The sequence below is a fragment of the Scyliorhinus canicula genome, chromosome 14 (genome assembly GCF_902713615.1).
Source record: "Scyliorhinus canicula chromosome 14, sScyCan1.1, whole genome shotgun sequence".
Taxonomy (NCBI): Eukaryota; Metazoa; Chordata; class Chondrichthyes; order Carcharhiniformes; family Scyliorhinidae; genus Scyliorhinus; species Scyliorhinus canicula.
In genome coordinates, this window is record NC_052159.1 from 130,133,560 (window position 1) to 130,205,648 (window position 72,089).

Here is a 72,089-nt window from a genome sequence, read left to right on the forward strand (position 1 = left end):
ATTCTTCCAGCCATGCTCTGTTCTAAGAGAGAGAGAGGACGAGTACTCCTGCACTAATGTCGGCAGTAATTAACCAAATAGGTGAATACCCCTTTAAATAATGCTGATGTTGGGTCCTTCATGCTGTTTAACATTGTGTTGAGCTGCATAAGCCTAACTGTGGGAGACGGTGGTGCAGTGGTAATGTCACTGGACTCGTAATCCAGAAACCCAAGCTAACCCTCAGAGCCTTGGTTTCAAGCGGCACTATGGCAGTTGGTGAAATTTAAATTCAATTAATAAAATCTTGAAATCCAAGCTGATGCATGGTGACCATGAAACCTTCAAACAACCGCGCAACCTCAAAAGAAACCATTGTTTGCAGAAAACTACCCAGCCTTCAGAATAGCAACCATGACACCACACAACCCTATCATGGCAATCTCTGCAAGACGTGCCAGATCCTCGACATGGATACCACCATTACACGTGAGAACACCACTAATGTTCCCTTCCAGTTGGGGAACACTTCAGCAGTCAAGGGCATTCGCCTCTGATCTCCGGGTAAGCATTCTCCAAGGCGGCCTTCAGGTCGTGCGACAATGCAGAATCGCCGAGCAGAAACTTATAGCCAAGTTCTGCACACATGAGTACGGCCTCAACTGGGACCTGGGATTCATGTCGCATTACATTCATCCCCCACCATCTGGCCTGGGCTTGCAAAATCCTACCAACTGTCCTGGCTTCACACCTCTTTAACCTGGGGTTACCCCTATCTCTGGATCTGTAAAGACTTAATTACCTGCAAACGCTCGCCTTCTAAGCATTGTCTGGCATCTTTGAATTTGTCTATATATATATGATTCTGGAACATACCTCTTCATTCACCTGAGGAAGGTGCAGTGCTCCGGAAGCTAGTGTTTGTAGCAAACATGTTGGACTTTAACCTGGTGTTGTAAGACTTCTTACTGTGACCATGAAACCATCACTGATTGTTGTAAAAACCCATCTGGTTCACTAATGCTCTTTTGGGAAGGAAATCTGCCATGGTCTGCTCTGACCTTGTCTACATTTCACTCTAGACCCACAGCAATGTGGTTGACTCATAACTGCCATCTGAAATGACATAGCAAGCCATTCAGTTCAAGGAAAATTAGCGATGGGCAGCAAAAGCCGGCCAATAATGCCTAGGTCCCATTGTGGTAGTGTTGTCACTTTAAGAGGGCAGACCAAGTGGACCACGTAACCTGCACGGGGCCAATTGCACAGAAGCGCGCAAACCTCAGCCAATAGCGAGTTTGTTCGGGGCCCTGGGAGCAGGGGCCTGGGCAGTGTGGATCACAAAGCTGAAGAGACAAGACACATCCTATTGTATTCTGTGCTTGTATAATTACCAGCCGTTGCCTTTCATTAATAAATCCTTTTGCTACTACTGGAAGCATACAGAGTACTTCTACACTCTTCTTGTGTTGGTGAGTATTGTGATTGGCAAGTAAAATCTTTATTCATTTCACTTAATAATTATTTGATACTATATTTGTAATCAGTTAAGGTAAAGGGTAAAAATGGCAGGAGATCCCAGACCCGTGTTATGCTCCTCGTGCGCAATGTGGGAGTTCAGGGACGCGGCCGATGCCCCTGACTTCTTCATGTGCGGGAAGTGTGTCCAGCTGCAGCTTCTGTTAGACCGCATGACGGCTCTGGAGCTGCGGATGGACTCACTTTGGAGCATCTGCGATGCTGAGGAGGTCGTGGATAGCATGTTCAGTGAGTTGGTCACACCGAAGATTAGAATTGGTGACGGAGACAGGAAATGGGTGACCAAAAAGCAGAGAAAGAGCAGGAAGGCAGTGCAGGTGTCCCCTGCAGTCATCTCCCTCCAAAACAGGTATACCATTTTGGATACTGTTGGGGGAGATGACTCACCAGGGGAAGGCAGTAGTAGCCAGGCTCATGGCACCGTGGCTAGCTCTGCTGCACAGAAGGGCGGGGAAAAAGACTGGCAGGGCTATAGTCATAGGGGATTCAATTGTAAGGGGAGTAGACAGGCGTTTCTGTGGTCGAAAACGAGACTCCCGAATGGTATGTTGCCTCCCGGGTGCTCGGGTCAGGGATGTCTCCGATCGGCTGCAGGACATACTGAAGGAGGAGGGTGAACAGCCAGTTGTCATGGTGCATATAGGCACCAACGATATAGGTAAAAAAAAGGGATGAGGTCCTACAATCAGAATTTAGAGAGTTAGGAGATAAGTTAAAAAGTAGGACCTCAAAGGTAGTAATCTCAGGATTGCTACCAGTGCCACGGGATAGACAGAGTAGAAATTCAAGAATAGTCAGAATGAATACGTGGCTTTAGAGATGGTGCAGGAGGGAGGGGTTCAGATTTTTTGGACATTGGAACCGGTTCTGGGGGCGGTGGGACCATTACAAACTGGATGGTCTACACCTGGGCAGGACTGGAACCAATGTCCTCGGGGGTGCTTTTGATAACACTGTTGGGGAGGTTTTAAACTAATGCGGCAGGGGGATGGGAACCAGATTAGGAAGTTAGAGGTCAGTAAAGAAGCAGCAACTAAAACCAGTAAGGTACGAGACAATAAACTCAATGTGACTAAGGGGAAGAGTAGACAGGGAAGAGATGATGAACGCAAAGGTGGTCTGAGGTGCATTTGTTTTATTGCAAGAAGTGTAGCAGGTAAGGCAGATGAACTTAGGGCTTGGATCAGTACCTGGGAATATGATGTTATTGGTATTACTGAGACTTGGTTAAGGGAAGGGCAGGACTGGCAACTGAATATCCCAGGGTATAGATACTTCAGGAGGGATAGAGATGGAGGTAGAAGGGGTGGAGGAGTTGCATTACTCATCAGAGATGATATCACAGCTGTGATTAAGGAGGGCACGATGAAGGATTCGAGCACTGAGGCAATATGGGTGGAGCTGAGAAATAGGAAGGGTGCAGTAACATTGTTGGGACTTTACTACAGGCTCCCAAAAGCGAGCATGAAGTAGAGGTACAAATATGCAGACAGATTATATAAAAATGTAGGAGCAATAGGGTGGTTTTGATGGGAGATTTTAACTTCCCCAACATTGAATGGGATTCATGTAGTGTTGGAGGCGTAGATGGAGCAGAGTTTGTAAGGAGCATCCAGGAGAGTTTTTTAGAGTAGTATGTAAATAGTCCAACTCGGGAAGGGGCCATAGTGGACCTGGTATTGCGGAATGATCCCGGCCAGGTGGTTGATGTTTCAGTCGGTGATTACTTTGGGAATAGCGATCACAATTCCGTAAGTTTTAGAATACTCATGGACAAGGACAAGAGGGGTCCGAAAGGAAGAGTACTAAATTGGGGAAAGGCAGAGTATAACAAAATTCGGCAGGAGCTAGGGAATGTGGATTGGAAGCAGCTGTTTAAGGGTAAATCCACATTTGAAATGTGGAAGTCTTTTAAGGAAAGGTTGATTAGAGTGCAGGACAGAAATGTTCCTGTGAAAATGAAAGATAGAAATTACAAGATTAGGGAACCATGGATGACGGGTGAAATTGTGAGACTAGCTAAGATGAAAAAGGAAGCATACATAGGATCGAGGCAGCTCAAAACTGATGAAGCTTTGGAGGAATATCGGGAAAGTAGGACAAATCTCAAACACGCAATAAAGAGGGCCAAAAGTGGTCATGAAATATCTTTGGCTAACAGGGTTAAGGAAAATCCCAAAGCATTTTATTCGTATGTAAGGAGCAAGAGGGTAACTAGAGAAAGGATTGGCCCACTTAAAGACAAAAGAGGGAATTTATACGTGGACTCATAGGAAATTGGTGAGATTCTTAAAGAGTACTTTGCATCGGTATTCACAAAGGAGAGGGACAAGATGGATGTTGAGGCTAGGGATGGATGTTTAAATAGTCTCGGTCAAGTTGTCATACGGAAGGGGGAAGTTTTGGGTATTCTGAAAGACATTAAGGTGGACAAGTCCCCAGGGCTGGATGGGATCTATCCCAGGTTACTGAGGGAAGCGAGGGTCGAAATAGCTGGGGCCTTAACAGATATCTTTGCAGCATCCTTGAGCACGGGTGAGGTCCCAGAGGACTGGAGAATTGCTAATGTTGTCCCTTTGTTTAAGAAGGGTAGCAGGGATAATCCAGGGAATTATAGACCTGTGAGCTTGACGTCAGTGGTAGGCAAACTGTTGGAGAAGATACTGAGGGATAGGATCTATTCACATCTGGAAGAAAATAGACTTCTCAGTGATAGGCAGCATGGTTTTGTGCAGGGAAGGTCATGTCTTACAAACCTAATAGAATTCTTTCAGGAAGTGACAAAGTTAATTGATGAGGGAAGGGCTGTAGATGTTGTATACATGGACTTTGGTAAGGCATTTGATAAGGTTTCCCATGACAGGTTGATGGAAAAAGTGAAGTTGTATGGGGTTCAGGGTGTACTAGCTGGATGGATAAAGAACTGGCTGGGCAACAGGAGACAGAGAGTAGTAGTGGAAGGGAGTGTCTCAAAATGGAGAAAGGTGACTAGTGGTGTTCCACAGGGATCCGTGCTCAGACCACTGATGTTTGTGATCTACATAAATGACCTGGAGGAAGGTATAGGTGGTCTGATTAGCAAGTTTGCAGTTGATACTAAGATTGGTGGAGTTGCAGATAGCGAGGAGGACTGTCAGAGAATACAACAAAATATAGATAGATTGAAGAGTTGGGCAGAGAAATGGCAGATGGAGTTCAATCCAGGCAAATGCGAGGTGATGCATTTTGGAAGATCAAATTCAAGAGGGGACTATATGGTTAATGGAAGGGTCTTGGGGAAAATTGATGTGCAGAGAGATCTGGGAGTTCAGGTCCATTGTACCCTGAAGGTGGCAATGCAGGTTGATAGAGATGTCAAGAAGGCATACAGCATGCTTGCCTTCATTAGATGGGGTATTGAGTACAAGAGTTGGCAGGTCATGTTACAGTTGTATAGGACTTTGGTTCGGCCACATTTGGAATACTGCGTGCAGTTCTGGTCGCCACATTACCAGAAGGATGTGGTTGCCTTGGAGAGGGTGCAGAGGAGGTTCACCAGGATGTTGCCTGGTATGGAGGGTGCTAGCTATGAAGAAAGGTTTTTTTTTTTATAAATTTAGAGTACCCAATTATTTTTTCCAATTAAGGGGCAATTTAGCGTGGCCAATTCACCTAACCTGCACATCTTTGGGTTGTGGGGGCGAAACCCACGCAGACACGGGGAGAATGTGCAAACTCCACACGGACAGTGACCCAGGGCCGGGATTCGAACCCGGGTCCTCAGCGCCGTAGGCAGCAATGCTAACCACTGTGCCACCTGCTATGAAGAAAGGTTGAGTAGATTAGGATTGTTTTCGTTGGAAAGATGGAGGTTGAGGGGGGACCTGATTGAGGTCTACAAAATTATGAGAGGTATGGACAGGGTGGATAGCAACAAGCTTTTCCCAAGAGTGGGGGTGTCAGTTACAAGGGGTCACGATTTCAAGGTGAGAGGGGGAAAGTTTAAGGGAGATATGCGTGGAAAGTTTTTTACGCAGAGGGTGGTGGGTGCCTGGAACGCTTTACCAGCAGAGGTGGTAGAGGCGGGCACGATAGCATCATTTAAGAAGCATCTAGATAGGTATATGAATGGGCGAGAATAGAGGGAAGTAGACCTTGGAAAATAGGAGACAGGTTTAGATAAAGGATCTGGATCGGTGCAGGCTGGGAGGGCCGAAGGGCCTGTTCCTGTGCTGTAATTTTCTTTGTTCTTTGTTCTTTGTTCTCAAGCCACCAGATACACGAAAGAATAAATTGAAAAAATCTAGGTGTGTTTGTGCATCAGGACATCCAAAATGACAACACTGGTATAAAATCAACTGTGCACTCTGATTAATGTACTGCACTGCATACTTCTGGTGGATATTCAGTGTGCCCACTTTTCTAATATATCATCAAACATTCTTCGCATCAGAGATCTGTCCGCACATCTTGAATATTAGTTTGGAATATGAAGGGGCCCTCATGCCCAGAAAATAGGCATTAACAAGTCTAATTTAAAACACCAGAGATTAAATCAGGAAGAACAAGACAGGAATTGTAAATTATATTTAAATGATGCAAAGAAATTGTCATCTTCTGCAGCCTGGCCAGAGTGAATGATGAATTACAGAACATCTAGTTTACATAATTTATTATGGAACAACTGCATGATAAGATAAGTAGGAAAAATAAAATAATAAACTACTAACACGAATTAACTATTGTAGAACTACTGCAAAATATGTCTATCCTCCATCACGACTGACTCCCAACTCCCAGACTACGTTGTCACGTGGTGAGTGTACACTGTCACCTAGTGGTCGGAGGTCCTGCATAACTTTATGAACAAACTCGCTTTATGCATAACAGCACAGAAATCAAAAGAAAGATTGAGATTCACAGATGTGATTGAAAAAGAGAGCTAAAAGAGACAGAGAAAAAGATTTTAAAAAGAACACTAATTAACTTGTGAGAGATTGTGGCTCAAGGGATGGGATGTACTAACCAACCAACCACGTGTATTTTGGTGGCAGAGGTGGCCCGCCAGTGGGATTTACATTATCAATGGGACATCCCATTCACTGCACCCCTCGTCGCTGGGAAACCCGTGCGCCATCGTGGGATCGGAATATCCTCCCAGCGTGAACTGCCAGTAAATTATGCTCTTGGTATTTGCCAGTAACCATTTAAAATTCACTTAACCCTATTTTGCACCAGTTAAAATTCACTTAACCCTATTTTGCACCAGTGTTAATTTTCTCTGCTACCATTAGTGGAGCACATGGATAAGCGCTGAAGTTCAAGCCATCGCATACCTTTGAGTGCTGTGTCCAACGATGGAACACAGCTTATAAACGTGCAAAAATGTTACCCTTTATTTTGCATTGAGCTTTCCCCCTCATTTATTTATACTCCAATTTTGCTCAGGCTTCTTGATTCCAGACTTGGTCAAATGCTGTCTTGATTAAGTCACTCTCATCTCAACTTTCAGAATTCAACTCCGTTGTCCACATTTGGACCAAGGCTCTAATGAGACTTGGAGCCAAATGGCCCTGATGGAACCAAAACTGAGCCTCGGTTAACAGGTTCTTGCTGATGAAGTGCCACTTGGATATGTCAAGAAATGGCTGAAGCCACAGGATGCAGCAAAGGTTATCAGCCCTTGACAAGACCCCTGCTGTAGTATTGAAGACATGTGCTCCCAAACAAACTGCATCCTTAGTCAAGCTCTTCCAGTACAGTGATAGTACAGACATCTGCACAACAATGTGGAAATTTGCCCAGATATACCCTGCGTATAAAAAGCAGGACAAATCCAGTCTTGCAATTAACTGCCCCATCCATCTACTTTCAGCCACCAGTAAAGTTTTGGACAGTTCTGTTGACAGTTCTTTTATACTGCTAACGCCATGTAAAAGTGTTGGGTTCCCAAAACACTGACAACAAGAACTTGTAACCAACTTTATTCACAAACCTAGCAGGTACTTCATCTTGTACTCTGTCTGCATTCCCGGGGAGAATTCCGCACTCGATGGGCGGGATTCACCCCTACCCGGCGGGGTGGGGGATCCTGGCGGGACGGAATGGCGTGAACTACTCCGGCGTTGGGCCGCCCCAAAGGTACGGAATCCTCCGCACCTTCAGGGGCCAGGCCCTCCCCAGAGTGGTTGGCACCCCGCTGGCCGGCGGGAAAGGGGCTTGGGGCCACGGCAACCGGAGCCGAAGGGCCTCCAATGGCCGGCGCGAGTTGGCGCATGTGCGGGAGCACCAGTGCATGCGTAGAGGGATTCGCTTCCGCACCGGGGATGGCAGTGGACCACGGCCTCCGGTGCAGAAGGATAGAGTGCCCCCACGGCACATGCCACCTGCGGATCGGTGGGCCCTGATCGCGAGTCAGGCCACTGTGGGGGCACCTCCCGGGACCATATATATCCCCGCGCCCCCCCCCCCCCAAAGAACCGGAACCCACCTGCACCGCCAGGTCCCGCCGGTAAGGGACCTACTCCAATTTACGCCAGCGGGACCATCATCAGACGGGCGGGACTTCGGCCGTTCGCGGGCCAGGGATTTTGGGCAGCCCCGGCGCCCATTGAGTCGCGCCGGACCCCGCCATTCTCTGAGATGGGAGGTGCGACTCACGTTGGGCAGGTTTTGGGGGGCAGGAGATTTAAGGGGACAGCGGGGGCGGGATTCACGCCGACCCCCAGCGATTCCCCCACCAGACGGGGAGGGGTCAGAGAATCCCGCCCCTAATGTGCGGCCTCTTTTGTAATAATGTCATCATAGTATCACGTGACCACTCAGTCTACACTCCCCAGTATCTTGAATCACCCGAGCATTCAGGAAGATAGCTGTGGTTGTCGGACAACAATCATCTCAGTCCCAGGACATTGCTGCAGGAGCTGCCCAAGGTAATGTCCTCAGCCTAACCATCTTCCACTGTTTCCAACATAAGGTCGGAACTAGGGATGTTTTCTTTTTTTAATTCTTCCATATTTCGGGCATGATTAAGCAAGGCCAGCATTTTCTGTCTGTCCCATTTGTCCTTGAGGAGGTTACGGTAATCTTTCTTCCTGAACTGCTGCAGTCTGTCTGGTGAAAGTACACCCATGGTGCTGGTAGGAAGAGAGTTCCTTTGCTGTCTGCCCAGGGCCGGCTCAAGGCACCGGCAACTCGGGCAGTCGCCCGGGGCGCCATGTGCTAGGGGGCGCCAGAGACTCGGGTCCCGCGCATGCGCAGTTGGGCCGGTGCCAACCAGCGCATGCGCGGTGGCCGCCCTCCCCCAGGGCGCCCCCCCCCCGGCTCGGTCCGCCCCCCCCCGGTCCGCCCCCCCCCCGCTCGGTCCGCTCCCCCCGCCCCCCCCTCGGTCCGCCCCCCCCCCCCCCCCGCCCCGCCCCCCCCCCCCCCCCCCCCCCCAAGGGCGCCGAAGTTCAGCTTTCCCGGGGCGCCAGCAACCCTAGGGCCGGCGCTGTGTCTGCCTCATGGCACAAAATGGTATTCTCCATTGTTGATGCACAGCTGAGGAGGCATTTGTGTCTACATTAAACTTAAACATAACACCAGTGAAGTGCTCAACATAAAGTTCAAGAAAGTAGCCATCATGTGTAGGAATCACCGATATGATGACAATCATGTGTGACATGTTGTTGTGGGGAAACTGATGAGCATGTCACATTCTCCAAATATGACACAAAATACAGCCTTTGTCCTAGTGTCTTTGAATGAGTTTGGCATTTCAAATGTCCCGAGTACGTTCAGTGGTTTGTCACTGTTGTCAGAGAATCGTTTTGTATGCCCTGGTTTGCAGAGATTGGGGTAATCTTGAAGTTTTGTGAATATTCTGTCTCCCATGACATTGACAGATGCTCCTTTATCTATGATAGCATCTATGTCTGAGCAGCCAATGGTCACTGTCACATGTGGCTGGTTGCTGTATCTCAAACAGAGCACACGTGTGTGCTCAGAGTCACCTGCTTCTAACCTGTCGACATTTTCCCATCCTTTCTTGCTGTGGGACAATATAGGGCATCCTCTGTTGATATTGGCCTGCATAATTGACCTGATGATGAATGACAAACACAGTCAAAGCAGTTGGGTTTTCCTCAAGCTTTGCACTATTTGCCAGGAGCAGGACTCTCTGTTTGGTGTGTGAGAATTGTTTGGACACATCACAACAATCTTTATGAGACTGCTCTCGTCGCTTTGCAAATGGTTTTCTCGCTCTTTGGCGATGAACGGTGTTCACAACAGTTGAACAAGTGGAGTGAGCTTTTTGGCAGCTGTGGGACAGGCAGGTGTGCGGGGTGAATAACAACGCCAGACAGTGCTGTTTGCTCGCTGAACCGGATATTCATTTCAAACATCTCTGGAATTTTCTCTCGCTATGGAGAGCACGGCGGGAGATTCTCAGGATCTGTAGCATGTGAACAATGGAGCACTGCACCACATTAGACAGAAGCCTATTGCTGAACATTATGCAGAGAGTGGCACAGCAGATATTCAGCACAATTCCCTATCTGCCAGAAAACAAGTTAGGAAGCCTACTTACAATGCATCAGCTGACAAGGTACACATTTGCGATAAATTTATGGAAGCAGATGAGCATTTGAGGTGAGAGAAATGAGCATTCCAGACATGGATAACCCACCTGGACCACAGAGTGGATGCTGTAAGGTTGCATCCTTTTGAAGGCAAGGTTCAAATCATTAAAGATGCACCATCATCCTGTAATGTAACCAAGCTGAAATCATTCCTGGGGATGATAAACTTACAGCCATTTATTAACTAAACTGTCCACCGTGTTTACACCACGCCCCTGTTGCTGAGGAGGAATCACCGCTGAGGTTCACAGCAAAAAAAAACTTTTCAGCAGCGAAGGAACTGCTTCAGTCATTGAATTTGGTACATTATGACCCAGCTAAAGAGCTGGTGCTGACGTGTGATGCTGTTCCCGAGGGCATCGGAGCTGTACTGTCACATCGAATGGAGGACAGGGCAGAAAAGCCCATTGGCTACATTTCAAGAACACGGTCTAAGGCTGAAAAGTGCTACTGCCTGCTGGAGAAAGATGAGCTGGCAATTGTTTTGGCTGTCACCAATGCTTGCACAGGCAAAATTTTGCAATTGTGTCTGACAGGATTGTTCAACAAAGACAGAGGTATGCCACTTATGACTTTAATTCTGGCCTTGGGCAACTGACCATGTGGAGTTTGCACTTTCTCCTTGTGTCTGCGTGTGCTTCCTCCAGATGCTGCGGTTTCCTCCCACAGTCCAAAGAAGTGCAGGTTAGGTGGATTGGCCATGCTTAATTGCCCCTTAGTGTCCAAAGATGTACATATTAGGTTATGAGGTTACAGGGATAGCATAGGGTGGATGTGTGAGTGGACATGGGTAGAGTGCTCTTTTGAAAGGTCGATGCAGACTCGATGGGCCGAATGACCTCCTTCTGCACTGTAGGGATTCTATGAACTTCAGCGAGAATCAAGCATTGGGCCCGAATGCTATCATGTTATGAATACACATTCATGTACAACCATGGCTGGCATTTGACCAATGTAGATTCACTTAGTTGTCTTCCATTACTGGGCAGTCCTGCCAACGCACCCAGGAGAGTTAATGTTGTTGTTAAATTTCTTGGATTCATCACCATGGGCTGGTTTAGCTCACTTGGCTAAATCACTGGCTTTTAAAGCAGACCAAGCAGGCCAGCAGCACGGTTCGATTCCCGCACCTGCCGCGCCGGAATGTGGCGACTAGGGGCTTTTCACAGTAATTTCATTGAAGCCTACTTGTGACAATAAGTGATTTTCATTTTTCATTTCATTTCACTATGCGCTCCATAGACCAGGAACTGGGCGAGCAGAAGAAAAAGTGAAAGACTTTGTTTTACAAGGCTGGGCAGGTACCATGGTGTCTGATAACCTGTGCCCCATTTAATCCTGAAGCACTCAACCGAGTTCCTAGGATGACAGCTTGTTGTGGGGTTCCAGAGTTGTGGTCCCTTCACAGGGCAGTGAGTCACTTTTGGCAGAGCTGCATGGTGCATACTCAAGCACATCAAAGGTGAAGCTGTTAGCACATAGTTATGTCTTGTAGTCAGAGCCAGACAGCGAGACGGTGACATCAAGGGCATGGTTAAACACACCTTTGCGAGGCACCCTCTTCCTGTTACTCATTGACACACATTCAAGCTGTGTTTTTTTCGACAAGGTAAAGATGCTAACTTCAGCTGCAGTTATTGAGAAGCTGTGTAACTCTTTCCATATACATGGGATGCCTGAGATTATTGTCTCTGAATTTCTCAATAAAATTTGCCTTTATCTGTACCTAACTTGTTCCTCCCTCAAGTTATTACAATTATCATAGCTCGAAAGTGTGTGGTAGAGCTAAAACAGGCACCAACATTTGTAGTTGTGGCACTAGAAGTGAGTGGCCTTCGAAGTGGTACGGACAGCTGCTGAGATCCCTGCTCTGGCTGCTGAGGTACTGGAGGCTGACATTTTGGTGCTGATCTGTGTGCCCCCCACCTCCAAGGCTACTGTATCTATAATCCTATTTAAGATGACAGACATAGAATCATAGAGTTTACAGTGCAGAAGGAGGCCATTCGGCCCATCGAGTCTGCACCAGCCTTTGGAAAGAGCACCCCACCCAAGCCCACACCTCCATCCTATCCCCGTAACCTCGCCTAGTTTTTTTTGGACACTAAGGGCAATTTAGCATAGCCAATCCACCTAACCTGCACATCTTTGAACTGTGGGAGGAAACCGGAGCACCCTGAGGAAACCCACGCAGACACAGAGAGAACGTGCAGACTCCGCACAGACAGTGATCCAAGCTGGGAATTGAACCTGGGACCCTGGAGCTGTGAAGCAACTGTTCTAACCACTGTGCTACCGGGATGCCCTTTGACATGTTGGTAGCCAAGTTTCAAGGTGGTGTTCAAGGTGTGCAAGGTCTCATCTGTTTGCAGTGAATGATGGTCCAAACTAGTCTATTCATGAAAGAATAAATTATATGCATGGCCTGCGATAATACCTCCTTCATGCTTGAGGTGAACTCCCTCCAATCGTGGTGGGTCTATGCTCAAGGCTTGTTAGAACATTGTACATTGCTGCCGTTGAATGATTCTCTTCTCGCTAGTAAAATGAAAATGAGGTTAATGAAGTAAGAAAAACACTGACAGACTGAATTGCTGGGTCTCTCATTGCCAGTGAATCACCAGCCTAAAATTGGGGCCTTTGTGGGCCCGACCAAAGGCTTTTTCTGTGTGTTTGTTTTGTGTAAGCATAGAAAACATAAACTTTGTAGTTTCTGAAACATCTATGAGTACCATTATGCATGAGTTCACATGAGAGTCGTTGGTTGCCCACGTGTCTTTGTGAAGATTTAGTGCATTTATAAACTCTAATAATCAAGTCACATTAACTATGCTCAATTGGTCAGAAAATACAGTGATCTGAGAAGTGAAATAAATTTCTTGTCTCGCTTGAGGTAAGCATAACAAGGGGTACAAAATGTAATTCTTTGTTTTGAGCATGTCTTCTATAGGTAGATAGTTGCAACAGAAAAAATATATATTTCATGTCCAATTATCTAATCACAAAATCATATTGCTTATAATGATGAAATGGTGATTAAACAACACCTATTTAAAGTAGTTGCCATTACGGCACATGAGGAGGCCATTCAGCCCAATAAATCCAAATTGTAATCTGCTGCCCGCTATGCGATGCCATGTGCTGGATTCACTCATATGCTAGTTAAAGGGGAAACCGTGATGTTAAAGTGTTCAGCCAGAGGGGGGACGAATGAGTTCAGGCTGAGAGATACTGGACTTACAAAGGATAACGCATGGTTAGAGTTTAGAATCTGTACTTGGCAAACAATAAAAAATAAAAGAAACACACGATTCAATTATTTTAACATTGAATTGTACCTTGCTCCCTTGTTTTTCCTATTTATATGGATTTCAAGTAGCCTGCTGCGAAATTAACCACAATGTTTAGAAACACCTAGATTGTAGGTTGGTGATTCACTGGCAATGAGAGACCCAGCAATTCAGTCAGTCAGTGTTTTTTTTTACCTCATTCACCTCATTTTCATTTTGTCTGCAAAAACATAGAATTACATCTCTCATTATAAACATCTAGAAGTTAAATGCTTTCACTTCCTCTTTTTTTCAGCAGAAAGTACTGAACTGCTTTTGATGTGGTCACGAGCTGTCATCGTAGATGTTTACTTTCACAGTGGGCTACCTGAGATCCATTGAAGCATAAAAGGAATTGAAAATAATCACTCTGGACATCTGTCTGTCTGGAACGGTCAATTACAGGCTACTAAAAGCTATTTCTCTTTGAACTGAATAGAAGCTTTGCAAGTCACAGAATTACAGAATAATACAGCACAGAAGAGGCCCTGTGGCCCATCAAGTCTACATGAAAAACACTTGACCTACTTAATCCCATTTGCCAACACTTGGCCCATAGTCTTAAATGTTATGATGTGCTAAGTGCTCAACTAGGTACTTTTTAAAGGATGTGAGGCAAACTGCCTCTACCATGCTGCCAAGCAGTGAATTCCAGACTGTCATCATCCTCTGGGTAAAAAGATTTTTTCTCAAATCTCCCTTAACCTGTTGACCCTGACCTTGAGCTTGTGTCTCCGTGTAACTGACCCTTAAACTTTGGGAAACAGCAGCTCCCTATCCACCCTGTCCATGCCCTTCATAATCTTGTGCACCTCGATCAGGTTGCCCCTCAATTTTCTTGCTCTTGCAAAAACAACCCAAGCCTACCTAACCTCTCTTTATAACTTAAAAATTCTATCCCAGGCAACATTCTAGTGAATCTTCTCTGCACTCCCTCAAGTGCAATCACATCCTTCCTATAATATGGTGACTAGAATTGCACACAGTACTCCAGCTGTGGCCTCACCAAAGCTCTATACAACTCCAACATGACCTCCCTGCTATTGTAATCTATACCTCGTTTGATAAAGGCAAGTGCCCCATATGCCATTTTCACCATCCTATTAAGCTGCCCTTCTGCCTTTAGCGATCCATGGAAAAACAGGCCAAGGTTCCTTTGTTCCATGGAACTTCCCAGTGTCATGCCATGCCATTCATTCAAAGGATCTGAGGGGAAATCTGTCTGAGGCATGAAGTTAAAACTCACCACTATTCTTAGAATTCCCCCTATACAAAAAAAAAGGTTGATATTCTAAATGGTGAACAGGGATTCTCACTCCCTGACTCCAGTGCAGGCTTCTGTGGGTGCTATTCAGGTCAAACTATCTTTTCAAGTTATCCCCCGGTATAACCCATACCTCCACCGAAGAATTTTACCTACTTACCCCTTAATAGCATTGATGTCCTGGGTCCTGCGTTATTAAGGAAGTGAAGTAAGCTAATAACCACTTTTTCAGGTTAAGTTATTTTTATTATTATATTTTTTCTTTTAAAAGCTGCAAACACTTTCTTTACAGAAAGGAAAAAAGATCTTGCTTCTGGCTGCTGCTGGTTGCTTCAGGCCCACCTTGGCAATCGATCTTCTTAAAATCTGGTCTTCTTGAGTTGTATTCGCTGGTGAACTCGGTTGCTGTGTCCTGTTCTTCCCATGCACCGAGCTGTGAGAGCTGGCTCTGCTAGCTATCTCTAAGCTGACTCTGACTCCTGTTTAAATTCTAGTCTTCCTTAGATGTATAACTGTTTAAACTCGGCTGCTTGCCTTGTCTTTCCCATGACCGAGCTCTCTCTCTCTCTCTCTCTCTCTGAGTTCTCCTCCCCTTCTCTCCTGTTGCTGGTGCTGTTCTCTGTCCTCTGCTCCCTGGGTTTATATTCTCTTTCTGAGAGTTATTAAGTTTTAACGACTTTATTGTAAATGGGCTTGTTTCACTTTGATAGTTTAAAAGTATCTTTGATGTAAACATCTTACTACAACTAATTATTCATTTTGGGCATATCGTCTCCTCTCAGATCTGATTAAACAATGCTTTGGTTTCAATAGTTAACTTTTATTTCTGTAATTTCGAATCGTTTAATTTTCCAATTGTCCCCAGCTCATAACTTTGCCTTTGATTTTGACTTACATGATGTTTCTCGTAGACAGGTCGTCTCCAATTTTCTTTTAATTGTCCTGATGTTCATAGAATTTTACACTTTAAAATTGACACCAAATTTGACTGAGTATCTTCCATCCTTTCCAGCTGTTTACTAAGAGAGTTTATTTCAATTAAGGTGTGAAATTTTGCTTTTAGCTGTATGCTAAAATTTAACTTGGTTATGACTTGAAAGACTTGCCTGTTTTAAACATTCGTCACTTAATGCAATTGAAACTCTCATCCATGCTTTTTCAGATGCTTCCTGAGATAGTTACATTCCATGAAGGTGTGAGCCATTGTTTTAGCTTACCACGTGAGACCGGTGTGTTTGATTAGCCTGCTTGTGAGCAAGAATCTGCATTTTATAACCCTGCTCTTTGCAGCTGCTATGAAACTTTTGTGGGATCTTTCCCTGTACCCTCTCAAACCAGATATTGCCAGACTTCCATGTTTCAAATGACACATTTTCTGTATTTTCAAGAACAGGCAGCAGGTGTAAGGTACAAGTGGGTGCATAAGCAGTGTTTTTTTTTAATTTCTGCCTGGACTGCTCTTTAGCTTCTAAGCAGGAGTGATTGATGGGGAGGGTGGTGGTTCTCTGCTATGGGGAGGTTGTCTGCACTGGAGGGTGTCTTGTTTTGCAGGGTTCTCTGATATGGGTGGGGATCCCTGATTTTTGAGGGGTTCCCTAATATGGGGGGTTCTCTGCTATGGGGGGGTGTTCCCTGTTATGGGGGTCGCTGGTAGGGGGTCTCTTATGGAGGTCTTTGGTCAAGGTTTCTGTTGGTGGTCTCTGGGGGTGGGGTGATCTGATGGGAGTCTCTACTGGGGAGTCGGTGGGGGGTGGATTCAGTCACACTCATGTGTGTGTTCTATGGGGGGGGAGGGGTGACACAGCAATTTCCGTAGAGGAAGGGGACGGATGCCTCCACTTCCCAGGGGGAAGGATTTGCATTGTCAAGGGGCAGTGGGCCAGCTGCCCTACCTCGTTATCAGGCCGCCCACTCAAAATGACGGTCCAGTAGCGAGATTTACAAAAGAACCCCTTGTGACCCCGCCATGCATAACTTTTGATGGCAAGGGTCACTAAACTCGCTTCCAGGTACTGCTCCCAGCCCCAACAAGCAAGAGAAGTAATTCTGCTCCCGAGGGAGATCACAGTCTCCCGAATGGTCAATCCAGCTGAGAGTTAATGTTTTGAGTCTGTATATTCTTCAAAGCAGAGTATCTCCAGGGATTTGTTTGCGGCACTATTTGCCTTTAGCATTTGAGACATAGTAGAATTGTTTGTCTTGTTGTGGTGGACTTCTTCTAACAGGAGGCAGGTTAGAATAGTTTATTCATGTTTCACGTATGGGGGGAACTCGCCAAGGAGACACCTCTGGAGGAGCACCCTCCTCTGATACAGCTCTCACAGCTCTCTAACGTAGCAAACTCACAGGGACAGCATTCTAAAACCATTCTCTTTCCCAAGTCACAGATACAGACTGCCTACTGTTAATTTATAGACAGAACATTTTTAAAAATTCTGTTCTTTCCTATGTAGGTTTATTATGAAACCCTCACCCACAGGCTTATCTATAATCTAGCTAGAAATCTAAGTTGTGCTGATGTTAGGACCTTGAGATATTATAATATTTATAATTATAACATTATAACATTTGACCAGCATACGTTTTTATGCAGGGTTGTTAGATCTATTCCACCTTTTACTAAATCTATTAATTCACTCTTCAAGTCTGAATATTGGAATGATTCTGATGTTGACTTCAACAAACACTTGTCAAAATATAAATAAAAACAGAAAACACTGGATAAACTCAGCAGGTCTGGCCGCATTTGTTGTGAGGAAGAGAGTTAATGTTTTGGCTCTAAATGCCTGTAAGTCGCAGCCTATTTATTGTTGTCTTCGAGGTCACAGTCTGCACCTTGTGAATCTTGAGCCACTTCGAGTGGGCATCCATCATCACGAGGGAGCATGCCAAAATGTTGCCATTTGATCCTCCTTGAGCCTCCGAGGCCATGTGGAACTGAAACCGGCGGACCATTATCGGGGGCTGCGGGGGAAGGTGCGTCTTGACCAAGGCCATCAACAATGAAGTTAATTGCAGTTTAAGAATGCCTGCATTGTGCAGTGATTTAAATGTGCCTAAAATGCACCAGACCAGCCGATCAGTCAAATATGTTAAACAGATGTTTTGCACATCAGTAAAACACCTGTGAAGGAAAGCAAATCACAAGAAAACAGATGGCACATCTCCCCTTTCACTTATTTACTTTCCTGTTTTGTGGAAATCAAATTGTTCCCGTCGTGGTGTAAATTTGTTCTTCTCAAACACAGTGTGATTTTCCCTATAAAGAACTTGAAGTGACATATATTTGTGCTCCTTTTTTTATAAGTTGCAGTTAGTCTTTCATTGTTTCAATCCTTTAAGTTGCCACACGGATCCCAACCAAAGGCCAGAGGAAACTGAGAAAAAGTTTGCACGCAATCGAGAATGTCACAGAAATACTTGTGGCACTTAACTGAGGAAATGTTTTACTTTCTTTTACTTTATTTAAACTCCAACTGTACCTGTATTTTGGTAAGGAGACACTTTTTTTTGTTTAAATTTAGAGCATCCAATTAATCTTTTCCAATTAAGCGGCAATTTAGCGTGTTCAATCCAACTACCTTGCACATCTTTGTGTTCTGGGGGCGAAACCCACGCAAACACGGGGAGAATGGGCAAACTCCACACAGACAGTGACCCAGTGCTGGAATCGAACCTGGGACCTCGGCGCCGTGAGACTGCAGTGCTAATCACTGCGCCACCGTGCCTTCCGGTGAGCAAACACTTCTGATGTCACTGCAGCTGTGCTGAATGTGCAGTCAATGAATGCAGTTTCTAGTGTGGAACTGACACTGAAAGATTGGCAAAGTACTGGGTTGCGTTGGCAGGCAGATCAAATAATCAGGAGCAGGGGTCTGTGTGCCTGACCTGTAGCCCTTGTAATTTCTTCTTGTTAATTATAATGACCAGAGAAATCAGGAGAGCCATGAATCAGGCACACCAGCCACTGAGCCAATTTTCCAATCCGACCTCCTGCTGAGTGAGACTCCATGCCTGGAGCTGTAACTCATAACCTTTAACCAAAGATCGTTACCAATGACTTCTTATGCATTTTCTGCAATTTCAAGACTGACATCAACAACAAAAAAAAAGAACTTCAATCGCAAAGTCGATGAAGCAGCAGGCTTCACAATTTTCATTAGGCGGCTAATCCTCCAAGGAGAAGGCAAGCCATTTTCTATTAGAAGGCTGATTTTGAGAAATTTGAGTCAAGGAAAAGTAGGAAAATAGATAAAATTGTCAGGACAACCCATAGTACTTCTTATCAGCACTTTATAGCTTCCACAAAATTCTTGCAAATGAAAGCACACAGGCGGGACTCACAGGGCTCAAATTCTTACAGAATTATACAACACAAGAAGATGGAAATCCAATAGCTTTTTCTCCAGTGCACTCAGTGTAACTTCCAGCAGAAAATGAAAATGAAAAATGAAAATCGCTTATTGTCACGAGTAGGCTTTAATGAAGTTACTGTGAAAAGCCCCTAGTCGCCACATTCCGCCGCCTGTCCGGGGAGGCTGGTACGGGAAAAAGGCGTGGAAATTCTGCAAAAACACAGAATTACATCGCTCATTATCAGCCCTTGTAGCAATCTGGGATGGCCACTTACAAAGGATCCCAGGAAATATGGCCACATGCAAAGGACCATGGGAAATATGGTCAACCCAGGACTCAGACGCTCAGAGCTTATGTATATTGGCAACTCAGATAACTAGGCGCTATCGAAACCGCCAGCTACTTTGCATTCTAATAGCCCATGTTCCCAGAACAAAAGACGTGTACTCAGGTAACAAATACAGAAATAGACTCATCGGTGCCACTCCCTTTGCTCAGGGAGCCGAAAAAACCAAGGTCAATGACTGCTCAGGACATGCCCCACCATCAAGGGACCCGCACTTTTATTGGCCAAAATCGAAGGCAGTAATCGAAGCCTGACGAATTATTGGGTCTAAAGCTAAGGACTGCCCAAAAGAGCACGAAACCCCAGAAGGATAAAGAGAGACACTGCCATGTGTTCAGACTCTCTTGGCCCTGGCGCTCGGTCTCTTTTGGCTCAGACCTACACCTGAAACCAAGTGCAGCATCACAACCCAAAGACAAGTTCAAGACCAATAATCGCTACCAGATGGATGATCCCAGCAGAAATGGAGTAACCTCTCCAGACCAAGCCACGCAAGATCCGAACAAAGACTTTGTTCCTCAGCATAAAGCCGGGTGCCTGAAGTTAAGTACAGGTTGTTGTAGTGTTAGGTGTAATTTAGCTTGTGTTTTATGTTGCATGTCGAAGTAATTCTTGTGTGTAAACAAACTATCATTGAACTTGAACTAACTAACTGGATGTTTGGACTTTGATCGATATCTGGTAAAACCTTGTGGTGGTATAATTTGATACCTGGCAACTCTGAAAAGCAACATCATCATTAATAACTGTCAAATCAGTATCCAGTTAAAAGAGCAACATTATTGGCGTCTCCGGTGCCGATTGGCAACATTCTCTCCTTCTGTGTAAGATTTGTGGTGAAGCCAGTTCATCAATAGATGCAATTGGTGTGATCTGCCTCAAGTGTCTGGGTTAATGAGCTATTCCAGACACACAATGTAATGCATCACTGTTTTTTCTAACCTTTGAGCTATTGAGTTGACATGGCCACTATACATGCGCATCCATTAAGATAAATTCCCAACAACAGATATTCATGGAGTTGCTTTTAAAGTGAACACAGGACCGCTTAACTATTACTGCTGTCAGATCAAGCCTAACATCCTCAAACCCTCGTAACACCTCTCTTCAAGACCATTGCTGTAGCAACCCAGAGTTAAACTCTAATCACCCTCAGTGGTCTCTGCTCCACAGCTTTCCTTGAACTATTTCTTCAATAACGACTCAGATGTCAACTTGATAAATGTTTTTCAAGCAGTGTTGACTGGGCAGATGGACATCTAAAAATTAATGTCCTGTTGCCTTAGAACATAGAGAAATACAGCACAGAACAGGCCCTTCGACCCACGATGTTGTGCCGAACTTTTGTCCTAGGTTAATCACAGGTCATAGAATTTTGGACACTAAGGGCAATTTATCATGGCCAATCCACCTAACCTGCACATCTTTAGACTGTGGGAGGCAACCGGAGCACCCGGAGGAAATCCACGCACATACGGGGAGGATGTGCAGACTCCACACAGACAGTGACCCAAGCCGAAATCGAACCTGGGACCCTGGAGCTGTGAAGCAATTGTGCTATCCACAATGCTACCGTGCTGCCCTTAGGAACAAATTAATCTACACTCCATTTTTCTTCCATAATCCATGTACCTATCCAATAGCCGCTTGAAGATCCCTAACGTTTCCGACTCAACTACTTCCACAGGCAGTGCATTCCATGCAGGACGTAGGAGCAAGAATAGGCCAGAATAGGCTCCTCAAGCCTGCTGTGCCATTCGAGAAGATAATATGAACATACTCCTTGTGTACCAGAAGATTCAAGAACTAAAGTTTGATTGGTGGTTGAATGATAAATTTTTTTGTTCATGGGAATCTGGGCCATAGGTTTGGAATATCAGTGCTGCTGGTTTAAATGTCACAGCTATTATGAAATTCCATTCCATTACAATGGGCTCGTTTTTCGGAAAATACACTCTGTGATTCTGTCCATTTTTCATGAAGGCTGCATCCAGATCGATTTGGGACAGTTTCACATATATTGAGGGTGTGAAAAGGAATCACACTTCAGAAATCGATGAAGCCGTGGTCTAGCAGGACATGTCACTGGAGTGGCTGGAGTTAGAGATAATTGGAATGCCTTTCAAAAAGTCAAACACTCTTGGAGAAATCGAGCACTCAATTGTGACCCAATTAAAAGGCATTTTTCCAAACTCTGGCAGCTGAAGACGTGACTACCAATGGTGGATACCAGGGATGAACAGGAATGGAAGGGACGTAGATATCTCGGGGTTTGTGTGGCTGGAGGAGTGTTTATTTTTACTCCTTGACTGGATGTGGGCATTGCTGGCTAGACGGGCACTAATTGCCCATCCCTAAAATTACAAAGATAGGGAGGGGTGAGGCCACGCGGTGATTTGAAAACTGCTGTGACTTTTAAATCAAGGCATTGTTGAACAGGGAGTCAGTGAGCCCATAGAATCATCGAATTTACAATGAAAAAGGAAGCTGCCCTCCGCCCAGCACTTGGACATCCCAGGGTAGTGATAGCCTTCAATTGCCGAGGCCCTGAGCTCTGGGCCAGAACCTCATGTTGATTAAGACTCGGGAAGTTAAGGGGCAGGGTGAAGCTGATTTATTACGGTCACAAAAAGTCTGCCTATGACAGTAAATATACACACAGAGTAAAGTCCAGCTGGGGTAACCAGCATGCCGTTCGCTGCAGGGCCAGACATTACACTAAGTCCTTATGAGTCCCAGATGGGCGAGCATCCACCCATTACCAGGGAAGTTCATATTCCACAGTCCCATGGAGATTACAATCAGGATGTCCCCGTGTGCCTCATGGGGGTTATTATAATTCTGCCCATTCCCCTGGAGAGGTCTGAAGATGGGGGGGAGGGGGGGGGGGGGGGGGTGGGGGGATGGAAGCGTGAAATTGCACAGAGGGGATTCCCTCGGAGTTCCTGCCCACCCCAACCTGGTAGCACGTTTACACTGGAGAGGACAGGGCCTTGAAGGGGTTGCCGCTCTTGCCCCAATTGGGATCCTTAAGTGGTCAGATGTGGGACTTTTCCTGCCCAGCCAAACTTTTTAGGTTGGCAGACAGGTGACTGCTCAGGGCAGGAATGGGATAGGGAATACGCCTATTCAAAGCCCCGTTCTGACATGGGGCACCCTCCACCTAAGGCCTGATAATCTGTGTACCACCACCCTATCCAGCTAATCCCCTGAGACCCTGCTTGCTCCTCTCATGGCTCCTTTCTCTCCCCACCTAGACTCCTGACACTTACCTTTTTCACCAGTTCCCTTGACTGAGGTAATATCCTGCAGTGCCTCTTCCGGCCAATGTGGCACTGTTCCTGGAGAGACTGGATTGGCCAGCAGCTGTCCAAGGCAAGACCTCATCCTGAGTGAGGGGACAGGAGTCCGACCTACTGCCAACCAATGCTCATTAGAGCATGAAGTGGTAGCGCGGGGATATATTCTCGAGCACCCTTCATCCTCAAAATTCTGGCCCTGGTTTTCCTTTCTGAAACCTCTCTACCTCCCTCTTCTTCTTCAAGACATTCCTTACACCTACCTCTTTAACCAAGTTTTTAGTCATTTGCCCTAATATCTGCTCATGTTGTTGGTTGTTAAATTTTCTCTCCCTCTTTATATTTTGAGATAAGTGAGATATTTTGCTATCTAAAAGGTGTGATATAAATACAAGTTACTGGAATTGTTGCTATTAATAAGATGCCTGGTACCCTTACCCAAGCATGAATATTCATCAGATGTTATCCATACACGCAGACCATCATATTTTAGACTGATAAACAATTATCTTTTGCAAGGATGACTGGAGGATAAAACCCTTACGTTCCGAAATAAAAGAAGAGATTTCTACCCCGCATGGAGTTCCAAATGACAAGTTAATTTCTCCACCATCAGTGGCAGCAGGAGGCCCTTGGCAGCTGTGATGCCCAGGCCTCATTCAAATGCCAATAGACACTGCGTGCTCAGCTGCTGGCTACTTTGGCTAGTCCAGTCTCTGGGTAAATGGCAAGAAGGATGCTTTCAAAGGGGCATGTGAGGTAGATGATGGAATATTTAGCGTAGAGGAGTTTGTGACATTGATTGCAGGGTCTGAAGCAACACTTCTTCGTTATTCCCAACAGCTGACAAACTTCCTTCTTCTGGATGTATTACAACTTTGACTTGCATAAATTTAAGGGCCTTCCATCTACTTGTGGGTGGGTGACTCAGCAGCCTTGTTATGATAGGTGGCAAGAGTGGGAGGAGCTCCAACTAAGAAATTACTCAGTTTTACCTGCCCATCAGCTCAGTATCCACAAGGGGGATAGGGTTACAATCAACAACTTAACATTGAAATTATGGTCTCAATAATCTAATTTTCTGACAGACAAACAGTCAGACTTGATTGATTCAATGTCAATGTTGGGAACCATGGTCAGGATTTTGTCAGGCCAACGGAGGTCTCGCCCACTGGTCAGAGAAACGAGAGGGAACCCTTGTCAATTCCATGTCAGAGGCCCGATGGAATCAAGTGCTCTTCAGGCACTTAAGCAGCCACCAGTGAGCCTTCCCCATGATTGAGGTTCATCCCACCGGGCTGTTGACCTCTTGCCATTGCACAGGTAGGTGCCATTGAGTTCCATGAAAATCTAATTGTTGACAGCTGCCTCACAATCCTGATGATAGTTTTACAAACTTGGGAATCCATTTTATGACTGGGCTTTTTTTGGCAAATAGCCACCAGAACACAAACCTCTATTGCCAATGAGAATGGTCACAGTAAGAAATCTTACAACACCAGGTTAAAGTCCAACAGGTCTATTTGGAATCTTGAGCTTTCGGAGCGTAGCCCCTTCATCAGGTGAGTGAAGGTGAATGAGAATGGTGGCTGCTGATGGCACTGCATCCACAGGAGGCCTAGAATTTGAAGGGACTTCAGACCAAAGGTGAGTTTTGGTGGGTTGGAGGTCATATGATTAGTACAAAGAACAAGGAACAAAGAAAAATTACAGCACAGGAATAGGCCCTTCGGCACTCCAAGCCTCCGCCGATCCAGATCCTGGATATCTAAAACTGTCGCCTATTTTCTAAGAATCTGTATCCCTCTGCTCCCTGCTCATTCATGTATCTGCCTAGATGCATCTTAAATGACACTATCATGCCCGCCTCTACCATCTCCACCGACAATGCGTTCCAGGCACCCACCATCCTCTGCGTAAAGAACTTTCCACACATATCTCCCTTAAACTTTTCCCCTCTCACCGTGAACTCATGACCACTAGTAATTGAGTCCCCTACTCTGGGAAAAAGCTTCTTGCTATCCACCCTGTCTATACCTCTCATGATTTTGTCGACCTCAATGAGATCCCCCCCTCAACCTCCGTCTTTCTAATGAAAATAATCCTAATCAACTCAACCTTTTTTCACAGCCAGCGCCCTCCATACCAAGCAACATCCTGGTGTACCTCTTCTGCACCTTCTACAAAGCATCCACATCCTTTTGGTAATGTGGCATCCAGAACTGCACGCAGTATTCCAAATGTGGCCGAACGAAAGTCTTATACAGCTGTAACATGACATGCCAACTCTTGTACTCAATATCCCTTCCGATGAAGGAAAGCATGCCGCATGCCTTCTTGACCACTCTATCGACCTGCGCAGCCACCTTCAGGGTACAATGGACCTGAACACCCAGATCTCTCTGTACATCAATTTTCCCCAGGGCTTTTTCATTTGCCTTATAGTTCGCTCTTGAATTGGATCTTCCAAAATGCATCACCTCATATTTGCCCGGATTGAACTCCATCTGCCATTTCTCCGCCCAACTCTCCAAGCTATCTATACTCTGCTGTATTCTCTGACAGTCCCTTTCACTATCTGCTACTCCACTCATGTTAGTTTCATCTCCAAACATGCTAATCAGACCACTTATACTTTCCTCCAGATCATTTATGTATATCACAAACAACAGTGGTCCCAGCACGAATCCCTGTTTAACACCACTGGTCACAGTTCTCCATTTTGGGAAACTCCCTTCCACTACTACTCTCTGTCTCCTGTTACCCAGCCAGTTCTTTATTTATCTAGCTAGTACACCCTGGACCCCATGAGACTTCAATTTCTCCAGCAGCCTTCCATGGGGAACCTTATCAAATGCCTTACTGACATCCATGTATGTGACATCTACTGCCCTTCCTTCATCAACCAACTTTGTCACTTAGATAGAGATAGAGAAAGAAGATAGAGAAATACAGCACAGAACAGGCCCTTCGGCCCACGATGTTGCGCCGAACTTTTGTCCTAGGTTAATCATAGAATTTTGGACAATTTGTCATGGCCAATCCACCCAACCTGCACATCTTTGGACTGTGGGAGGAAACCGGAGTACCCGGAGGAAACCCACGCAGTCACGGGGAGGATGTGCAGACTCCACACAGACAGTGACCCAAGTCGAAATCGAACTTGGGACCCTGGAGCTGTGAAGCAATTGTGCTATCCACAATGCTACCGTGCTGCCCTTAAGAAGTTAACCTACACTCCCTTATTCTACCCTAATCCAAGTACCTATCCAATAGCCGTTTGAAGGTCCATAAATTTTCCGACTCAACTACTACCACAGGCAGTGCATTCCATGCCCCCACTACTCTCTGGGTAAAGAACCTACCTCTGACATCCCCTCTATATCTTCCACCATTTATCTTAAATTTATGTCCCCTTGTAATGGTGTGTTCCACCCGGGGAAAAAGTCTCTGACTATCTACTCTATCTATTCCCCTGATCATCTTATAAACCTCTATCAAGTCGCCCCTCATCCTTCTCCGTTCCAATGAGAAAAGGCCCAGCACCCTCAATCTTTCCTCGTATGACCTACTCTCCATTCCAGGCAACATCCTGGTAAATCTCCTCTGCACCTTTTCCAAAGCTTCCACATCCTTCCTAAAATGAGGTGACCAGAACTGCACACAGTACTCCAAATGTGGCCTGACCAAGGTTTTGTACAGCTGCATCATCACCTCACGGCTCTTAAATTCAATCCCTCTGCTAATGAACGCTAGCACACCATAGGCCTTCTTCACAGCTCTATCCACTTGAGTGGCAACTTTCAAAGAACAATGAACATAGACCCCAAGATCTCTCTGCTCCTCCACATTGCCAAGAACCCTACCATTAACCCTGTATTCCGCATTCAGATTTGTCCTTCCAAAATGGACAACCTCACACTTGTCAGGGTTAAACTCCATCTGCCACTTCTCAGCCCAGCTCTGCATTCTATCTATGTCTCTTTGAAGCCGACAACAGCCCTCCTCACTGTCCACAACTCCACCAATCTTCGTATCATCTGCAAATTTACTGACCCACCCTTCAACTCCCTCATCCAAGTCGTTAATGAAAATTACAAACAGCAGAGGACCCAGAACTGATCCCTGCGGTACGCCACTGATAACTGGGCTCCAGGCTGAATATTTGCCATCCACCACAACTCTCTGTCTTCTATCGGTTAGCCAGTTTGTTATCCAACTGGCCAAATTTCCCACTATCCCATGCCTCCTTACTTTCTGCATAAGCCTACCATGGGGAACCTTATCAAATGCCTTACTAAAATCCATGTACACTACATCCACTGCTTTACCTTCATCCACATGCTTGGTCACCTCCTCAAAGAATTCAATAAGACTTGTAAGGCAAGACCTACCCCTCACAAATCCGTGCTGACTATCCCTAATCAAGCAATGCCTTTCCAGATGCTCAGAAATCCTATCCCTCAGTACCCTTTCCATTACTTTGCCTACCACCGAAGTAAGACTAACTGGCCTGTAATTCCCAGGGTTATCCCTATTCCCTTTTTTGAACAGGGGCACGACATTCGCCACTCTCCAATCCTCTGGTACCACCCCTGTTGACAGCGAGGACGAAAAGATCATTGCCAACGGCTCTGCAATTTCATTTCTTGCTTCCCATAGAATCCTTGGATATATCCCGTCAGGCCCGGGGGACTTGTCTATCCTCAAGTTTTTCAAAACGCGCAACACATCTTCCTTCCTGACAAGTATCTCCTCAAGCTTATCAGTCTGCTTCACGCTGTCCTCTCCAACAATATGGCCCCCCTCATTTGTAAATACTGAAGAAAAATACTTGTTCAAGACCTCTCCTATCTCTTCAGACTCAATACACAATCTCCCGCTACTGTCCTTAATCGGACCTACTCTCACTCTAGTCATTCTCATATTTCTCACGTATGTGTAAAAGGCCTTGGGGTTTTCCTTGATCCTACCCGCCAAAGATTTTTCATGCCCTCTCTTAGCTCTCCTAATCCCTTTCTTCAGTTCCCTCCTGGCTATCTTGTATCCCTCCAGCGCCCTGTCTGAACCTTGTTTCTTCAGCCTTACATAAGTCTCCTTCTTCCTCTTAACAAGACATTCAACCTCTCTTGTCAACCATGGTTCCCTCACTCGACCATCTCTTCCCTGCCTGACAGGGACATACATATCAAAGACACGCAGTACCTGATCCTTGAACAAGTTCCACATTTCACTTGTGTCCTTCCCTGACAGCCTATGTTCCCAACTTCTGCACTTCAATTCTTGTCTGACAGCATTGTATTTACCCTTCCCCCAATTATAAACCTTGCCCTGTTGCTCGCACCTATCCCTCTCCATTACTAAAGTGAAAGTCACAGAATTGTGGTCACTACCTCCAAAATGCTCCCCCACTAACAAATCTATCACCTGCCCTGGTTCATTACCAAGTACTAAATCCAATATGGCCTCCCCTCTGGTCGGACAATCTACATACTGTGTTAGAAAAGCTTCCTGGACACACTGCACAAACACTACCCCATCCAAACTATTTGATCTAAAGAGTTTCCACTCAATGTTTGGGAAGTTGAAGTCGCCCATGACTACTACCCTGTGACTTCTGCACCTTTCCAGAATCTGTTTCCCAATCTGTTCCTCCACATCTCTGCTGCTATTGGGGGGCCTATAGAACACTCCCAACAAGGTGACTGCTCCTTTCCTATTTCTAACTTCAACCCATATTACCTCAGTAGGCAGATCCCCCTCGAACTGCCTTTCTGCAGCTGTTATACTATCTCTAATTAACAATGCCACCCCCCCCACCTCTTTTACCATCCTCCCTAATCTTGTTGAAACATCTATAACCAGGGACCTCCAACAACCATTTCTGCCCCTCTTCTATCCAAGTTTCCGTGATGGCCACCACATCGTAGTCCCAAGTACCGATCCATGCATTAAGTTCACCCACCTTATTCCTGATGCTTCTTGCATTAAAGTATACACACTTCAACCCATCTCCTTGCCTGCAAGTACTCTCCTTTGTCATTGTTACCTTCCCCACTGCATCACTACGTGCTTTGGCGTCCTGACTATCGTCTACCTTAGTTGCTGGACTACAGATCCGGTTCCCATTCCCCTGCCAAATTAGTTTAAACCCTCCCGAAGAGTACTAGAAAACCTCCCCCCCAGGATATTGGTGCCCCTCTGGTTCAGATGCAACCCGTCCTGCTTGTACAGGTCCCACCTTCCCCAGAATGCGCTCCAATTATCCAAATACCTGAAGCCCTCCCTCCTACACCATTCCTACACTTCCTCAAAGAATTCTATTAAGATGGTAAGACATGACCTTCCCTGCACAAAACCATGTTGCCTATCACTGATAAGCCCATTTTCTTCCAAATGGGGATAGATCCTATCCCTCAGTATCTTCTCCAGCAGCTTCCCTACCACTGACGTCAGGCTCACCAGTCTATAATTACCTGATTATCCCTGCTACCCTTCTTAAACAAGGGGACAACATAAACAATTCTCCAGTCCTCCGGTACCTCACCCGTGTTCAAGGATACCGCAAAGATATCTGTTCAGGCCCCAGCTATTTCCTCTCTCACCTCCCTCATTCACCTGGAATAGATCCCATCTGGACCTGGGGACTTGTCCACCTTAATGCCTTTTAGAATATCTAACACATCCTCCCTCCTTATGCCGACTTGACCTAGAGTAATCAAACATCTATCCCTAACCTCAACATCCGTCATGTCCCTCTCCTCGGTGAATACCGATGCAAATTACTCATTAAGAATCTCACCCATTTTCTCTGACTCCACGCATAACTTTCCTCCTTTGTCATTGAGTGGGCCAACCCTTTCTCTAGTTACCCTCTTGCTCCTTATATATGAATAAAAGGCTTTGGGATTTTCCTTAACCCTGTTTGCTAAAGATATTTCATGACCCCTTTTAGCCCTCTTGAGTCCTCGTTTCAGATTGGTCCTACATTCCTGATATTCTTCCAAAGCTTTGTCTGTCTTGTGTCGCCTAGACATTATGTATGCTTCCTTTTTCCTCTTAGTTAGTCTCACAATTTCACCTGTCATCCACGGTTCCCTAATCTTGCCATTTCTATCCTTCATGTTCACAGGGACGTGGCTGTCCTTTACTCTAATCGACCTCTGTTTAAAAGCCTCCCATATATCAAATGTGTATTTACCTTCAAACAATTGCTCCCAACCACATTCCGCAGCTCCTGCCGAATTTTGGTATAGTGGGCCTTCCCCCAATTTAGCACTCTTCCTTTAGGACCACTCTCGTCTTTGCCATGAGTATTCTAAAACTTACGGAATTGTGATCACTATTCCCAAAATAATCCCCAACTGAAATTTCAACCAGCTGGCCGTGCTCATTCCCCAACACCAGGTCCAGTATAGCCCCTTCCTGAGTTGGACTATTTACATACTGCTGTAGAAAACCCTCCTGGGTGGCCCTTACAAATTCTGCTCCATCTCGACCTCTTACACGAAGTGTGTCGCAGTCAACGTTGGGAAAATTTAAATCTCCCATCACCACCACCCTGTTGCTCTTACATCTTTCCATAATCTGTTTACATATTTGTACCTCTATCTCACGCTCGCTGTTGGGAGGTCTGTAGTATAGCCCTAACATTGTTACCGCACCCTTCCTATTTCTGAGCTCTGCCCACATCGCCTCACTGCTTGAGTCCTCCGTAGTGCCCTCTTTCAGCACAGCTGTGATATCCTCTCTGACCAGTAATGCAACTCCTCCACCCCTTTTACCTCCCTCCCTATCCCACCTGAAGCATCAATATCCTGGGATATTTAATTGCCAATCATGCCCTTCCCTCAACCAAGTCTCATTAATAGCAATATATCATACTCCCAAGTACTAATCCAAGCCCTTCTTGCATTTAAAAAATGCACCTCAGACCACTAGTCCCTTTGCGTTCATCATCTGCTCCCTACCTACACTTCCCCTTAGTCACGCTGACTTCATGATCTATTTCCTTACAGGCTTTAGTTACTACCTCCTGACTGTCCACTAACCTCTTCATTTGATTCCCAGCCCCATGCCGCATTAATTAAAACCCTCCCCAACAGCGTTAGCAAAAGCACCCCCAAGGACATTGGTTCCAGTCCGGCCCAGGTGTAGACCGTCCAATTTGTAGTGGTCCCACCTCCCCCGGAACCGGTCCCAATGTCCCAAAAATCTGAACCCTTCCCTCCTGCACCATCTCTCAAGCCACCCATTCATCCTGCCTATTCTTTCATTTCTACCCTGACTACTACGTGACACTGGCAGCAATCCTGAGATTACTACCTCTGAGGTCCAACTTTTTAACTTGGCTCCTAACTCCCTAAATTCTGCTTGTAGGACCTCATCCCGTTTATTACCTATATTATTGGTGCCTATATGCACCACGACAACTGGCTGTTCACCCTCCTCCTTCAGAATGTTCTGCAGCCGATCTGAGACATCCCTGACCCGTGCACCTGGGAGGCAACATACCATTTGGGAGTCTCATTTTCGACCACAGGACCGCCTGTCTACTCCCCGTACAATTGAATCCCCTATGACTATAGTCCTTCCATTATTTTTCCCACCCTTCTGTACAGCAGAGCCAGCAATGGTGCATTGAACCTCGCTATTGCTGCCTTCCCCTGGTGAGCCATCTCCCTCAACAGTATCCATAATGGTATCACTGTTTTTGAGGGAGTTGACCTCAGGGGACACCTGCACTGCCTTCCTGCTTTTTCTTTGCCTTTTGGTCACCCATTCCCTTTCTCCCTCAGCAATCCTAATTTGCGGTGTGACCAATTCACTAAACGTGCTATCCACGACCTCCTCAGCAACATGGATGCTCCAAAGTGAGTCCATCCGCAGCTACAGAGCCGTCATGCGGTCTAACAGGAGCTGCAGCTGGACACACTTCCCGCACGTGAAGGAGTCAGGGACATCAGTCACGTCCCTGAGCTCCCACATTGAGCAAGAGGAGCATTACACGGGTCTGAGATCTCCTGCCATTTTTAATCTTAAGCTTAACTCAGTCCAACTATAATATCAAATAATAGATAAATGAAAAAGGAAAAACCTTTTGATTTGTTGCCAATCACACGGTTAAAAATAAATAGAAAAACCTTACCTTATCAACACACCTCAGGTAAAAGAAAAACTACTTACCAGTTACCAGCCAATCACTTACCTGCTGGCTGTGATGTCACGGTTCAACTTCTTTCTACTTCTACCTGCCCTCGATTCTCCCTCTTGATCTTTACTCGGCTGGGATCCTTACAGTGATTGTTATTTTTTGGTTAGAGGAGGAGGTAGGGAGGGAAACACTGAAGAAGTGTTTGGGGTTTAACTGTCACTTGACAACAGCTTCTCCATAAACCACCTTCTGGATACAGTGACCGCAATGCACTGGTGCACATTTTTCCCCGCAACAGCCAATCAGCGGCTCCACTCTGCTGTCCTCTGCTGGATGCTTGCATTCACTTGAACACGGAGGGTGTCTTGCTCAGGTACACCTTCTGGATACAGGGTGGGAGTTCAGAGGCAAGACCAGGAGGGTTCGTTTTCAGGGAACAAACCCCTTCGCGATGCCAGGTCACTCGATCAGGCATAGAGATCTGACTGTGAGACGACAAAACATAGGAGCAGAATTAGGCCATTTGATTCATCGAGTCTGGTCCGCCATTCAATCATGGCTGATGTGTTTCTCATCCCCATTCTACTGCCATCACCCCATAACCCTTGTTCCCCTTATCAATCAAGAACCTATCTATCTCTCTCTTAAAGTCACTCAGTGATTTGGCCTCCACAGCATTCTGTGGCAATAAGTTCCACAGATTCACCACTCTCTGGCTGAAATAATTCCTCCTTATCTCTGTTTAAGAGGATCGTCTCTTCAGTCTGAAGCTGTGGCCTTGGGTTCTAGTTTTTCCTACTAGTGGAAACATCCTCTCCACAATTCACTCTATTTAGGTTTCTCAGTATTCTGTAAGTTTCAATGAGATCTCCCCTCATCCTTCTAATCTTCATTGAGTACAGACCCAGAGTCTTCAACTGCTCCTCACTTGACAAGCCCTTCATTTAAGAGATCATTCTTGTGAACCTCCTCTGGACCCCTTCCAAGGCCAGCACATCCTTCCTTAGATACGCGGCCCAATGCTGCTCACAATATTCCAAATGGGGTCTGACCAGGGCCTTATAGAGCCTCAACAGTAGGTCCCTGCTCTTGCATTCTAGCCCTTTGACATGAATGCTAACATTGCACCCCAGCCCCTCCCACCAGGATGCTTCTGGCAAACCCAATTGGAAAGCTGTGCAGCTGCCATTCAATCCCTGATTACCATTGGATTGCAGTGGGATCAGGGATAGTGGATGTCAATTTTCTCATTATTAAGTCAAACAGACATCCTGCTGTTGATGTGAATCCTGCACCTGTCCTTTCTGCACTCCCACTTAATCACAAGATGTTTTTGCTCAGGTATGGGGCTCCCATGATTAAGTGGAACCAGTTAACATGTTTCCTACCACCATGGGCTGCAATAAATTCAACCCCATGTCTATTTCCAGGGTGGTCTATATTAATCTCGCTTCTATCTTTGCAAGGATGTATTGTATGTTTCTAAACTCAAAAGTAAATTCAAATGTGGTTTGGCAATTCACCAAGTGGATTTGTTAAGCACTGATTTGAAAATCTTCAAATATTCTCATTAGGCACCTTACAACTGACTCACAGGCTGTGATGGGGACATTTCATCAAGAACATCCTCCAATAAGTTTTATGAAATATTAGTATCTCTACAATTATCCTGACCAAAATAAAACATTTGAAATGAAATCTCTCAAATGTAATTCTGCAAAAATGTGAAAATAATGTTCAGCAAAGAACCAATGAAGGAAAATGAATTATTTGTTTATTTTAATTCAAGAGTATGTTCATCCCAAACCCCCCAGAAAATACGTATTTGCCCTTATACATGGTACTCAATGTTATTTGTTCCCCATTTGCATTTCTAATGATCACTGTCGTCACGGCTACTGAAAATTGCAAAGTTGACATGTGGGGGTATGCAAGGAGTTCACAGCTATTCTCAGCTGTGTCTTCTCTCTTACTGGAGTTTGATAGTTACTAATGGTAAAAAAAAATAGAAAGAATTCTTTCAATATGTAAGTGTTAGTTATGACAGGGAAATATTTTTCTTGGCAAGTTCATACGCGGCCATAAATTTAAAGTACAAAGTTTGAGTGATTTATTGCCGTTTGAATCCTGATGTATAGTACAGATGCAGCTTAGAAAGCATCCTATCTGGCTGCATCTGCTCGGCCAAAGACCGTAAGAAACCACAGAGAGTCGTGAATACAGCCCAGTCCATCACACAAACCTGCCTCCCATCCTTTGACTCTGTCTACACCTCATGCTGCCTTGGGAAAGCGGGCAGCATAATCAAAGACCCCTCCCACCTCAGTCTCTCTTTCAACTTCATCCATCGGGCAAGAGATCAAAAGTCTGAGAAAACGCAATAACAGATTCAAAAATAGCCTCTTAACCGCTTTTACCAGACTCCTGAATGACCCTCTTATGGACCAAACTGATCTCCTCACACATCTTCTCCACTGAGTAGTACTACACTCCGTATGCTTCACCCAAAATCTATGTATTTTCTTTGCGTATTTATATCTGTCCCATGTTTTTCATGTATGGAACAATCTGTCTGGACTGGAGGCAGAACAATACTTTTCACTGTACCAAGTGGTATTTACATTGTCACTCTCATCCACCCATCATTATTTTATGGAATGTAGAAAACAGCGAAGAAAAATATGCCCGACTATTTCCGATTTGTTAATAATATGAAGATGATTGTATGAATATACAATTATGCATGGTTTAATATATGTTTGGCACAGTGATAATGATTTACGGCGGTGGCAGCCTTTTCTCGACTTTCTGGCTCAACGATAGGGTACGGGGACAGCAGCAGCAGCAACCCGGGGAGGGAAAAGGGGAGGGAAAAGGGGAGGGAAAAGGGGGGGGGCCGACAATGACTATGTTTGTTTATGTAATTTTAATATTTTTTAAGTTCTTTTGTTGTTCATTAGGGTTGGGGGGGGGGGGGTGGGGGGATGTGATACATGCGCCGATACGGTCTGGGGGTGTCACAGTTATTATGGGTTATTTTGTTGCATTTCATTGTTTGTCGTTATGTTTTATATTTTCTGTAAAAAATTCCAATAAAAATTATATTAAAAAAAAAGAAATAGTAAGTAAAATAATGAAGTTTGTGAAAAGCAGGAACCTGAATAATGTTATCTGTATGGTCGTAAATTTGTAGGATTGCTGAGTTTCCCTGATGACGTATTGAAAAATGTATCATTCAAGACCATGCAGGTTTAACCACTTGCTTGAGCTGAGTTGGCTTATCTCCCCAGACCAGCAGAAATGGTTTAACAATTGCTGTCAATATAATGGAAATGGTGGAATCAAAAGGCTCGAGATTCTGGTCACTCTGCAATGACCCAGCTGCTCATGTGTTTCAATGTATGCTGCAAATTATGCCAACTGTAATGTTATCTGAAATCAATCCTTCCTGGCATGAGCTTCATGGCTTACCAGTGGACAGTCTTGGAGCAAGGTGTCGGACTGGTACAATGTATGCCATCACCATCAGGAAAGGGAGAACAAGAGGGAGAAATCATAAATTTACCAGTCAGAGAAGATTCATTTTATTTTCAGGTAACACATTTGATACACTACCAGTCAACCAAAAGTGACGAGGATGCTGGATGGACACCTCAATATTTAATTTTAATTTTGTAAGACTGTGAGGAAAGGATAACTCACTCCAGACATGATTTCCCCAGGAGAGAATAAGGACATAGACATAGAATTTACAGTGTAGAAAGAAGCCATTCAGCCCATCAAGCCTGCACCCGCCATTGCAAAGAGCACCCTATTTAAGCCCCATGCCTTCACCCTATCCCCTGTATCCCTGTAACCCAGCAACCCCACCTAACCGTTTTGGTCACGAAGAGCAATTTAGAATGGCCAATCCACCTAACCTGCACATCTTTGGACTGTGGGAGTAAACTGGAACACCCAGAAGAAACCCACGCACACACAGGGAGAATGTGCAGACTCCGCACAGACAGTGACCCAGGCCGGGAATCAAACCTGGGACCCTGGAGCTGTGAAGCAACTGTGATAACCACTGTGCTACCATGCTACCCCATATGGTATATCAAAACAAACTTTGCTGCTAACACAGAATTAAAATATCTTCAACATTGGACAAGAAAAATAGCTTACAATGCTAATCAATATAGTGGCACAATAACCCTTAGCTGCGATATTTATTCTCACTCAAACAACAAAATCATTACAGCTCTCAATCCACTTTCAAATACAATTAGCACTCAGGAATACCTGCTATACAGAGATGTCTGGATACTCTACTTTGAGGAAGATCTTTTGAGCTGCTTTAAAGAAAGTGACCTGCCCCTGTCAGAACAATGCAGGACCTGGAGCTGAAGTTTTCAGGAACACTGGCTGTTTTTCTTCATAAGTTGGTTTACAGCTTGTTTCAGCTCACATGCAGCCATACAATTCTGAACTGCTTGGAAAGGAATTGCTAATCTGTCGAAAGACATATCTTCAACAGTGAGGAGCAGATGCTTCACTTCCTCTCACATCCACATTGAGAACACAACTAAAATTATTTTCTGCAAATTACCTGAATTCTTAGATCCTCCTATTAATTACATCACCTTACCCCGCTGAAACACAATGGTCTGGATTCTCCGTTTCAGCGGCTGAGTGCCGGCGCCAGCAGAACATTTGTGGTCTTTTACGACCGGAAAATCAGCGTGCAACCCTCACCGATTCCGGCACTGGTGAAGGGCTAACACCGGCGCCTACTGAAAGTACCGCCTCCCACGCCGAAAACGGCCGGAGAATGGGCGGATCCCGGGCTGCTTAGTCGCACAGCTGATGTCCTGCAGCAGTTGCGCCGTACAACATGGCGCCGGCCATGCGCAGACCCAACCCACCTTCCAGACCCCATAGCCCACACCCGGACCATCCCCTGGTCATACCCCACCAGGCCCCCCAGCCCTCACGGAAGACCCCCGGCCAGCAGCATGGATCCCGGCCGAGTGTGGCAACGCTAGACACAGTCTGCAGCCACCGCGCCGGGTTCCCACACTGCTGAGACCACATGTATCCCGCGCCATTGGGAATTCCGCAGAGAATAGCTGGAGGGCCAGTCGATGCCATGCCAATGCTGTTGAAATGGCGCATGTGACTTGATGATGCCATTTCAGAGTGGTGGGAGCACAGCTGACCCGCATCAAACCGACGCTGGCCCCAATTTCAGCGTCGGGGCCCTATCGCCGAACACGATTTTGGCATCGGGCAATGGATAATCCTGCCCTAAGTATTAATTAACTCCACAGAGAACCCCCTTAATTCAAACCAAATTCCATTAGCCCAAGATTTACGATGCCTGAATTGCACCTCTGGCTCCCAAAACCTTTCAACCAGGATCCTTTAAAAACATTACAGCTGCTGTCATACACACACTAACCCAGGCTTTTAACTCTACTGCACTAATACCAAATACCTATTACACAATATATCTGTCAAGACGAACTGCTTACATAACATAAATAATTTATAAGATACATAATTTTGCCACTAAAGTATACTAAAGTAAAGTGGAACTCACTGAAACAATATTTCTTGTAACTTTGCTGACCAGGTGTGCAAGACGTCTGCCAAGTTATTGCAGCTCGAGCTCTAGGTTTTGGAGCTAGCCACAGCTGGAGTTACTGCAGTGCATCCATGAGGCTGAGAGATTTGTGGAGAGCATCTTTGTGGATGTCATAACCCCCACAGCTCAGAAATATGCAGGTAGAGAAAGACGAGGACGAGGACGAGGAAGACAAAGCAGGCAGGATCAGGGTCAATAAGGCCATATGAGTTGAACCGGCGAGCTGAAAAGAACATGACTGTGAGGGTACTATGGACTTAAAAATGTTAGAGTGAGAGAGACAAGTAAATGTGTCATCAAATCACTGAGAAGTGCAAAAACTACAGTGCATAATGTTGTAGCGAGCGTGCGGGTGTGGGGGGGGGGGGGGATTTGAATTCAGGTACCCTAACGTTAACTGCGATATTAATAGTGTGAATAACACAGAGGGTGCAGAATTCTTAAGATGCGTTTGTGAGAACTTTTAAAAGCCATTGTGGAACAAGCCCAACAGGAAAGGGGCCGGCTCTGGATTTGGTGTTTGAGAATGAAGGTCAGAAAGAGGAAGGTGGATCAGTAAGGGGTTGGGGGGGGGACAAAGGTTAGCACAGTTCTTAGCACTGTTGCTTCACAGCGCCAACGTCCCAGGTTCAATTCCCGGCTTGGGTCACTATCTCTACAGATTTACTCCGGGTGCTCCGGTTTCCTCCCACAAGTCCCGAACAACATGCTTGTTAGTTGAATTGGATATTCTGAATTCACCCTCAGTGTACCCAAGCAGGCGCTGGAGTGTGGCGACTAGGGGATTTTCACAATGACTTCATTGCAGTGTTTATGCAAGCCTACTTGTGACGCTAATGAAGATTATTATTATTGAGGAGATTTTTGATTGAAGTAATCATCATTCAGTTAGATTTAAGGTGGTTATGGAAAGGAACACAGATAGACTAGGAATAAAACTGTGTAAAGCCATTTATCATTAAGCACAGGGATGATGTAGTCAAATGGATTGGAAACAGCTAGTTGACGGTAAATTAGTGCCAGACCAATGAGAGGCATTCAAGAGACAGATAGTGAAAGTTCAGAGCAAGTATTTTCTCTTCAAATAAAAGGTTGGAATGATAAATGCAGAGCATTCTGAATGTCAAGCTTCTTAAAGGAAAAGATAAAGAAAGAAGGGGAAGTTTATGACAGATACCGAGAGATCAATAGAAACTCGAGCACAAAAAGTGCTGGCCTGAAATGTTAAAGAATTTTGGAGTGCCAAAAAAGCATGAAAAGATATATTGACAAGTAAAATCAAGGAAAAAGACATGATTAAAAAAATAAATAAATAAATAAAGAGGATTGCTGAAGAAAGAGTCGGTCCTTTGGGGATGACCTGTGTGTGGAGGTGGAGCACATTGGCATGGTTATTAATGAATACTTCACATCTGTCTCACAAAAGAGGGCCAATGCAGTCACTGTAATCAAGGAGGTGGATTGTGATATATAAGATGGAATTTACATGGTGGGAGATAAAGGGCAACATGGTCGCATAGTGGTTAGTGGCTTCACAGCTCTTGGTCCCAGGTTCGATTCCCGGCTTGGGTCACTGTCTGTGTGGAGTCTCCACGTTCTCCCCGTGTCTGCATGGGTTTCCTCCGGGTGCTCCGGTTTCCTCCCACAGTCCAAAGATTTGCAGGTTAGGTGGATTTGCCATGTTAAATTGCCCTTAGTGTCCAAAAGGTTGGGTGGGATTACTGGGTTACGGGGGGTAGGTTGGAAGTGTGTGCTTAAGTGGGATGCTCTTTCCAAGGTGCTAGTGCAGACTTGATGGGCCAAATGGCCTCCTTCTGCACTGTAAATTCTATGAAATACTGAGCAGTTTAACATCTTTGAAAGTGGATCAAAGCCAAGTTCAGATGGAAGGTCTCCGACCCTGTTAGAAGAAGCAAAAGAAGAAAAATAACGGAGGTCCTGAGCATTATTTGCTGGTGCAGTGCCAGTTTATTGGAGGTGAGCCAACATTGTATCATTGTTTACAGAGTGAGAAAGGGATAGGCCGAGTAATTATAGGCCAGTCAGCCAATAATTATTGGATAATTATTGGAAAAAATTCTAAGGGACAGACAGGATAAATCTTAATTTAGAAAGACACAACCAAATATAGTCAGCATATATTTGATAAGAGAAGGTTGTGTTTGACTAACATGACTGAATGTTTTGGGGAACAAAAAAGGATGGTGGATGAAGGTAAGTGCATTGACTGTTGTCAATATGGATTTGTGCCGGGTTTTTGATAAAGTCCTGTATAGCACACTTTTCACAAATGTAAAAGCCCACGGGATCCAAGGCAAACTGGCAAGTTGGATCCAAAATTGACTCAGAGGCAAAAAGCACAGTGATAGATGGGTGTTTTTTGTGTCTGAAATGTTGTAACCAGTGAAGTTCCACTAGACTCAGTATTAGGCCTTTGCTGTTTTGGTTTATATCAATGATTTGGCCTTGCATATAGGGGCTAACATTAGGACGTTTGCAGGCAATACAAAAAGTGGCCATGTAGCTGATAATGAAATACAAGCTGTTGACTGCAGGAAGATATCAATAAACTAGTAAGGTGAGTTGAAAAGTGGCGAATAGATTTCAGTCCAGAGAAGTGTGAAGTAATGCATCTGGGGTAGGTAAACACAGCAAGGGAATACAGAATAAGTTGATAGGATACTGTAAGATTCCTCTCATCTCTCGCTCATGGATAATGTCTCAGTCCTGTTGAATAGGTGCAGAAAGCACTCTTTATTTCTTTAAGAATTTGTTTGGTACATTTGCACAATATTAAATCGACAAACTCCCTGTGAGTACATTGAAATGTCCTTGAGACACTGAAGAGTGAAAGCAAAAAAAACTTCAAAATAATAGTGACTCCAGATTTACAAAATAAAAGTAATTTCAACAAAAAGCCTTTTTAAAAGTAATTTTCATGAATACTTCAAGGATCTCTGATTGCGAAAATTCTTCTCTCTAATCAGTCATACAGATCACATTCTTAAGGGAATCCTTATCAGGGTTTAGCCCCTTACTTCGTCTCTAATTCTCAGCTGAGGTTTCTGAGTTATTCAAACAACTGTCTGTCACTTAGAACATGATTTGTTATCCAACCATTGGGCATTACTTAAAATTCACCAATGTCCATCAAATTAATTAAATGTCTACGAGCATCTTTCATGTATGCCATTTCAACCCAGATTAGATGCTTGCACTAACATTGCTTTTGATACATTTTTATTATTAAACATATTGTGGAACAATTATCTATTCATTACGAAGGCTTTATGAAAGTGTCTTTTAAAACAATATTAACTTTGACCAGCAATTCGCATATTTCTATCTAAACCATGGGCTGGATTCTCCGCCCCGCCACGTTTCTGTTTCAGCATGCCGGCGGAATGCTCCATTGCACCGGCTGGTCAATGTGGTTTACCATTGTGGGGCAGCCCCGTGGCGTCGGGAAGCCCCCGGGCTATGGGCAAAACAGAGCATCCGGCCAACGGAGAATCTAGCACCCTAACTTTGGCTTTGTGGATATTCCATTTTCTGTCTAAGTACTGAATTAAAAAAATATACTGCATCAATTCTTAAAGGTGCCAAATAAAACAATGAAGCAATTAGACAGTCAATAAATCTGTATTCTATCAGATACTGAGAATAACAGAGGAATAGATGGATTTTGTACTCCATGTCCACAGATCCCTGCAGGTGCCTAGACAGGCAGAAAAGGAGATCACAAAAACATACTCACCATTATTAGACAATGCATAGAATGCAAGAGCTGGGTGGTTATGCTAGAACACTAGTAAAGGCTAATATGGCCACAGCTGAAGTACTGCATGTGCCCTTGTCACCATACCAAAGACAAACATTTATGTGCATGAGAGAGGGTACAGAAGAGATTTACCAGGATGTTGCTTGGGCTGGAGAATTTTTGTTACATGGAAAGATTAAATAGGCTAGGAGTGTTTTCTTTGGAACAGAGATGACTTTGGAAAGGCATAATTGAAGTGTATAAAATTATGAGAGATCTGAATAGAATGGCGAGGACGGCCATATCCTCCTTGTTAGAGGGGTCCATCGCCAGGGGCATGGATATAGGATAAGAGTTATTAAGTGCAAAGAGAGATTTTGTTTTCACCCGAAGGGTGGTAGAGATCTGGAACTTACTGTTGAAAAGGGTGATGGAGACAGATACACTCAGAACATTTAAAAAATACTTGGCTGTAACCTCCAAGGGTATGGACCAAGTGCTAGAAAGTGGGATTATGCTGTATGGCTATTTGTCAATTGGTACAGGTATGATGTGCCAATTACTTTCTTCCTTGTTGCAAATCAATTTTATGACTTCATGAGTAATAATTTCTGAAAAGTGTTTTTATTGGGTTTTCACATCTTATAATTACACAATTCATAGGTTACATATTATAAAACTGTGCCAATAAAGGACAATAACATGAGTAATAATTTGTTGTTTGTCATAAACCTTTAAGGTCCTGGGTTAATGACATTTTCTTGGGTCATGCAGGATTATATTAAAATTCCAATAGAAACAGGTCACTCGGACCAACAAATCCCCATTGTATAATCAATAATCCTAATCCCGTACGCCCACTTTATTCTCAGTGCCCTTCAATACCATTTCCTCCAAACACTTTTCTAAATATTGACTTAGGTCTCTGGTTTAATTAATAACTCTGCCAATACATTCTACCGCCTAATATTCCCCAGTGTAAAACATTTTTCCCACCCTCGCTCCTCGATCAAAAGGATTGCTTGCACAGCAAGTCATGTGCATAAGAGCACAACGTTACAAAAAGACATTGATAGATTAAGTGAGTGGGAAAAACTATGGCAGGTTGATAATTGTGAGTTTTTCCATTTTGGACCAAAAACAGAATAGATTAAATGGTGAAAGGCTAGGAATAGTGGAAATTCAAAGAGGTTTAACAATCCACTTGAATATGTCACAAAAATTGAGTCATCAATTACAAAAAACAAATCAAAAAGGAATTGTTAATGTTGAATATTGGCTTTTATATCTATGGGGCGAGTATATAAAAGGAAGTAAGTTTCGTTCCAACTATGCAGAGCCCTGGTTCAACCACATCTGGAGTATTGTGTCCATTTTGCACCTTAAAATGATATATTGGCCTTTGAATGAGTGCAGACCAATTCACCAGAATGGCACCAGGATTGAAATTATGATTAGAGATTACATGAATTAGAATTGCATTCCCTGTAATTTAGATGGTTAAGAGGTGAGCTGATTGCTTTTTGGGGGTTTTAATGCAAATTTGTAGGTTCGATAGAAACTTTTTACAGTCATTGAGAGTTGAGGTGAAGGGGTCATAAACCTGAACTCAAAGTCAGGCTGCTCAGAAGGCCAGGTGGAAGGCACTTCTTCACAGAAATGTGGCAGAAATATAAAACTCTCTTTCACAAAAAGCAGTGATAAATTGCGGGATTCTCCAGTTTACTAGCCACATGTTTCCCAGTGGCAGGAAGCGGTGGGCCACCTGCTGGTGGCAGGATTCTCTGTTCCCACTACAGTCAATGGGAATTCCTATTGAACCGACCACATGCCGCTAGGGAAACCCACAGGCAGGAGTGCTCTGCTTGCAACACTGGAGAATCCTGCCATCAGCGAACGGTCGGAGAATTCAGGCCATAATTTTCAGATTGATAGAATATCTAACTGATAGATCGTCAGCAACAAGGAGTCTAAGGGTCCTTCCTATGTATTCCCTTATTTACCATTTCTTTTAATTGGCCATTATCATTTTTGAACCACGGATGATTAATTGACATGTGCCGTTGTGGTGAATGTAATATAGATGGGGGAAAGTTAAAGCGGGGAATTAGGAATTAAATAATTGTTAACCAGCTAAATTTGCTGCATATTGTCTTATTGTTTTGGTTATAAATAAACAGTAATTGTGTTCAAACTTACAAACCTGATGACTGTAATTATTAGACAGTCAAAAGCCAAACACTTTGGGACGTTTTCTCAGAATTACTGGTTAATTCAATTGTGTTGTGACTCTTGATCAAGTGGGGCTGAAATTTACCACGCACTAGCCCAGGGTATTGTAACAGGAGACCTAGCAGATGGGATATTAATCAACCTTGATCTTATTGAACAGCTGAAATGGTTAGAGGGACTTAATGACCTACTTTTATTCTTATGTTCTCAAATGCGATTGTATATCCGTGGCCATTTATTCTAAATAGCTAAATCTCTGAGGACGGCCTGTTTTTTAAATTCTATTTCTTCATAAAATTCCCCCTTAAGGTTCTTGTATTAATGAAAATAGTCACAATTTCAAGCTTTCTTTGCATTTGTCTCACCTCAAACCAGCTAACATTCCAATGAAACAGGACTTTATCCTCGCTATTGCATTCTGATCCATAAGATTGAAGTGGACGTGGAACTTTAATTGCAATCTTACTCAAGTTTCATAGAAATGCACCGTTACGTCTGGATATTTCTATTCTATCTCTTGCTACATTACCTAGTGCATCACTATTTTTACAATTGCTTCAACGACTTAATGTTTTATAAATGTGAAACTGCAGCTCCCTCTGCTCTTCTTTATTACCCAGTTTTCCTCCATTCATAATAGTTATTACTTTTATTTTCTTAAACTAAAGAAAACATCCCACATTTGCAAGCTCAGAATTCCATTTTCCCATATCACTAACCTATCCACATCCCAACGGCAGTTTACTTTGCTGCTCAGAATTATTTTTGATGCCACCTGTTGTGGTATTTTCTTTTGCAAATCTGGATACCAATCCCTCGAGTCCTTTATTCAAATTATTGATGTTCACAGTAAGCAGAAGCAGTCTCCGAAGAGAATTCCGCATCACATTCTATCCATTTCCATGCATCTGAAGAAAAAGAAAACTGTCCTCAACTCTGATTCTTTGTTTCCCCCTTTCTACTTCATTTCTATTCTGGTTCCTTGGGTTCCCAAATATTCCACATCTCTTAATCTTGTCCAATGGTTTGATATGCAGTACCTTGTCTAGGTTATTCAGCTGGAAATTCAGCTACGCAACCCTTATTGCAATTCACCTGTTTTTTTATTTGTTCATGGGACGTGGGCATCGCAGGCTGGGCCAGCATTTATTATCCATCCCTAATTGCCCTTGAGGGAGAGTTAAGATTCAACCACATTGCTTTGGACCTGGAGTCACATGCAGACAAGACCAGGTAAGGACACCAGATTTCCTTCCCTGAAGGACATTAATGAACCAAATGGGTTTTTACGACAATCGACAATGGTTTCATGGTCAGCATTAGACTTTTAATTCCACATTTTTTTCATTGAATTCAAATTTCACCATCTGCAGTGACGGGATTTGAACCTGGGTCCCCAGAGCATTACTCTGGGTCTCTGGTTTACAAGCCCAGTGACAATACCACTATGCCACCGCCTCCCGTATACAAAGTTTAGCTGTGACCCCTCAACCAAAAAACAATTTGGTGTATTACGCACTTTTGTGGAATTAATCTCTTTTTTTGGTGCAGACTTGGAGGGCCATAGGGCCTATTCCTGTGCTGTACTTTTCTTTGTATACCCTGAAATCTAAGTATTCATCCCTCTGTTACTTCTTCCCTTAATTACCTCGGAATGATTCGATTTATCCCATTAGGACACAACATTTTGTCCCATTTTACCTGAACTAACGTCTTGAAAATTTCCCTATTTAAAAAATAATTTCCATCTTTTATTTAATTAATTAGGTGCAGCACGGTAGCACATTGATTAGTACTGCTGCCTCACAGCATCAGGGACCTGGGTTCGATTCCCACCTTGGGTGATTGTCTGTGTGGAGTTTGCACTTTCTCCACATGTCTTTGTGTGTTTCCTTCGGGTGCTCCAGCTTCCTCCCACAGTCGAAAGATGTGTGGGTCAGGTGAATTGGGTATGCTAAATTGGCCCTAGGTGGGCACATGGGGATAGTGAGGGATTTGGGCCGAGGAGTGTGCTCTTTCAGAGGGTTGTGTAGTCCTGATGGGCCGAATGGTCTCCTTCTACACTGTAGGGATTCTATTCTATGATTCAATTCAGGATTTACTTTCTCCTCAATATTATTTTTTTCAGTCAATACTGAAGCTGAGTTCTTGATACTTAATTCTAAATGACCCAATGGTTTTCCTATTTCTAATGGTCCCCTCACATGAAGGAGAAGGAGAGGAAAAGATTGTTTTGTGTTCACCACCAAGCAGGACTCTGAGGACAACTGATTTTCTGTTCAGAGACTTGCAGAGATTTAAAAATCCACAAATCACTGGATTGGGCCTTGCTGCTGAAATTCAGTACAGAGATACTCAGAAGGCTCAACAAAGTGGTTTTCAAAGGACACTGAAGTGCTCATCCTGATGTTGTCGGAAGAAGGGAGCCTGTAGAAAAGCCAGGAGGGCATTTGGAATTGAATCTATAAGGCTACATATTTGCTGAGAATGTGGTGCAACATGAAAATGGATTTTAAAGTTGATTGCTTAATTGGTTAATGGGGGAGTACAGTTTTTGCAATTTGGTATATCAGCTGCCTATCAAGTAATGTTTCGACTATGTTGTTTTTAATTTGTTTATTACAGTAATAGTCTTAACATGAAATGTATTATCATAGAATTTACAGTGCAGAAGGAGGCCATTCGGCCCATCGAGTCTGCATCAGCTCTTGGAAAGTGCACCCTACCTAAGGTCAACACCTCCACCCTATCCCCATAACCCAGTAACCCCACCCAACACTAAGGGCAATTTTGGACACTAAGGGCAATTTATCATGGCCAATCCACCTAACCTGCACATCTTTGGACTGTGGGAGGAAACCGGAGCACCCGGAGGAAACCCACGCACACACGGGGCGGATGTGCAGACAGTGACCCAAGCCGGAATCAAACCTGGTGTTGTGTGATTCTTTCCGTCAGTCACTGGGAAATTATTCTTTCTTTTTAAAAGGAACATAATATTCCTTCTTTCTCAATTTTAGCTTATTTATAATTTAGTTGCTTGGAGCTACATAAACTGGGTATTGCTAAAAAAGAGATATGTTGCCAAAGCTTTTCATCTTGCACTCATCAGAACAGATATAAGAATATAAAATTGCAAAGGAGGGAATAATTTCTATTGCTTGGGCGAACGGTGCTGATTGGTTAGCAAGCCATCTCTGATTGGTCGAGACCTTTGCATGGGGAATGCACCAGGAAACTATTGTCCCTCACGCTATTGATTATTCAAAAAAGACACAATGCTGGCCATCTTCCTTTTGCTTCCAGAGGATAGGTTCCTGCTTATGTGAACATATGTAACTTCTAGCAATTTCAAGTGAGCCACATTGTGAGAAAAACTGATAATCTTTAATTGGTTTCCAGTAGAATTCTGAGCACACTCAGGATTGTTCAGCAAGTACTGTTCAATTGTGGAATCACATCTATTGTGAGACATTATGTTTTGAGTTTGGTTGAGTACAGCCTTTTGCGAACATACAACCTCTCTGCCTGGCATCACATCGGCACAGAAATCTAAACTATTCATTTATTATCAGAACTCTGGAATGTGATTTAGCCTCCTATGTTATTGCTATGGATACTCAGCAACTAAGCAATCACCTTTTAAAGAAAAAACATCTTGTTGTTGATGTACAATCTTGAATGCCAATTTCTCTTCTGCTGTCACCTGAGATAACTCATTTCTCCCTTCATTCTCATGCAGCTTGCAACCAAGTTTCAATTAGTACATTTAAAACTATTTCTTCCTGTGACATAATTGCCTCCATGTTCTCCAGCTTATTGACACAATCTGTCTTTGCAATTCATTCATGTTTCTGTTTTGTTCCTGGAGGTGCTATGGAGGCTTACCACAGGTTTCTGCATGCAATGTTCCATTGAACACTTTCTGCATGTCCGTGCAGTGTTCGTGCATTGGAGTGGTACATACAGGTGCATCCTGTTTTTGTCTGAAGGTCTTGAATGTATATTATCATGACATCAGTCACACAAAAGGGATGATGCAATGACAGGATACAAAATTTGGTCAACGTGTGCGCATTCAATGTCTTCATCAATCACTCCTGAAACAATAAAGGTTTTGAAGCAAGATGGGCCCCTGTTCTGCGGCTTACTAAAGACTCTTGTTTGCGAGGCTTCACTACAATCTTCGATTGACAGAACACCCATGGGGAGGTATCAAACAACATCTTCAAAGAAAGAATCCGAAGACGTACCTCAGTGAGAAGCACATTGAGAATCAATAACAATGTCAGCATCACTCAAGCAGTTGCTACCATTTCAACAAATGTTCAACACTCGCAAATGTTCTCAGGGAGACCAGCATTGGGAATTATAGAAACAACACTTGAGCAATGTTGGGTTTGCATATCAAAGCGAAGAAGCACCAGGTGAATTAATTCCTCTTCGCAGTAGAGCCTGTTGCGAATGATATCCTCCTGAGATAGGTGCGAGAAAAGAGCTTCACAGACATTGAAATCATCCCATAAGCATTTGATGCATATTTCAACCCAAAACAGAACCTCATACCCGAACAAGCCTGATTCAATCAGGGATCTCAAAGGCCAGTGGTATCCATTGTCACTTACCAAACTGTATCGGCTAGCCAGTAGTTGTGGGTGACGTGCATTGAAAGATGAACTTGTTCATGACTGCATTGTCATCAGAGTCTGCGACGAAAAGCTGTCAGATTTTTTTAAGACAAAAGGTGACCAACCTCTCGATCAAGAGTTCAATGAATTAGGGCAGGCCAAACGTAGCAAGGGAATCCATCTAAATACCAAGGCTTCAGGCAGGTTTATCAGTTGGGTAGGCCCGAAGCAGGCAACTGCCAAAATAGGCAAAAGGGAGGGAAGCCCTATAGCAGCCATTTTGAGGTGCATGCATCGCGGCGCTAAAAAGCAGCACAGAAGGCATCGAACTGGATTCTCCATTGTTGGGACTACGTCCCCACGCCGGCGGCAAAACGGTAGAGGTTTACGCCAGGAAAACTTGGTGCAAAGGCAAACAAATTCCAAGCTGTGCAGGGGGCTAGCAGAGATCCAGAGTAGATCTTGCAGCTTTGCTGCAGATACAGGCCCCCACACTTCTGGATCAGAGGCCGCACATGCGCACGGGCAGCGGCCTCCAGTGGCTGCGCCGTGCTCCATGGCGGATTCGGACCGTAGAGCTCGACTCACAAAAGAGACCCACCCGATCGGCCACGCGCCCGATACTCAACCCCGCATCATGTACGCCCCGGCCGCCTATAAGGCCCCCCTGCCCTCAAATCGGCCCGCCCCCGACCAGGTCGACTGTTTACTGAGTCTGCAGCCACTATGCGAGTACTCCGACCTGCTGGCCAACATTAGTTCCATGCCGTCGGGACTTCGACCAGTCGGGGGTAGAGAATGGCTGAGCGGGCCTCTGGCAATGGCCCCAGGTAGGTCCCAGGCGTACCCGGCGCCGGTCCCAATTTCTTTGGGGAATATCGATTCTTTGCCCCTGCGCCAGCCACCCTTTCAGTGCGAAGGTGCGGAGAATCCAACCCGTCGTTTCCCAGCAGAATAGGACACCTCAAGTTCTTCTGTAAATCCAGATATTTCAGTAAAGGTACAAAGCAAGAGATTGTCTATGAAATGTGGGCATTTCAAGAATTTGGCAATAAGGGAAACAATGATATTATAGATTTCCTTGGAGAAGTAAAGAATCAAGAAAAAAAATTTTGCTCAGTCACTTTGGAAGTTGAAAGCTCTAACATTGACTTCAGACTTGATACTCATAGACTCATAGAATTGGCAGTGCATAAGGAGGCCATTTGGTCCATTGAGTCTGCAACAGCCCTTGGAAAGAGCACCCTACCCAAGCCCAGACCTCCACCCTATCCCTGTAACCCAGCAACCCCACCTAACCTATTTTGGACACTCAGGGCAATTTAGCGTGGCCAATCCATCTAACCTGCACATCTTTGGACTGTGGGAGGAAACCGGAGCACCCGGAGGAAACCCACGCAAACACGGGGAGAATGTGCAGACTCCACATAGATAGTGACCTAATCCAGGAATTGAACTTGGGACCCTGGAGCTGGTAAGCAACTGTGCTAACCAATGTGCTACCGCGCTGCCCAATACTAGTACTGGTGTTACAATATTGGCTGATCATGTGGAATGGCTCAAAGCAATAGATATCCAGCCATCATGCGTTCAATGGCAACATAGGGATCTTTAAGTAAATGGTCAGGTAACCACCACTCTTCATCATAAGGAGTGACAGATTATTAAGACCCTCTATCTGAGTTGAAATGCATGCATGCCTCAGGGCATTTTAGAAATAGCAGTCAAAGTCCAACAACAGTAAACTGAGTACCTTTCATGAAAGAATTTGTAAAGTCAGGCACAGAACCAATAGATTTAAATTCAACAGCAGCTGGTGAGGATTAGTCATTGAGCGGTGGATTATTTTCCATTGCAGTATCACCATTGCCTGATGTCCAGGAGGAGTTTGCAGATATCTCAATTCTTCTTGCAGATAGGCCCGAAGATGTGGAAATACTAGGGACTGCAGCAGACGGTAACCATAGGCAAGAATGCTTTCTAGATCTAGGTTGGATCTTTCCTGAAGAAGGTTATCAGAAAAAGGCTCTTGTAACATTGAGTGATCGGTTGGAAGAAATGGTCCTGGAGAGTGGTGCGCTCTTCAAATCTAAAGCTGAAGCATATGAAGTCTCTGTTGTTTTTTTTCTTCCCAGGAGTCAGCTGTATTTCCTGTCAACTGCTGACATTGTTTCAATGAACCCATCAATGATATTTATTGTATGTCCCTGGCTGGCCATGGTAAGTTATCAGGGGGGAACAGGGGCCGGGATTCTCTCAGCCCACGCCGGCTCGGAGAATCGCCTGGCCGGTTGCGAATCACGCGCCGCTGCCCCGACTTCGGTCCGCCGATTCTCCGCTGAGTGGAGAATCAACGCTATTGGTGCCGGCACAGTTGGCCCAGCGCTGGTCGGGGGCCGCTCTACGATTCTCTGCAAGGGACGGGCCAAGTGACCACACAAAAAAGGCCAAGTCCCGCCGGCACCGTTCACGTCTGGTCTTACTCGGCGGGACCTCGGCATCCAGCCTGTCGGTGGCAGGCTGGTGGGGGGAAGCGGGGGGGGGGGAGGGGGGGGGGGGGGAGGGGGGGGGAGGGGCTCCACTGTGGCCTGGCCCGCGATCGGGGCCTACCGATCGGTGGGGGGGGGCCAGCCTCTAATGGCGGGGCCTCTTTTGCTCTGCGTCGGCCCCTGAAGCCCTATGACATGTTGCGCGGGGCCGGCGCGGAGAAGGCAGCTGCCACACATGTGCGCATTCGCACCGGTCTCAGCGCGCATGCGCAGACCTGAGGCGCCCATTTGATGCTGGTATCTGCAGCTGGAGTGGCGTGGGTCGCTCCAGTGCCGTGCTGGCCTCCTGTAGGGTAGAGGATCGCTACAATAGCGGTCCGATGATGCCGTCGTTAAACTCTCCAGTTTTTACGCTGGCATCAACATTCTGCCTTCAGATGGGAGAATCCCGCCCCAGATGTTTGATTCTACAGTGAATCACGCTGCCAGAACAATGGCACAGCATATTAGCTTGGACAAGTAAATGAACATCCATACTTCAATCGCAACAGAAAATCATCCTTCCAATTAAAGTTATCCCTCATCACAGACGCAGAGGCAAAAAACACGTTTCTATGGTTGAGGAGCCCTACACAAGACTTCTATCCTCAATTTAGTTCTGTAAATACATTCCATTGCTGAAGATGGTGTTTTACATGCTGTCACAACACCCTGGGTGAGTGCGTGGTCAATTCGAGCCCCACAGACCCTGGAGTCTCAACATAAGTGAATTAACCAACAATTTGTATTTCCGAAGATCTTTAACCCTTTACTGCTCCAATGAATTACAGACACCAGCGGCAGGATTCTCCAGTCACCCGCGTCGAAATCGCGTTTGGCGATTGGCTGGAGAATACATGTTTCCGACAAAATCAGGGGCGGCGCCTCTTTCGTGTGATGCTCCACCCCTTCCAAAGCGACATACTGACGGCCTCAGGATGTTGCCTGAGGCCCACTCCCCCGATGCTCCGTTCCCAACCGGCCGAGTTCCCGACGGCCTGGGAATATCATGGTCTCATCTGTCGGGAACTTGGTGTGGTAGCTGCGGACTCGGTCCAGCACAGGGGGCAGGGGGACTTTGTCAGGGTCTGGGGGCACTGTTGGAGGGTGGTCCGGGGCTCACTAGCCAGTCAAAGGGTGGGCACAAATTTGCAGGCTGGGTCCGCGGGCAGCCGGCGCCATTTGATATGGCGAGCCACTGCAGGCCGCTGCCGTGTGGATGTGCGGCCATGGACCTGGCAATTCACCGGGCAGTATCGGCAGCTAGAATTGGGTGTTCTACTCTGCTCAGTTTCTAGCCCCTAGCCAAATGGAGGATCGGGGGCCAATTTACTCCAAAACCACGGTTCCCAGGCTGGCCTGGGGACATAGCCTCAAAATCAGAGAATCCAGCCCCAGATTTATAAGTAAAACATGAACAAACTATTTATTAATAACAAAGAGAAAAGGTGAACAAATAAGGAAATAACAGGATAATCGTCTCCCAGAATACCTAATCCAAGATCCCGTCCCACCCTTTGCCCAGGCATACACAAGACAAACACCAGGTGAGGGTCGCTGAGGAATAAAAGTAAAGAAGGATTAAAGGGTACGTCGAAGATGAGTGTTCACTCTGTGGCTGGCATCTCTGGGAAATAGGGCCCCGCAATGCCACTTTTCTGATTCATCCCGCCGGCTGGGTGCTCCATTTCGCTGGCTGGTCAATGGGGCTTCCCATTGTGGGGCAGTCCCACGCTGTCGGGAAACCCCCGGGCTGCCGGCAAAACGGAGCATTACGCCGGCAAACATTCCAGCCCAGGTTTACTCGAGAGGTTCAGGTTGACACAGTTAAGGCCTTTTACCACCAAATGGTGTTTCACCTAAAAATTCCAGGTCAGTGCAGTTCTTGTCGTCAGGCAACAGATAGTGCTGTACACAGGATGCTCAGGTCGGTGCACTTTTGCTTTTTTACCACGATTTGGGGCTTTTCGCCTGATGCACGATCAATTTTACAAAGGCTAAGGTTGGAGACAACTGTGGCATTATTGCAGTAAGATGTGTGGCCTCCCACAGCACTTGGTAAAATGGCTGCTGAATAGAGGACATGCTCCTCCTACTGGGCAGAGCCAGCAGGCATGGGCTACCGGCGAACCTGTAGTACAAGTCTGACCTTACATCACCTAATACAGGTTTAACAGTGGTTTATCACATTCACCCCCTGTTAAAAATGAGTCCGGCGGGGGTGGTGGAGAACGATATACAGCAGTGAATTTATGTACAGTGTTTTAACAGGGAAAATAACAAAAAAGTCCTCTGAAAGTCCGGTGCCAGTTAGAGATTCAACCGGTCTGGTGCCTTGATGCTCCTCTGGGAGCGACGTAGCGGTGGCGGCGATGTCGATGCTGCCGATCTCGATGCTGGGCTGATGTTTGATGACTCCGAGAGTGTGTCGAAATCTTCTCCATCCTCTGGCGTGGGCAGGGGAAGGAGGGATGGCCCTGGTAGGGTTAATGTTGGGAGTGCCGGGGGAAGGGAGGGTGGCACCGGGCCGGAGAAGTGTGTATGGGTGGAACCTGCTGGTGCCAGGTCCCTGAGGGAGACAGTATCTTGGCAGCCGTCAGGGTACGCCACATAGGCATACTGGGGGTTGGCATGGAGCAAGTGCACCATATCCACCAACGGGTCCACCTTGTGGAGTCGGACGTGCCTATGGAGCAGGACCGGTCCTGGAGCTGCGAGCCAAGTCGGGAGCGACACACCGGATCTGGACTTCCTGTGGAAGACCAAAAGACGTTCATGGGGTGTGTTATTCATAGCGGTACACAGTAGTGAGCGGATGAAGTTTGGTGCATCAGGGAGGACCTGCTGCCAGCGAGAGGCTGGGAGGTTTCTGGACCGTAGGGCCAGTTGGACGGCCCTCCATACCGTCCCGTTCTCCCTCTCTACCTGCCCGTTTCCCTGGGGATTATAGCTGGTCATCCTGCTGGAGGCGATACCCCTGCTGAGCAGGAACTGACGCAGCTCATCACTCATGAATGAGGATCCCCTGTCACTGTGAATGTAGGCGGGGAAACCAAACAGGGCGAAGATGGTGTTGAGGGCTTTGATGAGGGTGGCAGACGTCATATCGGGGCAAGGGATGGCGAAGAGGAATCTGGAGTACTCATTGACCACGCTGAGAATATACGTGTTTCGGTCGGTGGAGGGGAGGGGCCCTTTAAAATCCACGCTGAGGCGTTCAAAGGGGCGGGAGGCCTTCACCAGGCGCGCACGGTCCGGCCAGTAGAAGTGTGGCTTGCACTCCGCACAGACCTGCAGGCCCTGGTGACTGTCCGTATTTCCTCGACGGAGTAGGACAGATTGCGAACCTTGACAAGATGGTACAATCGTGTGACCCCTGGGTGACAAAGGCTATCGTGTAGGGCCCGGAGTCGATCTACTTGTGCGCTGGCACATGTACCTCAGGATAGGGCATCTGGGAACTCGTTGAGTTTGCCGGGGCGATACAAAATGTCGTAATTATAGGTGGACAGCTCGATTCTCCACCGCAAGATTTTATCGTTTTTGATCTTGTCCCGCTGCGTGTTGTTAAACATGAAAGCTACCGACCATTGGTCAGTGAGAAGAGTAAATCTCCCGACGGCCAGCTAATGCCACCAATGATATCTTGGGCCTCTTTTTCGATGGACGAGTGCCGAATTTCTGAGGCATGGAGGGTCCGGGAAAAGAATACCACGGGTCTGCCTGCCTGATTGAGGGTGGCGGCAAGTGCAACGTCTGATGCGTCGCTTTCTACTTGGTAGGCAGTGTCTCGTCTACTGCGTGCATCCCGGCCTTGGCGATATCAGCTCTGATACAGGCGAAGGCCTATTGTGTCTCGGCCGTAAGCGGAAAGTGGATGGACTGAGTGAGTGGACGGACCTTGTCTGCATAGTTTGAGACCCACTGGGCGTAGTAGAAGAACCCCAGGCAGCGTATGAGGGCCTTGGAGTAGTGGGGAAGGGGAAGCTCCATGAAGGGGCACATGCGGTCAGGATCGGGCCCCAAAACTCTGTTCTGGATCACATAGGTGAGGATGGCTAAGTGGGTTGTGCTGAACATGCATTTCTCCTTGTTGTAGGTGAGGTTGAGGAGAGTGGCGGTGTGGAGGAATTTGGCAAGGTTGGTGTCATGGTCCTGCTGATCGTGGCCGCAGATGGTGACGTTGTCTAGGTACGGAAAGGTGGCCCACAAACCATACCGGTCGACCATTCGGTCCATCTCCCTTTGGAAGACCGAGACCCCGTTGGTGACGCCGAAGGGAACCCTGAGGAAGTGACAGAGACAACCGTCCACCTCTAAAGCAGTGTATGGACGGTCCGATTTACGAATGGGGAGCTGGTGGTAGGCGGATTTCAGGTTTATCGTTGAGAAGACCCGGTACTGCGCAATCTGATTGACCATATCAGATATGCGTGGGAGGGGGTACGTGTCGAGCTGCGTGTCCCGATTGATGGTCTGGCTGTAGTCCACGACCATTCTGTGTTTCTCCCCAGTTTTAACGACTACCACTTGGGCTCTCCAGGGGTTGTTGCTGGCCTCGATGATGCCTTCCCGAAGCAACCGCTGGACCTCGGACCAGATGAAGGTCTTGTCCTGGGTGCTGCACTGTCTGCTCATGGTGGCAACGGGTTTGCAATCCGGAGTTAGATTGGCAAAGAAGGAGGGTGGGTCGACCCTGTGTGGGTCGAGGCCGCACACAGTGAGGGGTGGTAGGGGCCCGCCGAATTTGAGGGTAAGGCTCTGGAGATTGCACTGGAAGTCAGGCCTAGTAGTAGTGCAGCGCAGAGATTAGGAAGGACGTAGAGGCGGAAGCCGCTGAATTCAAAGCCCTGGACCGTGAGAGTGACCGTGCAGAACCCCTGGATCATGACGGAATGGGATCTGGAGGCCAGGGAGATTCTTTGATTGGTGGGGTGGAATGCAAGGGAGCAGCGCCTTACCGTATCCGGGTGGATGAAGCTTTTGGTGCTCCCGTAGTCCAGCAGGCAAGAGGTCACGTGACCGTTGATTCTCACACTGGTCGAAGCGGTGGCCAGGTTGTGCGGACGAGACTGGTCGATCGTCACTGAGGCGAACTGCGGTCGGTCGTCGCTGGCGTCAGAAGATGGAGAGCGTGGGGGGCCCAGGTCATGGAATGCTGACGCCGTCCATGCCCCTTGGGGAAGACAGGATGGCGGTGCCTGAAGATCCTGTGAGGGACAAAATGGCGGCACCCATGGGCCGCGCATTGCGGGGGCTGGACAAGATGGCGGCGCCCATGGGCCGCACGTGGACTGAGGGGGGAAGATGGCGGCGCCGACTGGCCGCGCGGGGCCCCGGGAAATGAAGATGGTGGCGTCCACTGGCTGCGCGTGGTCCAGGGAAGTGAAGATGGCGGCGCCCACTGGCCGTGCGTGGTCCGGAATGACGATGGCGGCGCCCATTGTGCATAGGTCAGGGGGGAGGCAGTTCACTGAGTGAATACTAGTTTGCCCTCCTCCTGTTCAGGAGAGTGAGATTATCTGTGTCCTTCAGTCTTCCCTCTTGGATCGGCCTTTCATTGAAAAGGTTTCATGGTCCTTTCAGCTCAGCCATTGGGGAGATCGCACCCCAGTTACCAGCAGTTCTGGAAAGCCACTGTCCTATTCCGTCGACTTTGTTGCTTTTCAAGGAAGCGACAATTGACTATATTAATCCACAACGACCTTCGAGAGAATCAAGAACAAAGAACAATACAACACAGGAACAGGCCCTTCAGCCCTCCAAGTCTGTACCTGTCATGATGCCACCCTTTACCAAAAAACTCAGCCCTTCCATGTTCCATATCCCTTGATACCCATCCTGTCCATGTGTTTGTCAAGATTCCTTTTGAATGCCGTTAATATATCTGCTTCCACAAACTCCCTTGGCGACGCATTCTAGGCACTCACCACCCTCTGTGTAAAAAACCTGCCTCGCACATCTCCTCTAAACTTTGCCCTATGGACCTTCAACCTATCTGTAACAGTAAAGGAGGCGAGAGAGGTTTGACAATGTGATGTGATGTATATAGTCGAAAGAAATAGCTTAAGATTGCTCTTAAAAAGTTGTGATTAATGTTGGGAGGAAATGTTGTATAATGCATTGAACGTTATGGTAATGAGATATTGATGTGTATCATGATGTAACAGTAACATCAGTAGTTATATACTGGAGACTCAGATGAGAGGAAGGAATAGACTTCATACAGGAGAGATGTACTCACTTTGAAGCTAGCCATATGTACAGTGTAAATTAAGCCAGTTTGGAAAAATCTATCTGAGTCAGATCTAACTCACTCATGAACAGAATGAAACCTTCCTCATACTGATTAGGGTACAAGTTACCCAAAGATAAACATAAAAGAAGATCAGTGATAAGTCATGAGTGGCGTTGTGATTCTTTTGCAGAATATATTTGTGTAAAAATGTGTAACCATTTCAAAACACAAGCTTCAAAAGATGAATTTCTTCCAAATATGAAGAAGAGTTCAAAACAATTGCTTATTTATTTCCAAAATCATGTTAACATTCTTTTATGTTTAGCTCACGATTGCTCAAGTATTCCCAATTTTCATTGCAATACCACTGGTGGGCCTTCAGTTGTACAGATATGGAAGTCCCTCCATAAACATATCTGCTTCTCACTCCTCTTTCAAATTACCCCTTAAAACCTCCCCCTGTTTACCAAAGGTTTTGGCCGTCTGATCTCACATTTGGCTTGTTAGATGTATTAGATGCTGTGGTATGAAGAGACAAAAGTTCTGTTCCTTTTTCACCAACACAGAGGCCATCTGAAGCCCCTTTACATATCAGTGTCAATTATTGGACATTCAACATAAATGAGACAACTAATTGCAATGTCTCTTAACCCATTACTTAACATGGCTGAGTATTAGATTGTGTTGAAGAATGCTCTATTAAGTACCTTGGGATATTCTCGTAATTATAAAGGCACTATATAAATACAAATTGTTGTTGGATAGATATTGATTCAAATAACCCGTACAATAGCTGCTCGGGATTGCCCAAGGCAATTCAAACCAGAGCAAAAAGATATTTGAAAAGCTACATGAAAATTGCTGGAGGCAAGGTCTCAAGTCAATCAGCTTTTGCGGCATCATCACAAATTCTCAACTTCATTTTGCTCAATGTAAAGAAAGGATGAGGTTTTCAATATCTAGTTATAATCCTACGGGATTCTAGATAGACCTGGGAATAAATCTTACAAAATCTTTTGGAATGCATTTGAAATCAACTGGATATAACCATCCATTTTGATACAATTACATCCAACACAGCGAGTTGTTTATAAATGATTTTGTTTTGCTTGTTAAATACTGAAATATAATAATGCAATGCATTCTTTGGTATGTATTATTCACGAACAATACATTAGAAAGAAAGCATCGGGGAACAGTTAACTGCCAAGGTGTTTAAATATAATTCAGGTAAGTCCTTTCTGAGGAGGTGACCAGGTGTGCAGATGAGGGTAATGCAGTTGATGTTTGTGGTGAATGTGATTCACATCGGATTATAATCTGTATATACATGTGTCTGTATTGTAAGTGCAGTTGCACTACCTGTCCTGCAGGGGGAGTAGCTCTGGGAATGCTCGAGTTGTATGGGGCTTCTCCCTTGGCTCTGCCCAGGACTCCTCCCCTGGAAGCTGCTGTATAAAAGATCAGTGCCACATGGTCAGCCGGCTAGTTCACCGAAAGTTCAATGGCTAACCGGCTGGCTCTGTTGTGAGTATATTAAAACCGCTATTCTAATCCTACAAGCACGTGTCCATAGAATTGTTGGTTCCAACAATGTTGTTTATATGTATTTCAGCAAAGACTTTGACAAGGTCCCACATGGAACACTGATAAAGAAGGTAAAAGCACATGGGATCCAGGTTAACTGGCAAGTTGTCTCCAAAATTTGCTCAGTGATAGGAGACAGAAGGTGGTGGTAGAAGACTATGTGTGTGACAGGAAGCCAGTGCCCAGTGCGTATCACAGGGTCCCCTATTTTTTGTGAGATATATAAATGATAGATAAGAAAATGGGGATGGGGGTGATAAGTAAGTTTGCAGAACACACTAAGATTGATTGGGTGGTTGACATTAAAGAAATAGGTCTTAAGGTTACAAGAAGATGTCGACGGATTGGTCAGAATGGCAGATCAGTGGCATATGGAAATTAATCCTGAAAATTGTGAGGTGATACACTTTGGAAGGAGTAACATGTCATGGGAGTACTCAATGAATGTAAGAACACTAGGAAACTCAGAGGGACAGAAGGATCTGGGGATGCTTCTCCACAGATTCGTTAAGGTGGTAGGACAGGTTAATAAGGTCATGAAGAAACCAAAGGGGACACTTGCTTTTGTCAATCGTGGCATAGATGAGAACAGTAAGGAGGTCATGTTGGAGATTTACGGGACTTTAATTAGACCACAACTGGAGTACTATGTTCAGTTCTGGTCGCTTCACTATAGGAAGGATGCGATTGCACCGGGATGTTGCCTGGATAGAGCATTTTAGCTATGAACAGAGGCTGGATAAGTTCAGGTTGCTTTCATTAGAGCAGGAAAGGCTGAGAGGGGACCTGATTGAGGTGTATGAGAGCAGCATGGTAGTGCAGTGGTTAGCACAGTTGCTTCACTGCTCCTTGGTCCCAGGTTCGATTCCCGGCTTGGTTCACTGTCTGTGCGGAGTCTGCATGTTCTCCCCATGTCTGCGTAGGTTTCCTCCGGGTGCTCCAGTTTCCTCCCACAGTCCAAAGATGATTAGCCATGCTAAATTGGTCAAAAAGGTGAGGTGAGGGTACTGGGTTGCGGGGATAGTGTGGAGGAGTGGGTTTGGGTAGGGTGCTCTTTCCAAGAGCTGGTGCAGACTTGATGGGCCGAATACCTCCTTCAGCACTGTAAAGTCTATGATTCTAAGAATATGAGGGGCATAGACAGGGTGGATAGAAAGCAGCTATTCCCATTCTTTCAAGGGTCAGTAACAAGGGGCATAATTCTAAGATGAAAGGCAGGAGGTATAAAGTGGATTTGAGGAAAATAATCTTGACCCAGAAAGTGAGTTCCAGCTCCTATATATTGAAACCACCGATTCACCATGAGAAGATTCGATTTAACATTTGAACGGGAGCATAAAGAGGGATTCAGACAAGTAAAATCATTATTCTGAGAAGGTAGATTTATGGAAGTTTGAAGAATTGAGTGAAAAGCACAAAATGCAGAAGGAGGGGAAGTTTGCATGTCTTCAATTATGAAATTTGGGAGGGGCAGCACGGTGGCGCTGTGGGTTAGCACTGCAGCCTCACGGCGCCGAGGTCCCAGGTTCGATCCCGGCTCTGGGTCACTGTCCGTGTGGAGTTTGCACATTCTCCCCATGTTTGCGTGGGTTTCGCCCCCACAACCCAAAAAATGTGCAAGCTAGGTAAGCTTTGGGGCAGCAGGGTAGCATGGTGGTTAGCATAAATGCTTCACAGCTCCAGGGTCCCAGGTTCGATTCCCGGCTGGGTCACTGTCTGTGTGGAGTCTGCACGTCCTCCCCCTGTGTGCGTGGGTTTCCTCCGGGTGCTCCGGTTTCCTCCCACAGTCCAAAGATGTGCGGCTTAGGTGGATTGGCCATGCTAAATTGCCCGTAGTGTCCTAATAAAAGTAGGGTTAAGGGGGAGGTTGTTGGGTTACGGGTATAGGGTGGATACGTGGGTTTGAGTAGGGTGATCATGGCTCGGCACAACATTGAGGGCCGAAGGGCCTGTTCTGTGCTGTACTGTTCTATGTTCTATGTTCTATGTTCTATGTTCTAGGTGGATTGGCCACGCTAAATTGCCCCTTAATTGGAAAAAAATGAATTGGGTACGCTAAATTTAAAAAAAAAAGAAAACAAAAAAGAAATTTGGTGAAAAGAAGTTGTCATCTTTCCCTCGACTACTAGATAACAATCTCCTTGATCAATTGCCCTTACGAGATGATTTGGGAGATGGAAAAATTACCAACGTTTATAGATGGCCGAAGGACAAAAAGATAACACCGATTAAAGAAATGAAACAAAAGTGGGAAAAAGAGTGGGATATGGAAATGGATTGGGGATTATGGAGTGAAATTATGCACAGAGTCAATGCTTCTTCTTCAAGTGCTGGAATAAACTTAATACAATTCAAAATAGTACATCAGGCCCATAGGACACAAGAAAGAATGAACAGATTCTTCACAGAAGTAGAAGATAAATGTGCGAGGTGAAAAGGAGGACCAGCTAGCCACATCCACATGTTCCGGTCATGTCCAAGGTTAGTGAGGTTTTGGACCTCGGTGTTTCAAACATTATCAAAAATTGTGGAGGTGGAAATAATACCTGGACCTCCTGAAGCAATTTTTGGAGTTTCGGAAATACCAGGACCAATAGAAGGGAAAAGAGCGGACGTGGTGGTCTTTGCCGCATTAATTGACAAAGGTGAATTTTATTAGAATGGAAATCCGAAGATCAGCCAAAAATATCGGCATGGTTGAGGGATCTTGTTGAATTCTTTAAACTTTGTCGCCCAGATGGGGAATTCTGGAAGTGATGAAACCTGTTTTTGTCTCTATTTGCAGATCTAACTGGGCAGCATGGTAGCACAAGTGGATAGCACTGTGGCTTCACAGTGCCAGGGACCCAGGTACAATTCCCCGATGGGTCACTGGGTGGAGTCTGCACATTCTCCCCATGTCTGCATGGGTTTCCTCTGGGTGCTCCAGTTTCCTCCCACAGTCTTGCAGCTTGGCAGTGCCAGATTGACACCCTAGCAGTGCACATGCCAGCTGACAGTGCCACCTGGGTATCTTGGCAGTGCCATACTGGCACCCAGGTGTCATTGCCAGGGTACCAAGCTGGCACTGTCAGGGTGCTAGGCTGACAGTGCCAAGGGTCCCAGGTGGCACTAACAGTGCCAGGATACCACCGTGCCCAGAGGGCATGCACCCGGGGGCCTCTGGGAGACCCCCACAAGCGACATTCTGTCTGGTGCCCGTTTGTGGAGACAAATGCTGAACGGCGCACAACCAAGGTCTCCAAGGTGAAGGCGATAGATCCCAAAGCCTTGGTTACCTCAGGGAACTGCATATTAGCGTGAGACTAGCTGTCTTGCTTGGATTATGCAGATTTGGCATTGTGATGTCACGCAAGATCATGTTAGATCTCATGAAGCATGGGGAGCTGACAGTTATGACACTGCCGGGGGACTTCTGCCAGGGCCAGGTGGAGTAGCGGGCGGTGGCCAGGAGATGGGCTGTGGGGTCAGGGTCCTGGGGCCAGGGTCTCTCAGCAGTTACCACCACATTGCGTTGCGGTGCGCTGCTTTTCAGGTGTGAAGTACACGTTAGATCACGCCTGTTCTGTTTTTAAAGGGCAGGGCCCTGTATGTGAATACACGTAGCCTTTAGCATGGTTAAGTGAGCGAACCTGACTGATAATCTTAAATTGGTATTCAGTGTAATTGGAATTGTTTAGTGAATGTTGCCCAATCACAAAATCGCCTACAATGTTGGACAATATGTTCTGAGTTTCAGAAGCACGGGCTAGTTGAGACAGGTCAGTACTTTTCCTGTTACAAACAGCCAAAGGAGTGTATGCCAGACATCCCTGGCATCACAGCGGCATTGAAATTAATATAACACATTACTCATTTGTATGGTGGGCAGAATGTCTTTTGCCGTAATTCAGCGATCGTTATGAGGCCAGCATCAGCGCCACAATTCAAATGAGAAACAGTGTGGGATTTGCTGGATTTGTGATTGACACTTGGGAGGCTGACAAGCTGTAGCTGCATGTACACACTTCACTCCCCACACACACCATCCCAGCCAACAAGATGGCACTGATTGCACTGGAAAGCGCCCATCCCCGTTAATGGGTTGGCTGGGAATAGAGGGCACCTAGATGGGGAGGTCTGGGACGAAACCTATATAACCCATGGCACTAGGTTCACAGTGGGCAGTCAGCTGCGTGCGCAGCAGCCTTGCAGGCTGAAGCAACGGTGTTCCATGCCAGTCCACCCTGACCCCACGGCCCACCTCCTGGCCACCGCCCACTACTCCACCCGGCCCTGGCAGAAGTCCCCTGACAGCGTCATAACTGTGAGCACACTTTGGGCGATATTGGATACCTTCCGTGCTCCCTCTTTCCCCCTCAGCAGCCACGGCGCCTGTTTTACAATTTTTGAAAGCACAAGTGAACCTCGTTGTCGGGAATTCGCCCCAGTGGATGATATGCAAATGGCGTTTACTGTACGTGCGGAATGGAACGCATTGACACCGCTGTCGAGGCAACAGAGAATTACAATCTGGCATGAAACCAGCACCCGCCACGTTTTCGGCATCAGAACGAGTCTCCGCCCAATCATGTTTCTTGATTCCGGCGTCAGCCGAGGAAAATCCCGCCATTGGTCTTTTGAGCTATGATGTGTTGGATAAGCTGGGTCTACGTGGACTGTGTTTGATGCAGTAGTGAGAGAGACAGGCTTCCAACACTTGAAGAAATGCAACACGATTTTATTGAATAACTAACTATAATACATGCTTGACTGTGGGTTGACACTATGCTGAGTTGACTGGAGACCTGAGGCTAACCTGACCAGACTATCTTACTACGACATGGTGTTTGTTCTAATTGCTGCTCACGAGCTCTGACTGTCTCAGAGGCTGGATCCCGAGAGAGCGGGAAAACTAGTGCCCTCTGGCTTTATAGTGGTCGTGTCCCGTCTGGTGATTGGCCGCTGTGTTCTGTGTGCTCACTGGTCATACTGTGTTTCAATCACTACCTGTCTGCACACCATCATCTACCTGGATGTATATTATGACATCTCCCCTACTTCTCACAGATGTACACTTTGTTACAATAATTTGTTTAAAGTTATCTTTTAGATGGTGCCACCATGGTTCCTTATAAATCTAGTTAAATCCCATGTAGACCGGTAAACCAGTATTCAGTGGGTACTGACCAGTTTCTGGTTTGTGTCTGAATGTAAGTGCCTGGCCACTCACTAATGTAATCAAGTCAATTAATGGCTTATTTATTCGCCCTTATGAGATGCCTTTACAGAACCAGAACCAATATGGAATTGAGTGTGTTTGGGGCAAAGTTTGTGCGTGGGCGTGGGACAGGTGAGTGGGAGGGATAGTTGTTGGCTGCTTAAATTAGATCTCTATATTCATTTTTCTGCACACAAAGTAAGCACAATGAGATTCACTGACTAAAAACAGAAAGTGCTGTAAAAACTCAGCATTACCGGCAGCACCTGTGAAGAGAGAAATAGAGGGAGCGCTGTATCCGAATGGGAGCAGAGTCCCATAGCGCGTGATTAGCTGGGTCTTTCCCGACGCTCGGAGCGCTGAGAAACACCATGCTATATAGTAGCCATTTGGGTGAATCGGGGCTCAGAGGGGAATGTGTGGTTGAGGCCGCACTGAGTCCCGTTTTCTGCATTGAGGAGATTCTCTCCCTGGAACTGCTGATGTCGTCCTGATCTATCACCTCCCTGACGCGATTCCAGAAACAAGTCCAAGCCCCAACTCACCTTCAAGGGGTTCCTCGGCACCCCCGCGCAGTGTACACACGGGCCCGATGCCCGTTGTGTCAAAAATGTGAGCTTGACACCTTGGCAGTGCCAGTCTGGCACCTGGCAGTGCACCGGCCAGCTTGAAGAGCCACCTAGGCACCTGGGCAGTGTCAAACTGGCACCCCGGTGGCCTGCCAGGATGCCAAGCTGGTAGTGCCAGGGTGCCTCATCAGGCTGCCAGTCTGCCCAGTGGGCAAGCACCTGGGGCCTCCAGTCCCATGGAAGAACCCCACAAGTGACGTTCTGATCAAACCGCCATGTCTTGCGGGGCGGCTGAGGGAAAAGACAGCAACTGCGAATGTGCGGGTTGGCATTATCCAACCTGCGCATGCGCGGCTGACGTCATTGGCCGCGTCAGCTGGCGTGACGCTTGGCGTGCGGCCTTGACGACTGTCGTCAAGGCCGCGCTGCCGTAACGCATGGGGCCGCGCTCCTAGCCCTGCCCGGGGGAGGGGGGGAGAATCATCCCTGGAAGTGGCCGTGAAGGCTGCCGTGGGTCACAACCTGTCCCACGGCGGCCTTTACGATTCTCCGCATTTGCGGAGAATCTCGCTCACTGGTTGGATTGGTTTATTCTGCTTCCATCGCCCATTGTAAATTTGTTTTCCTGAACTTGTACTTCACTGTTACATTGTAGAGCGTTACTGTATATCAGCATCTGCTCAACAAGGTGTAATGTTTATAGAATATTCATAAGCAGCAGCGATAACAATTTGAATATTACAGGTTTGCAACAAGTAGTTAGCGTTCACTTATTACTCCAGCTGCCAACATATTCGACTCTTCCCACATCATAATTTGTCGTCTGATCCAATGGGGCAATTTGAAAATCATGCCAATTTTTTTCCGTCAGGAAATGCCGTGCTTTAAGCAGCTAACCAGATATATGTGCCTGTTGGCAAGAGATAATCCACCCTATACTTGCTCCAAAGGAGGATTAATAATTTAACATGAAGACTGTTTGCTGAGCAGTCAACTGGGACATCCAGCAAATGCTTGATACATGTACAAGTTGAACTTCTGCAAATAGGTTTTCAAGCTGATAATGCATTTATTTTAGATAATTTAGCATGTCAACCATATTTAGAAGTTATTCAAACATGGAAAAATAAGAAACCGGGCGGATGGTCTTGTGAACAGATTTCTGTTATTTTGCAATAACGTACTCTGTTTACCTAATGATTTTGTTGATTTATGCCCCCCCTCGACCGAATAAATGATTTTTTGTGACAATGTTATCAAATCCATGCAAATAAAATGCAAATTGCACACAGTGATATGCTCATTACTTTATCACTTCAGTTATTTGTACTTGTTAGAGGTACAATAATGACTCAATTAATCACACAATTAGAAATTGTCTGACATTTTTGTGAAGTGTACGAAATTGATTTTTCCATTGGCATTTCGAATTCACTTCCTGTTTTCTTAGATAACATTGTCAAAAACAGACTTAATGATCCAATAGAGTAGCTATAATTACTTAAATGGTGATACAGTCGACAATGCAGAAGGGTAAGTATGAAAACTAGTGATCTGCAGGATTTTGTCACCTTGTGGCTGACAGGTGAATCTAGTTAGCGCCAAGAGTCTACGTCAATAGGCTTTTAAAATGTATTTTACTTTCTCATTTCTCTCTTTCAAACTTTCATCATTATCATTCCAACAAATAATTCTGCACCAATTATTCACTTCTACAAAATGCATCTTCCCATTGTTCCCAATTTGCTGAATACACCTTGCTTTTCAAAGAGGTCCCTTGGGACCAAAATTCCAAACACCTAATCCCAGCATTTATAGTGGCTTTTCATCTGCTGGTTCTTTTCCACATTGGCCCTACTAGAGTATCTGGGACAACAGATGGATTTCTAATTAGCACGAGGTTCGTGAAAATTCACATTATTACAAGGATACCTTGAAAGCAAAAATGACCTGTGTCAAGTTACATCTTCTAAACTCTCAGAAGTAGGATCCATGAAAGGAGAAGACCCCACCTCAGCAACTACAATAATATGTTTATTACTCTATCTTGCATTTATATGTTGCATTTTTATTAATGAGGCAGCACGGTGGTGCAGTAGTTAACAATGCTGCCTCACAGCAACAGGGACTTGGATTTGATTCTGGACTTGGGTGACTATCTGTGTGGAGTTTGCATTTTCTCTCTGTCAACAGCAGACTATATGGTCAATGGAAGAGTCCTGGGGAAAATTGATGTACAGAGAGATCTGGGAGTTCAGGTCCATTGTACCCTGAAGGTGGCAACGCAGGTCGATCGAGTGGTCAAGAAGGCATACAGCATGTTTGCCTTCATCGGGCAGGGTATTGAGTATAAGAGTCGGCAGGTCATGTTACAGTTGTATCGGACTTTGGTTAGGCCACATTTGGAATACTGCATGCAGTTCTGGTCACCACATTACCAGAAGGATGTGGATGCTTTAGAAAGGGTGCAGAGGAGGTTCACCAGGATGTTGCCTGGTATGGAGGGTGCTAGCTATGATGAAAGGTTGAGTAGATTAGGATTGTTTTCATTGGAAAGACGGAGGTTGAGGGGAGACCTGATTGAGGTCTACAAAATTATGAGAGGTATGGACAGGGTAGATAGCAACAAGCTTTTTCCAAGAGTGGGGGTGTCAATTACAAGGGGTCACGATTTCAAGGTGAGGGGAGAAAAGTTTAAGGGAGATGTGCGTGGAAAGTTTTTTACGCTGAGGGTGGTGGGTGCCTGGAATGCTTTGCCAGCGGAGGTGGTAGAGGCGGGTACGATAGCATCATTTAAGATGCATCTGGACAGATATCTGAACAGGTGGGGAACAGAGAGAAGTAGACCTTGGAAAATAGGCAACAGGTTTAGATAAAGGATCTGGATCAGCGCAGGCTGGGAGGGCCGAAGGGCCTGTTCCTGTGCTGTAATTTTCTTTGTTCTTTGTTCTGTGTCTGCGTGGATTTCCTCTGGGTGCTCCGATTTTGTCCCACTGTCCAAAGATGAGCTGGTTAGGTGGATTGGCCATGCTAAATTGCCACTTAGTGGCCAAAGGTTGGGTTGCATTAGAGCCATGGGGTGGGGGATTGGGCATAGGTAGGGTGCTCTTTCGATGGGTTGGTATAGACTCGATGGGCCAAATGGCCTCCTTCTGCACTGTAGGGGTTCTATGATTCTTTGACCTCCCTTTGACGCAAAGAAGGATGATGGTAAACGTAAGGTGAATTTATTTACAAGTATTTACCATGATCTGCATAATGCAGTATCTCACTCTGAGTTCAATCTTAACTGGGAGGACATATCTCACCAGGCCCCAATTTGGGCCTGCTTTTAACCATTGCTCAGAGCCAGCTCCAGGTGATTGGCCACCATCCTCTACCTGGGGAGCTCATACTCCACGAGTGCCATGGGGAGATCAATGATGGTTTCCCCTTGATCCTCATGGGGGTTATGGCAGATACAAAGATTGTCCACAGTAAATTGGTCAAAACTTTTAAGAGGTAAAATAGCAGAAGATCAGTGAAACAGGATCAAAAAAGAAATTAACGTGTCACAGAACCATTTTAGACTCCTTAAGCATTAAAGCTTTACCTGCCAAATAGACAGCCATGATGAACAAAAGAAATAAGAAGCAACATGAAAGATAAAATAAAAGAAACAGAAGCAAAAAAATGCAAAAAAATGAAACACAGATCCTGGAAAATGGGAAAAATACCATCATCAGCAAAGGTGAGAAATCAAGTAACAAAAAAGGAGCATGAAAAGAAAAATGTAAGGGATTGCAAAATCAACACAAAACCTTTTACAATTTCATTAGGAAATAAACAGTGGTCAGAAGTAATGTGGACTCTTTGAAAACTGGTAATGGTGACAGTGTCAAGGAAAGTAAGAAAAAGGCAGGCATATTCAATAATTACATTGCAGGAGAATCCCAAACTATGGTCTAGAAATATAATTTAGTCATTAGTGATCAATCAGAAACTTATCACACAGAGCTTGGTTTGAATTTGGAACTTGCTACCACTTGGGATTAGTTGAGGCAAATGGTATTGATGCATTTAAGAGATTGCTGGATTAACATGAGAGAAAGAGATGTGGCAGTATTAGATGAGGCTTGGTAGAGGGAGAAGAAATTTTATGTAAAAGTAAAAAGAACTTTGCATTTGGATATTTTTGACCAGGCCACAATCTGGTTCTTGTGTGAAAGGCACACATTCCCAATAGTTAATTCCAACTGCATTTTAAATGGGCCTCCTGATAAACCCAGGGTCATACTGCAGCTGACACAGTGACAGAAGCAAGCAAGAGGGCCTTGGATCATCACTTATCATCTCACCATCAGACGCGAAGCATTGTGTGCACTAAGATGCTCTTTTTGCGTTTCCTGTCTTAAATGTTTTCAATGCATGGTTCAATCGTTTGTTCACATGATGGATGTTGTGACTTTCAGTGAATGAAGTGATTGAACGGCAGCTAAAAAAAAACACCAATAAAATACACCATTTATGCCAGTCAGATACAAGGTTTTCTGATGAATTATTGAAAAAAATAAAAGGGACACTAACTTGGCCACAAGTTTAGCAAAGAAATGCTCTCTTTAATAAATGTTCAATTAATGACCTCGGAGTCTCTGCATTATAGTGAACATTCTCTTCTTTAACTGGTATTGATTTTTGTCATTTCTATAATGTCATGTAATCATTAAGAGAGTTAATGAGCTTCATAGTAACATCTAGTCTTTTTCCATTGGAAAAACAGTAAAATGATTCTGACTAATGGGATACTTTAACAACATAATATGTAAATGCTTGCAATATTAATCAATGGGGTGGACCTAAAAACTGTACCTAAAACTTAGTAAAACCAGGAGAGTTTTTTTTCTCTGCTCCTGACATTTAGCACTGTTGAGGTGCCAGTTAACTGTGTTTTATGTAAAGCATGTTTAGTTTAGATACATGGGGTTCAAGCAGCTGATCTGGAAAATGGACTGACCTGCTGCCGGTGGTCCTTCTGGGATGCTTGGTCTTCATCAGTATTAGGCCAGTCGAGTGGGGACCATGTTCTCATACCCACCAGAGCAGCCCACTAGTTCTCGTCCTCTATAATATTGGGTGGCCTGTCCAGATTCCAAGCCATCAAAGGCAAAGCATAATTCTGATCAATGTGGAAACCCAGTGCGGCAATTTGGTCCCTTCCAGCGTGCCAAAAATGAAGAGAAATTCACCGTTGGGATCTTGTAGGATTGGATCACAAGCTCATATCATTTGAAGCGAGCACGATGGACACTTTGTCCAACTCAATCCCTTGAGTCACGCACCCCACACTATTATGGATAGCTCTCTAGTACATTTGGTCTTGAACAAGATTGCCCTGTGTGATTAATGCATTCTTGTCAACAACTTGCTAATGATCACTGAACTCCCTGAGTAATTATATTGTTATTATGAGATGCTGTGCAATTCAAACATGTAAAGTCATCAATTTATAGATCAGAAGGAACTTTTGGTAGCTATTTTAATGGCTGGTAAAACAATTTAATTCATTAACTCTTGAACATCAGTTTTGTTAAAGACCTTCAGAAATGTATTGGAAATATATTTGAAATCGGAATATATTGTACAAATTACCTTTTGTGCTTTGATAATGTTGTATTGGGGGGGGGGGGGATGTTAATTGTGAGTGGGTTTTTGGGTTGGTGGAGGAAGAGCAGGGAGGACTAGTGTCATCCCTTAATGTCATCACCTTATGCCATGGGTTATTTTAGAGCATTGGGAGATCACTGTCGGAAATATCCGTTTGGGAGACTATTTGCCGCCAGGACTGAATTACTTGTGCTTCACATTCCCTTAGTGGGCTCTGTTTGCGGAATCAGTCAGGACATGCAAATAGGCCAGCATTCTGCCCACGTGAACTTAGAACTATTCCCATTCTCGCTGGCATCTGATTCGTTGGGGCCAGAACTAGTGCTGGAGAGCCTGATAAGCTGCCGCTCCTTATAGCACTCCACACCCCACTTACTCCCATTCCAGCCAAAGAAAACCTGCAAGGGACATCAAAATCAATAAGAAGTAATATTATAGTTATATCAAGGGAAAGGGGATGGTCAAGATGCAGATGAAGACCCACTAAAATGAAAATAAAATGAAAATCGTTTATTGTCACGAGTAGGCTTCAATGAAGTTACTGTGAAAAGCCCCTAGTCGCCACATTCCGGCGCCTGTCCGGGGAGGCTGGTACAGGAAATGAAAGCTGAAAATGAAGAAATTGTCAGTGATAATGAGGAAATAGCAGATATTTTGAACAATTATTTTGTTTCGGTATTTACAGTTGAAAAGGAGGATAACTTGCCGGAAGTCTGAAAAAGTTAATAGTGGATAGAGGGCAGGGATGTCATACAATTCAGCATAAATACAGCATCACTAACTAGGAAATTAATGGAACTAAAGAGTGACAAATCCCCAGGACCTGATGGTTTCCATCCAGGGGTGTCAAAGGATGTGGGTGCCCTAACTATAATCTTCCAGTAAGAAGTCTTACAACACCAGGTTAAAGTCCAACAGGTTTGTTTCAAACACGAGCTTTCAGAGCACTGCTCCTTCCTCAGGTGAATTCACCTGAGGAAGGAGCAGTGCTCTGAAAGCTTGTGTTTGAAACAAACCTGTTGGACTTTAACCTGGTGTTGTAAGACTTCTTACTGTGCTCACCCCAGTCCAACGCCAGCATCTCCACATTATAATCAGTTGCCTAACATCTGTGGTGGGGAAATTGCTGGAGTTTATAATCAAGGATGGGGTAACTGAGCATCATAAAAGATGTTGGTCGATAAGGAAGAGCCAGCATGGATTTGTCAAGGGAAAGTAATCCCTGATTTACCTTATTGAATTTTTTGAAGATGTGACGAAGGTAGCAAACATTGGAATGTCTATAAGGCATTTGAAAAAGTCCCACATGAAATACTGGAACTAAAATGGAAGCCTATGGAGTTGAGGGCAAATTACTGACGTGGTTAGGAAATTGGCAGAGAGTGGAAATCAAGGGTAATTACCCTAATTCTCAGAGTGTGACTAGTGGTGTATCACAGGGATCTGTTTTGGGGCCTCAATTATGCATACTATTCATTAATGACTGGATGATGCATAGAAAATCATGTATCCAAATTTGTAGATGATACAAAGTTAGGTGGCATTTTTGGCAGCTTGGACAATAGCAGAACATTGCAAGGAGACATTGACAGACTAGGTGAATAGGCAAAATTGTGGCAGAGGGAATTTAATGTAAGCAAGTGTAAGGTTATCCATTTTGTACCAAAAAAGGATTGAGCAGAATAATTTTTAAATGGATGCCAAAGAGACTTGGCGGATCAAGTGTATAGGTCCTTAAAATGCCAGGATCAAGTGCAAAATATAATCATAACATAATCTCGCTTTTATATCTAGAGGACTGGAATATAAAGACTCAGGGGTTATGCTGCAGCTATTCAAAATCCTGGTTAGACCCCACTAGCGAATAGTGTGAGCAGTTCTGGGCACCACACCTTAGGTAGGATATTTTGGCCTTGGAGGGAGTGCAACGTAGGTTTCCAGAAATGATACCTGGATTACAGGGTTTGAGTTACAATTTGTTTTTGCTACAATTTGGAAGGTTTAAGGGTGATCTGATTGAGGCACTCAAGATATTAACAGGAAAAGACGACCCCTGGGTAGATAAAGATAAACTATCTCCACTGGTTGAAGATTCTAAAACTCGAGGGCATAGTCTCAAAATTAGTCTAAAGTTATTCAAGAGAGATGTTTGGAAGAACGTCTTCACTCAAAGGGTGGTAGAGGTTTGAAGCTCTCTCCCACAAACAGT